Source organism: Ochotona princeps, chromosome 9, assembly GCF_030435755.1.
Source record: "Ochotona princeps isolate mOchPri1 chromosome 9, mOchPri1.hap1, whole genome shotgun sequence".
Lineage (NCBI taxonomy): Eukaryota > Metazoa > Chordata > Mammalia > Lagomorpha > Ochotonidae > Ochotona > Ochotona princeps.
Window position 1 is genome coordinate 76,906,320 of NC_080840.1, and position 69,882 is coordinate 76,976,201.

Here is a 69,882-nt window from a genome sequence, read left to right on the forward strand (position 1 = left end):
CAGCTGAGTTCAAACATAACATCAAAGTTCTTTACGGTTACATCTTGTTTAGCATTAACAGTTTTAAATTGATAAAAATTTTTCAGGGAGATTCTTAACCCAATTTAAACTTTGCAGTTTATAGTGATTAAGCACTGTGTCCTCCCCTACACTACCACAGCAACATTAGATGTATGTTGTTTAGCATTTCCCTGTTTTTGTGGAAGTGGAATCCGAAGTCAGGAGCCAGGAGCTTCTTCTGGATTTCCCACGCGGGTGCAGGGTCCCAAGGCCTTGGGCCGTCCTTGGCTGCTTTCCCAGGCCACAAGCAGGGAGCTGGATGGGAAGCAGGACTGCTGGGATTAGAACCGGCGCCCATATGGGATCCCGGGGCGTTCAAGGCGAGGACTTTAGCCGCTAGGCCACACCGCCGGGCCCCTAGCCTTCATCTTATTGTGGTGGCCTCCACCGGCGAGTCTGCCTCACACTGCCTTGTTACCCATTTGTAGTTGCTGGGGGTGCCCTGGGTAGTATGGGTTGCATAGAGCAGCCAGCCTAGACGTCGGAGTTTTGGGAGGTTGTGGGCATCGCGTCACTCAGGGTGGCCCTGCCTTGGGAGGAGCCAGCTGAGCGCGCAGCCCCGGGGGCAGAACGTGGGCTCCGCTGCGCCCCACGAGCCTCCGCGACCCCTCGTGCGTGCCACAGTCCGGTCTGGGTCTGCTGGCCCGCCGCCGGGCAGAAAGGGCTCGCCAAGGCGAGTTCATTAGGCCCAAACCGGGCACCTGACTGCGTGCCGGGCCAGGCCTCACGGCGGCAGGTAAAGGCACCCTGGTCTCCGCCGGCCTCGGGCGTCCCTGCGAGCCCGGGCTGGAACCGCGCGGTCCCGCCCGCCCGAGGAGAACGGCAGGCCGCTCTAGTCTAGACTCGGGGAACGGGGCAGCGGGGCGCTATGGTGGAGCCTGGGACGACCTTGTCGCCCCGGGGGCAGCTGAGCTGCGCCGCCATGCCCCTCCCCCACTTCGGCGGGGAAGGCGAGAGAACCGTTTTAAGGAAGGCGCATGCGCGCGAGACAAAAGTTGTAAACCGCTGAGGTTCGGTCCGGATGCGCGGGAAAGCGCAGGCGCCTGAAAAATAGCTGGAATTAGGGAGGGGCGCCCCAGCTCAGAACGCATGCGTGAGACAATTGGCCAGCCAGAGGTGGGGGGGTCACTCGTGGCTTTACGCATGCGCTGGAAGGCCGTGTGACGCAAAGGGGCGGTGCGGGCTAGCCAGACGCATGCGCAGAGCGTGCTGCCCGGGCTTTATTTAGGTTGCGCAGGCGCTCGCTGGCCATTTCTTCTCCTCCACTCCGAGGTCTTGTGTGTGGGTGAGTTCGGCTCTGTGGCTCGCGAACCCCGAGGATGCGGTGTTATGCGCCCGGTGCTGGTTCCTGGGCCTCTGGCGAGGCCTGGGGAGCATGGTGCAGCCCCGTGCCGCCTCCGGTGCCGCGGCCGGTCGGCCTGCCCGGGCGCGCGTCGCCAGGGCCTGCGGGCCGCAGCCGCTCTATTGTGTGAGATGTCGGAGGAGGCGGAGCGGAAGCGGCCGCCGCCATTTCCTCGGCTGCAGCTGGCGGCCCGCCAGGTCTCCGCGGCTCGGGCCCCCGCGCGGGGCACTGGGCCTTGCGGGGCCCCCCGGGCGGCGGGCTGCGGGCGGTGTGCGGGCCGCCGGAGGCCCCGCCCGGGGCGCTGAGCCGCTGCTCCCGCCTTGCAGGCTGCGTGGACGCCGGCATCCGCGAGGAGACGATGATGTTGGGCACCGAGGGCGGCGAGGGCTTCGTGGTGAAGGTGCGCGGCCTGCCCTGGTCGTGCTCGGCCGACGAGGTGCAGCGGTTCTTCTCCGGTGAGTGCGCGGGCCGTCCGGGCGGGCGGGGCCGGGCGCCCCCAGCGAGGCGCGCACAGCCGCAGCCTCGGGGGCGCCCGGCCCCGCGCCCTGCAGCAGTAAGCCCACCCTCTGCTCGGGAGGTGGTCTCTGCGGGAATCGGTCATTTGCAGTGTGCTAGCCATGGTGTCTGGTCATGGTCTTCCTGTGGAAAGGCGTTCGAGATGAGACTTGCTAATTTCAGTCATCCTAATGCAGACTTGGTCATCGAAGTCCTCCTGGTGGAGTTGACCCTGAAGCCCAGGAAGGTTTTCTTGTCGCTGTAGCTTTTTTATTTTATGCATGTGTCGGTTTCTGGGATACTTAATGCTAGATTGTCCTTATTCCCATTATTAGTGTGAGATTAGACTGATGAAGTTGTGTTTGGAAGAAATTTAACAGATTTTTGGAAAAACTTGTAGTATTGGCAATCTGAGCTGAGTGTTGGTTGCGGAAATCGACCCGTAAAACAAGACCCGAGTTCGCTGGAAGCCACCTTGCAGGGGGGAAGACTGGGTTTGGGTTCAGCTGCTCTACCTGGATCATTTTAAGTTGATAACATTGAGCCCTTTTCGGGTGAGTATTGGATTTGAATGAGAAATTGTCGTGGTAGCTACTGATGAGGTAAAAGCAACAAATGTCCCAGGTCGAAACTCCAGTGTGTGTCCAAAGCGCCATGAACTCGAAGTTCAGGTTTGTTCAATGTTCTGAGACCTTAGAGATGATTTAAAAATCATGACAAGTGAGCACTTACATGCTAAACTAGTAAAGTGCTTTGCGTTGCTGTGCTCGATTGGAATGTCGTTCAAGCAATGAGAGACCCAGGAGTTGGCGGTGTCTTGATTATTGTATTTGCGTCTGTTGGAGGTTACTGGTAATAAGACTAGAAATTTCATGTATATCGCCCAGAGGTAGTTTTAGGTTTTAAATTCTGTATTAACGGTTGTTTTCTTTTCAGACTGCAAAATTCAAAATGGGGCTCAAGGTATTCGATTCATCTACACCAGAGAAGGCAGACCCAGTGGCGAGGCTTTTGTTGAACTTGAATCAGAAGATGAAGTCAAATTGGCCCTGAAAAAAGACAGAGAAACTATGGGACACAGATATGTTGAAGGTTTGATTCATGTTGCCCTAGTAAAAGTAAATAAGATGTTAAACTTGGAGGTCTTACCTTGTTCTGAATTTTAGGTGTTTGACCGCATGGAAATGGTCTTCTAAGGGAGTGTATGGCGGCTCTTCCTAGCTTATCTAAACACCCAGGAAGTCTGGAATTTGTTTTCTGGCTTTCCAAAAGTGACTAATTCTAAGCACCTCTTTCAGTATTCAAGTCAAACAACGTTGAAATGGATTGGGTGTTGAAGCATACTGGTCCAAATAGTCCCGACACGGCCAATGATGGCTTTGTACGGCTTAGAGGACTCCCCTTTGGATGTAGCAAGGAGGAAATTGTTCAGTTCTTCTCAGGTATGTAGTCCTGTTTGTTGCTGGGCAGTGAGTTTTGGTTAGCTTCTCGTAACATGATTTAACCTAGACCAAAGTTGAGTAGTTTAGATACACTGATGAAATAAGTTGAAGTATAAGCTGATGAGTAACTTTTCTTCCTGGAGACCTTCAAATAGTTTAAGCCCATCTTAAAGGTGGAAATTAAGTACTTCCCAATGCTAACTCTGCTTGGGTGAATTGTCTTGTAGCTGTAGTTCATGGTAGATGTTCGAGGGTTGTCCTCAACAGCTGAACCTGTTTTCCTCACATTTTGCTGTTCAGCAAAGTACTTACAGGGAAAGGTAAGATCTCTTAACAGTAGATGAGTGTGAGTTAGAGGATAATTGCAGATCTCTGCTTTAAGAGACAATTTGGATGCTAGGACCACAGATGTTTCTAAAGGTCTGATTTTCTATGCAGAAGATGGTTAGAAAGCAATTTGGTCTGACCATCCTGTTAAACTGTAGGTGAGAGTAGATCAAACGCCTGCAATCTCAACAGCTGGAATACAGTGTTTTTGAATTGGTTTGGGCCTAAAGTATTTGAATGTTTTTATGCTGAAGACCTGGTTAGGATTGCATGTTTAGTAGAATGCTAGATTGTTTTAAATGCTGTTATTAATATTGATAAGGTAAACTGGAATTTTTAAAAAGAAATCCTTTCATGGTTTAGTGGAGTATGTGTTGAAATTTTGATTATTAGAATGTGTCAAGTCCTAATATTGAGAACTTTTGAAATCAAGTCTGTTTTGTTTTATCTAAATTGGTGAGAATTGAATGCTATCTGTCAACGTTAAATATGAACGTGATTTCATATCTTCTAGGAAAGTGCTTTAAGTCCTTTTTGTAAGCTTGCGAATGTATCCACGGAAAGGATTTTTCATAGACGGATTTTCCAGAAGTGATCATACTGCTTAGATCCTAAGAGTGCATGACTGTGCTGCGTAGATCAGTTGTTTTGTTGAAAGTTTAGATTGTGTGTTTGTCAATTATAACTTAAGTAATGCTTCAAGTTTTATATGAAATGTTTAAATGTGTACAATTTTTAAACTTTGAAGTTCCAATAACTTAAAACAATAAACGGAGGTAAAAGATGTATTTTGAATTTACTAAAAACTGTTGTTGTTTAATGCTTGAAATTTTATTAAGTTCTTATATAATTCTCAACATTGAATTGCATAGTTAATTGTTGGAGTTCTTAATGCATCCTATGGTCAGCAAGTTTTTTTTTTGTTTTTGTAACATTGTGCCATGGGTTGTGTTAAGAATTTATACTTTGTAATGATGGAACTTCATATTATTGCAATGCATATTTTAAAAAGTACTTGTTGAAAACATGCCGTTCGCCTAAAGTTAAATTCTGCTTTATTTAAAGCTATAAGAACAAATCATTTCTGGGCTTGTGATGTTAATATTGCCCCCCTACTGGGGTTATTTGTCCTTGGGTTGAAGGGTTGGAAATCGTGCCAAATGGGATAACATTGCCGGTGGACTTCCAGGGGAGGAGTACGGGGGAGGCCTTCGTGCAGTTTGCTTCACAGGAAATAGCTGAAAAGGCTCTAAAGAAACACAAGGAAAGAATAGGGCACAGGTGGGGATGGATGGTTGGTTGGATATGTCACTTTTCTTATGGTAAACACTTAAATCCATATTCTCTCTGCTTAAAAGGAAATTAATCTATTTTATAGTCTCCATGAATTGATATTTACTAAAATTTTCAAACTTTCTACATCAGATTCCTGTATTGCGTTAAATCTAAACGTTAGGCTTTAAAATTCTCCCCTGTGAATTTGGTCTAATTTAAAATTTTGTGACTTGGCCCTGCTCAGTGGAGTTGAGAGACTATGGCTTTAAACAATGTGATGCAAACCTGACTTAAGCTGTAATAACACCCATCTAGTAAATTAATATTACCATAAGAAAATGTGATAATTTCTGATCTTGTTTTTAAAGTTGAAATGCAACAAACTTTTCTTGCTGTATAAATATTCTGCATACATTAATAAGCATAGCTTTCAAGAAATTGTCACAAAAGGTTTTATTCTCTTTGCTTGTGACTATTTTTCATTGAAGCATGCGCTTACCTATGCTGATTCCTACTAAAAGCATAGGCTGGGGTATTGATTGGCAAAAAGAAATGTGTAGTGTGGGCTAGACTGTTGGTGGAGGCTGGCTTTTTAGCCCACTTGCTATACATGCTGCCAATGGATGTGAGATTTGAAATGTTGAAAGTTGAGTGGAATTCTTTCCCTCCGATAAATATTGATTTACAGCACTCCCCTCTGCCCTTAAGGTTGAGCTCTGCCTCAGGGGAGTGAGTTTGTTTTTCTATAAATTTTATGTTAAATAATGAGTGAATTTCTGGTCATTGCCTATGCATATGTAAGAAATCTGGCTTTAATTACTGGTCAGTTTCATGGCTATGACTAGATTAGACTGTTTTGTTTTTTGTATAACTAAATATCTGTATGAAATGAACTAATGTTTTCTTCTCCCCTTCCCCTCTCCCATGGACAATGCTGTAGGTATATTGAAATCTTTAAGAGCAGTCGTGCTGAAGTTAGAACACACTATGATCCCCCTCGGAAGCTTATGGCCATGCAGCGGCCGGGCCCCTATGACAGGCCTGGGGCTGGCAGAGGTTATAACAGCCTTGGCAGAGGGGCTGGTTTTGAGCGGATGAGACGCGGTGCTTACGGTGGAGGTATGTGCTGTGAGGCCCATGGAGCCTGGGTGGTGTTGGACTAGTGTTCTCTTTGACTGATGGCGCTTTGCTTGTCTTTCAGGCTATGGAGGCTATGATGATTACAATGGCTATAACGATGGCTATGGATTTGGGTCAGATAGATTTGGAAGAGGTAAGGTAAGAATTGAATTTCTGAACTGCAGGGTGTTTACACTCTTGTCCATCAAGACCTCAATTACTGTTTTTCAGGAATGTCTGACCACAGATATGGGGATGGTGGCTCCACTTTCCAGAGCACCACAGGGCACTGTGTGCATATGCGGGGATTGCCTTACAGAGCAACTGAGAATGACATTTATAATGTACGTGTAAGATGAACTCCTGAAGGGTTGGGTAGTGTAAAATTATGGGACTAAGGCAACACTGTATTCTAAACTTTAGGTTTTATTGGTTACATTAGCAAATTGATTTTTGGAAATATTTTCCTTTTAGTTTTTCTCACCCCTCAACCCTGTGAGAGTACACATTGAAATTGGTCCTGATGGCAGAGTAACTGGTGAAGCAGATGTTGAGTTTGCAACTCATGAGGATGCTGTGGCAGCTATGTCAAAAGACAAAGCAAATATGCGTAAGTGTGTCTTAAACATGTGGCAGCTGTAACGTGGCTGTGAGATAAGCATTTACTTTGGAGGAGTAATAATGATGAGAAATTTAATGGATAATTCAACAGCTGTGTGAAAGGGTGGTGGGCTTTAAATCCTGTGAAGTTTGTCACACATGAAGCATTTACATTATTGGCAATTAAAGGCGAATTTTTGAAACTTGTTCAGGTATAAATCGCCTAAGATAAAACAATTGCTAGAGGTTTTTACTGAAATGTGGCAATTCAGATGTGCTTGTTTTAAAAAGCTTGTTTTTCTTTTGCCAACAAAATTTTCAAACTTTTGTTCTTTGTCATTTCAGAACACAGATATGTAGAACTCTTCTTGAATTCTACAGCAGGAGCAAGCGGTGGTGCATACGGTAGCCAAATGCTAGGAGGCATGGGTTTGTGTAAATATCACTTTAGTGTCCTTTTTTTAAGCTAACCTTGTATGCCTTTTCTCTCATTTCAGAACACAGATATGTAGAACTCTTCTTGAATTCTACAGCAGGAGCAAGCGGTGGTGCTTATGGTAGCCAAATGATGGGAGGCATGGGCTTGTGTAAATATCGTTAGTTTTTTTAAAAACCAACACATTTATATCTGTATAAGTCAATTGTAAGTTTAGTTAATCTATATTAATTTTGCATAATAATGTTTGTTTAACACTTTAGTCAGCAATGCAGTTTATTGATTGAATGGAATTTGTGTTTGGCTTAATTAGTACTTAACTGCTGATGAATTAACACTGCTTAGGCTGGATAATTCACATTAAGTTTAAGTAATATGGGGGAGGGAACCAAAGAATGAGACTTGTTAAATATTTCAATTCAAATACCAATATTGTATAAATGTTAAATATTTGAATACTTGGTCAGAATATGATTAAATAACTTAATTTGTTGGGCATAATTAGGTGTTCAGTGATAACATGTATTATATACCTTAGGTAATAGTAAACTGAGGGAGAAACCTAGCTAAATCCAGGTCATCAGTTTTCATAAGATCTTCACAAAATGCCTCTACTTGAGAATTGTGGATTTAGTCCTGCTGATGTGTATTAATGTTAGTCATTTGGTTTTATAAATACTTAACTGTCTTAAGTGAAGAATGAAAATGGAGCCTGGTTAGAGGTGATAGATGGAGGCAGAGTGGTGTAAGAGCAAGCCTGTAATCATAGCATAGAAAATCATGCCTGGTGCTACTAGGTACCAAGTTACATAAGGAATGAGGCTCTAACGTTCTCTTAACAGCAAACCAGTCCAGTTATGGTGGCCCAGCCAGCCAGCAGCTGAGTGGAGGTTACGGAGGGGGCTATGGCGGCCAGAGCAGCATGAGTGGCTACGGTAAGCCTGGTTTCTTGTTACATTCTTAGGAAAAGTCTTAGGCAGGCTTCTTTAGTTGGGAATGTGCAGGCTCCTTTTTGGTGAAATTTGGGTGTTATTCATAAAATGCGTTTAATTCTATTGTAACACTTCATGATAGCTTAATTTTCAGAAACGATCATTGGGAGGGGGAAGTATTCTGTGAATTAAACACTAGTCATTGCAACTTTGGATTACTGTTGAGCCAGAAAGCATCTGCCTCCGTTTATTGAAGTTGTTGACTTTTTCTGTCATTTTGTTAGCTTTAAATCAGTTTTTGATGGAGGAAGAATTTTAAATAATAGCATGGTGGTTGGGTTCAAGACCGTATTTAGTTAACCTAGAAGTTGGTTTTATTTATTAATTACTTTTCAATTGGTCTAAAGAATGGTGATTTTGGTATTATAGTCTTACCCTACAAAATCCTTTTGCAGACCAAGTTTTACAGGAAAACTCCAGTGATTTTCAATCAAACATTGCATAGGTAAATATTTTCTCAAAAAATATAATATAAATTCCCAGTAGCAAATCCTAATGTTGTAATGATACCTCCCATAGCAGTCAGTGGCTCTGACTTAACTCCATGGAGGCTGCCATTGTGGGCACAGTGAGTTGCCATTAGTCCAACTTTGTTGTCTCACTTCCTGCCCACCATGAATAGGAAAAGCAAGACTTCCCCCTGTGCTCCCTGTTCATATATACCATTCAGCGGACACCAGGTGAAATGTTTATGTAAATTTTTTTAAAATGCCTTGTTTAGCTTTAAAACATCAAGTAATATTGCAATTTTTGAAAAACACTAGTTTTCCTTTAAACTTAATTCTCCATGTCGATCCTGAAGAATCCCTGTAAATGGTAGCACAAGAATCTGGCAAGTTGGTACTGCAGAGAAAAGGGGTTAAATGAGACTTGTTTGGAGTCTGGATTCCCCCACTGGACAGCAGCCATTTACACTCGTATACCTTTTACAATTTTTCTTGGAATGCAATATTTTATTTGACTGATGACCTCACACTGCTCCTAATTTGCCAAATTGCTCTCTTTGCAGGTAGCCAAGGAACAGTGAACAGCAGCTACTACAGTAGTGGAAGCCGTGCAGCGGTGGGCGTGAACGGAATGGGAGGGCTGTCTGGCGTGTCCAGTGTGAGTGGTGGCTGGGCAATGTAATTGATCCCGACCACTCGCTCTTGGTCAGCTTTTTTAAAAGGAAAAATACAACTTCAGTTTAACAGTTTCTGCAACACTAGCTTGTGGTTTATGCTTATTTTAAAAGTGGAAATCAAGATTGTTTCGAAGACAAGGTTCACTATTTTTGAACATGAGTCATCTGGGATGTAACAGCTAAGCTAGCTATGTAACTGTTAAAGTAACTCTCAGCTTTTCTCAAGTTAGTTATATTGTAGGGTGTACTTCAGCAGTAAATGTATTTAGGTTAAAGCAGTTGAATTATGTTAAATGTTGCTCTTATACCACATTACATCAAACATTGGATGCATGTTGAAGGACATGCTTTTTTTTTTTTGTAAAACTAGGAGCTGTGTCTACAATAAAAAGTGAAACATTTGGCATGTTTGTTAATTCTAGTTTCATTTAATAACCTGTAAGGCACGTAAGTTTTAAGCTTTTCTAAGTTAACCGAAAAGTTGAGACACAATACTAGTACTTTAGGGTTTTGGTCTTGGTGTTTGAAGTTCTGAGGCTTTGATTTAAATCTTTCATTGTATTGTGATTTCCTTTTAGGTGTATTGCGCTGAGTGAAACTTGTCAAATAAATCTTTTAAAAACTGCACATTGTGCTTCAGTGGGCTGTTTGTTGGTGCTCTGCTCTGTGTGGGGCTGTGGCAGAGGCTCTGCAGCAGAGGCTGAGCTATAGGTGCTTCCGACTTCTCCCTCCAGTACAACCCCAGGTAACTGATACGTGGAAGGATGGTCTGTTCCCTGACTGCCTGTAGCTGGCTCAGCACTTGAGCCAAGCCAGGGTTGATGGCCAGTTCCTCTGCTCCATGGCCTGCATGTCCAAGAGGCCTTTAGGTGTGCCAGGCATGCCCACAGGCTGTTAGCTAGGAACTTAGCTGGCTTTAAAAGGATGTTGAGCTTTATGTGGAGCTTTGGAAGCATTACCTGCATAACTCCTTAGGTGATAGTTCTGAACAATTGTGAGATAGGTCATGAGGCTGGAAGTCCAGTGACACTGCTTAGGCAGGATCGTGCTACAATTTCTTAATCGCATTCTGCTGCTTCCCCTTAAACACAAAATTTGACCTGCAGTGAGAAGATTTTTCTTGAGGTAGTTGGATGGGCAGAATTGGTTCTTTATCCAGTGTTTGTACACCTGGAGGGTGAGTGAGGACTGGCTGCAGCTCAACCAAGGTCTGGACCGGATCTGACTCTGGGGAGGGTGCTGGAGCAGTGTTTACAAGCTTCATGCTGCCTCTGAAATCTCTGATCAGCAATTGGGATGTGTTGCTGAAGACTTGGGGCACCTCTGTCCTGTACTGCACCTGGGGGCGTCCTGTTGGAAAACTGGATCAAGTATGAAGACTCCTTTTTTAAGATTTACTTACTTTATTGGAAAGGCAGATGTACAGGAGGAGGAGACACAGAGGAAGATCTGTCCAATGATTCACTCCCCAAGTGGCCGCAGCAGCCGGTGCTGCGCTGATCAGGAGCCAGGAACTTCTTTCCAGGTCTCACACAGGTGCAGGGTCCCAAGGCTTTGGGCCTCCTCGACTGCTTTCCCAGGGAAAGCAGGGAGCTGGATGGGAAGTGGAGCTGCCGGGATTAGAACCAGTGCCAATATGGAATCCTGGCGCGTTCAAGGTGAGGACCTTAACCATTACGCTATTTCGTCGGGCCCTGAAGAGGTACGATGCGGGATCAAGTAGTAAGTGAAGCAGAACTCTGGATTGTTGTCAGGATGTTGGAGCCCAGTAAAAGGCAAGAACCAGCATTTTTGCCTGGAGCTTGTGGTTTAAAATCTGGCCTTAGTTGACAATCTGCATTTTTGGTTTTTATTTTATTTGGGGAGTAGTGCTCGGCCAGGCTGAGGCCAGGAGCCTAGACCACTGTCCAGGTCTCGCATGTACGTGTGCCTTCCCGGGTGCACATCAGCAGAGCTGACAACTCCAGCTGGACTCAGCCATTACCAGATGCTCCAGGATGTGGCTTCTCCCTGCCCTGATTATCTGAGTGTTTGAGAAGCACTACCTTAGGATGACACCTTCTCAGGTTGAGTGGTGTGCCACCAGGATAGTCAAAGCATGTTTTGGATTCTGAGAAGTTACATTGACACTGAGCCAAACACCTAATGTTGATTGGCCTTACTGGGCACTAAATGGGTGCCGGGCACAGCAGTGGGAGGTTGATGAGAGGCGTTAGCTGAAAAGTGTACAGTGGAGTGGCTTGCCTGGGGAGTTAGACCTGCAAAGTGGATAGTGCAGCTGGATTGTCCTGTTGCTGACAGCTGTTTGGTGGAAGGAAAGAGGGCCATTTTGCTGCAATGTGTTCAACTGCTAGGGCTTAAAAACCCAGTTTATGGGATTTGGGAGCTAGGCAGACATAGTGTAGAAGCCTGGTGGCTGTTTTGGCTGATCCACTGCTACTAATGCTACAGGAAAGCAGCTCTAGCTTACAGTTTAGGCTTGGGTCAGCTCCCAGCTATTGTAGCTGCTTAGGAAGTGAACTAGTGAATGGCCCCAAGTTCTAGGCCCTAACCTTGCTACTACCCAACCATAGAACAGATGTGGGAATACATTTGGACTCCGCTGAGAGCACAGCACAGGTGTCAACCGCAGTGACCCCTGGCTGGGCGAGAAGCACTGAGGGCAGGGCCCTGGACAGGCAGCAGGCACCAGCCAAGAATGGAAGATGCAGGGGTCACTGCAAGGTGTCATTCCATCAGGACGCTGTTGGTTACCTGTCCCTGGAGTGGAAGCAAGTGTGAGCATACGCCTGGGTCCTCCTCCAGCCAGATAGCATTCCATAATGCCTTTGAAATTAAAAATGGGTTTTCTACAGGAGGCTCCCCATTTACCGTGGTGCAGGAATACATAGCCATTGTATTATCTGATGGTCATTGATGAAATAGGCTTGTGTCAGATGAAGTTGGCTAACAATGTTTTGAACATGTTTAGGGTTAACTGTAAAGGATGTCCCCTTTCATTTTTTTTTTTCTTTTAAGATTTATTTCACTGGAAAGGCAGGTCAGATTTATAGACACTCCTGCTATCCACTGTTCACTCTCCAAATGGCCAGAATAGCTGGAACTGCACTGAACCAAAGCTAGGAGCCTCCACGCCAGGTGCAGGACATTTCCCGGGTCACCAGCAAGGGAGCCGGATGGCAAGTGCTGGGGTGGTTTTTTCTTTGCAGATTCATTCCCTGGAAGCCAGGGGCCTTCCATGTAGGTGGCAGGGGACCAAGTACTGGAGCCATCACTGCTGCCTGTGTGCCTACAGCAGTAGGAAGCAGGATTGGAGCTGAGTAGCCAGGGTTTGAACCAGGCACACTGAGGCAGCTGAGCCTGATGGTCCATAGTGCCTGCCCTTCTGTCCAGGGCCTTTACCCCTTGATGGACTATTAGGGATTGCCCTGAGATCTCAGACCTCCAAGACCCTGCTGGGGGGGAGGGTTTGGTGGCACTTGTGAAGATGACCCAAGTTCATTTTCTATGCATCAGAGTGAAAAATAAAGGATTTTATTACACCCTTGTCACTTAGACCCTCAGCCCGCACCCCTGCAATGTGGTCTAAAGCACTGTGCACAAACTCAAAGGTGGGCCAGGAGAAGAGAAATTGGCACAACTGCTGCAACAATTGTGATTAATTCTTGGAGAAGTGAAAAATGACAGCAAAATCATTCCATTTGAACCAAAACCAGCGATATATCCAGGATGATGAAAGAGCTGAGAACCAGAGGAGTTACTTCCACAGGCGGCAAACACACAGCTTCCAGTCCTGGCACGATGGCCCCTGGCCTGGAGGTCCACGCCTGGGCAGTGCTGCTGAGGCTGCCTATTATCCAGGAGGGTGTCAGGAAGTGGTGGAAGAGCAGCCCTGCAGGAGCAGGGTGTGGCAGCTGTCGCACACGCGCACTGGCTTGGGGTAGGATGGCAGGGCCAGCTCATTGCTAGAGCAGCTGCTGCAGAAGATGTGGCCACAGTTGCGGCAGTGGTGCTAGAGTGGGAGAGAGGAGGTCATGGCAAGCCTAACCTGCTGGGTGCCCCCTCACTCAACCCGTGTGCTACATTACTGGTCCATTGCCAGGGTTGCCTTGCCAGCAGGGTATGGGCCTACTGGGTTTCCTCTCTGTACAGCCTGTGCTGGCACAGGAAGAGCCTGGTTCCCTCTAACTGGGTGGGGCTGGGGTTCCCTGCTGGCCCAACTATCTCAGGCTGTATAAATAGGGCCGCCAGATGTCAGCCATCAAACATTACAAATGCAGACACTACTGCTCTGCACTGTGGAGCTGGACTGTTCATGGGAACAGCTGCCCAACCTCTGGGAGGTGCTGGGGACAAACACAATGGCAAAGGCAGCCACAGGGCTTCTGGTAGGGCTCAACCTATCACAAGCACTGGCAAGCAGGTGGGAGAATCCTGGCATCCTCTTCTACAGAGGGTGGATGGGCATTCTGCTTCCTCTTAGTGATCCCGCGGCTCTGTGCTGAGCCCTGCCCATCTGGCTTTATCACACCTAGTCTGCCCTGGAACAAAAGGCAGGTGGGCCCAGGATTTCCTGGTCTCAGAGCCTGAAGGCAGGCCACAGATGAAGGGGCAGATGAGCCCAGTGGCAAGTACCCTGCCAAAGTTAGCAGTAGGCTACCTGACTGGCTGAGCCCTAGGTGGTTTTTACTCCCACTTGACAGATTTCGCAGTTCGCATGCAGAGTATTCTCACATGACAGGAAGTCTACACACAAATAGGTCTATCTTCCAAGGAACCTGCAGGTCCCTGGAAGGGTTCAGACTGCTGGGACCATTGTATGCGGGCCCCACCCCTGCATACCTTTCTTCGAGAAATGGAGAACTCCTTTTCACACTGCTTACAGTGTGTCGCTTCGTCATCCTTCAGCCACGTGTGGCCCTGTGGAGGAGACGGGCCTCAGCAATTCCCCTTTGTGGCCCATCCCGAGGACAGTGGTCAGCAAAAATTGAGGGGACCTGCGCCTCCTGTGCAGCCCACCCCTATTCTGCTGGCTCAGAGGCATGTGGGTGTTGTACACAAGTTTCTACATAACAGTTTTCCTCACCACCGAGTGCAGGCAGCATACCCAGGGTGCCTCTCCTAACATCTGTGCCGTGGGGTTTCTCCTCACTCGCTAGTGCCTGGACATTTCCCTGCAGCTCTGCAGTCTACCCATGGGGATGGTTCCTGTGGGCTCTACAGTTGGCTGCCTCTGACCTGCTGCGTACTTGAGCATGGTCAAACCTCGGGGTGGGAGCCCTACCATGGGAGGGGAGGGCAGGAGTCTTCCTGCTCTAAGGGGCCTGCATTGGGCACTGACCTACACAGTAGCCTGCCCTGGGCTGGGGCTGGGCAGCCCAGAGTGTCTTCTAGCACTCTCCCCTCGTCAAGGGGCTAACCTGTAACCTACCCAGGATACATATATGTCTGTTCCAAGTGGAATGTATACTGCCCTTTCTGAACAGTCCAGAAGCCTGGTACCAACTCAGGGCTCCAATTGAGTGTTTTCCAGAAAGGGTTCATGGTACAGCACGGGGTGGTCTTTCTTCAACTCCTTGCTTGGATAAAGAATCTCCCTGCTACCCTGTGCTGAGTTCTTCAGGGGACCCATCAACTCCTGGCCTATTTACAGACTACAGCTGATGGCAGAGGAATTGGAAATGAAAACAAGCCTGGGCACTGCCTTGCTACTTGCTGGGTCAGCCAGGAACCTCTACTGCTGGGATACCTGCACCTGCCAGTAGCACTGATGCCAACTCCAGTACCTTCAGGGCTTTGTTTACTTCCTTGATGTCTTCCATCTTCAGCTTGGATCTAAAATAAATAAATAAATAATAATAACAAAAAAGCCATTTCATAGCAGTGGAAAAAAGCTAAAGGACTCTGCCCGACTAACCCAGTGATTCTGAGCTGGGTGAGGGTTGCGGAGGGCTGGTAAGGGAGGAGAGTACCCTGGGGTGAGGTGTCACACACCGCACATGGTTACAGGGTCACCTTGTTGCATTAACTCACACGGCCAATGAATCTGGGGCTGAGTCTGGGGAAGGAATCTGGCCAGGGAAAACCACATTTGCTTGCAAGGATTTAAGAAAACAGAATGGGCAGGTGTTTGACCCAGCAGTTAAGACACCTGAGTGCTTGGGCTATGGCTTCCTGTGAATGCAGACCCAGGAGGCAGAGGTGATGGTTCAGTTGGGTTCCTGCCCCGCACTGGAGAGGCCTGGATTGAGTTCCCAGCTCCCAACTTCGACCTGGCCCAACCATTGCAGGCATTGGGGGAGTGAACGAATGGATGAAAGTGCTCTTTGTCTGTCTCTGCCTCTTTAGTAATAAACACAAACACAACAGAGTGACTTCGTGGAAGCACAAGTTTCTGGCTTTTCCAGGCAATCTTCCCGGGCTGGGACCTGGACTGACCCCGGAGCACAGGAGCATCTGTAGGCTCACAGGGGAGGGCGGGCTGGTCTTGCTCCATTCTCGTTACAGCAAGTACAGGTTTTCACTGTGTGCCTGAAACAGGCTTGAGCTCAAGTGGGGAGTGGCTGTCAGCACCTTTCCTAGAAGCTGAGCTTAGTCTAACCATTAGACTAGGTGTCAATATGGCAAGCCCCTAGCTGACACACATCACCAAGGGAAGGGCGGGAAAACAGCCTCACAGCATCCAGAAATATGCTGTGGCCTTGGTAAATTCCAGGCAGGCAGTGCCTTCCCTCTCCTCCCAGCCACCCAGATGGGCATACTTGGGAAACCAGGTCAAGATGGTGACTGAAGACATAGCAACTCTGTGGGAAACATGAAGAACTCAAATGTCCCCAAGATAGATGCTGGGACACAGCAGAGGGGCTGGGGAGCCATGCTTTCCCTTCTTTGTCACTTGGCATGTGATTGTAGCAAGAGGGAAATGGGTACAGAGCATTTGGGAACCACAGTGGGCCCGCATGTGCTCTGCCTTGCTGCCAGGCCAACGCTGAGGATAGGGGTGAGGGACATGCACTCCGCATCGCTGGCAGCACCTTTGTGGTCAGCTGCGGACCAGCCTCTGGCTCCTGGCTGCCTTGCTTTCTTCATCTATTTGAAAGGGGGAGTGACAAGAGGATGGTCCTCTCCCTAAAGGCCAGGAGCCTGGGATTCCATTCAGGTCTCCCAGGGGTGTGGATGACAGGAGCTCAAGCTCTTCCATCACTTGCTGCACAGGAAGCTGGGTTAGAAGTGAAGTAGCTGGAACTTGGATCAAGCACTTGGCTCTGGGCCCGGCAGCATTGCCTAGCGGCTAAAGTCCTCGCCTTGAAGGCCCCAGGATCCCATATGGACACCGGTTCTAATCCCGGCAGCTCCACTTCCCATCCAGCTCCCTGCTTGTGGTCTGGGAAAGCAGTCGAGGATGGCCCAAAGCTTTGGGACCCTGCACCCGCGTGGGAGACCCGGAAGAGGTTCCAGGTTCTCGGCTTCGGATCGGCGCGCGTCGGCCCATTGTGGTCACTTGGGGAGTGAATCATCGGACGGAAGACCTTCCTCTCTGTCTCTCCTCCTCTGTGTATATCTGGCTGTAATAAAAAATGAATAAATCTTAAAAAAAAAAAAAAAACAGCGCTTGGCTATGGGGGAAGGGACATGTCCCAAGTATGGATAGGAACTGTAGCTGCACCCCAAGGCCTGCCCCTCGGTGTGGTTCTGCTTCCGGCTGATGGGGCTACTGTCAGGGGAGCAGGCCCAGAGTAGCGGGGCGGGCACCTGGCTGAGGGTAGCAGGTGGGGCTCAGGAAAGCCGGAGCAGCCACGGTCCTTACATTCTCCTTCCTAACAGCAGACCTGGCAATCTCCCACATCGGAAACATCTGTGGATGCTAAGTTGGGGTGGCTTTAGCGTCTTCTCTCGCTGGTCCCCCCTCTGTGGCCTCTTTTGGCCATGCCCTACATGCTGAGCCTAGGTGGCACAGGTCACAGGGCCTCCTTAGGTTGTTGTGCTTGTATAGGATTCAGGGAGCAAGGAGTCGGACAGGTGGGGCCTTTGATGGATGTTCCTGGGCACCCAAAGGGTTCTGAGCTGTCTGAGAGGCAGGCAAGCGTGGGGGTGGAGGTGGAGACAGATTCCTCGTGGCTTCCCATGGCTGCAGCCAGCTGAGATGATTGCCAAGCAGAAAAAGCTCTGCACCCATTTGAGTTGTGAGATGATCCAGTCCAAGCCACAGTGGGCCAGGGCTTGGAGTGTAAGGGTGAGGGCAGCTGCCAAGGCCAAAGGCAGTAGAATGATCAAGGTGCACCCTTCCCACTACCCAATGGAAACAAAGCCTGGTAGGCAGGTGGGCTAGGCTTAGCAGAGTGAAGCTCTTCCACTGTGGCCCCACTGTGGGCTGGCCAAGTGACCCTGACATCACTCATTTGTTCCCTTCAGACCCAGATAAGTAAAGAAATGTGAAAGTTCCACCCCAAGAAAAAACTGTGCTTAATGATTAACTAACAGGCAGCGACTAACAACCTTATTGGCTGGATAAGTTCTGGGCCCGCCCTGAGGCCTGCCTTGCTGGGAGCTCACTGCGGACAGCTGGTTAGTCCCCCTTCTGGAAACATCTGGCCCCTTAATGATGAGGCAGCACATGTGTGCAACGTGCCCCTGGGCAAGAGTGGGGGAAAAGGTGAATACACAGGGGACAGAAGAGGGAGTTTAGGCTCTTACTGGCTGAGGTGCAGTCCCATTTCCTGGAGGGCTTGCTCTTGCTCTTCACAGATCTTCTGCAACTCGGCCTTCTCATCCTGGAGCCCCCGCAGCTCCTACAGGGAACAAACCAGGCACTTGGCATCAAGTCACCAACCCTGCTCTGCCCCTTGGTGAGCACCAGCAAACAGAGCAACAAGCAGATCAGGATGCTTTGAGGGCCAAAAGCAGAGTTGAGTGAAGGTCAGCTTCGGCCCAAATTGCTTCCCACTGCCTCTGATTCAGGCCATCTGCCGGGGATGGGAGAGGGATGGCATTTTGTGACATGCTTCTGGCGCAGTAAGCGGTCCTCCTCACAGCAAGCAGGTCTTCACCTGTCTGAGCTTTTATTGAAATAAAGCATTTTAACAATGACAACTTTAAAAAACACACAAAATAAGAAGATGAACCTTCCACAAAATTTCAAGAAGCTGCAGCAGTGAAAGCTAGCTTGAGAGGTGACGTTCTGATCAGCATGGAAAAAGCTGTTTTCGCAAAGGGCTAGACAGAAGTTCTTGAGAGCGCACAGGCAAGCATGATGAAGGCCACACCCTGGGACTGTGCTCAGAGCCTGAGTGGCTGCACTGTCAGGTTCATGAGACCTAGGGACGGGCCCAGGGAAGGGACTCATGGGGGGCTGGCAGTGCTGATAACCATGTGTCATTGGGGCTGGTGCACCCTGTGATAGGCTGGCATGGTTCCCTGGAGGTCCAGAAAGGAACTTGGGGTCTCCAAGTCCTTGGGGGAACATCAGACAGGCTTAGCCCTAAAGACCCCGTTCACACACAGGCTCCCACAACCCCTGGGGATACCTGGTGAAGGCACATTAGACACACAGTTTTTCTTCTGCTTTGTTTGGTTGATAGAGTGGGATCATTTGGGACTCCAAGGAGCTGAAACTTCCCAGTGGAACAGAGGTGCACTCCACGTGGGCTGGGTTCTCTGAGCCCTCTCCTGCTTGCCTGAGAGCTCTGAGGGCACCTCACAAAGCCCATCCCCTCATGGCGGTTCCAGTTTCTAGGAGACACTGGTGTGGGCGTGACTCAGGGGAACAGCAGTGTATTGTGTGTACCTCTGTGAAAAAACTAACTAAAAGTTGGGTTTTAGATATTTTAACTGTAAAGAACTGTTAGATATCTGGAGATTTACCCTGATACTATATAATGTACTCATAGACCAAAGAATTGTATCATTCTTCATAAATATCCACAGCTGTTTATGTCTGTGAAAACTAAGAGAACACATTGTGCAGTGGTGTCCATTACTGTGTTCAATGCTGCTGCCTGACGTGTGCCCAGGAAACAGGGATGTGGGCTCTCTTCCTTGGCGACATCTGGGTGCAGAGGGTGCTGCACTCCTGGGGACAGCTGAAGCAGCCACCGTGAGCAGCTCACAGGCAGCGGTGGCCTGGCCAGGCCTAAGTGCCCTGGGAGGTCTGGCATCATGACCACATGGGTGCCCCACCAGCACACTCCAGGTCTTACTCGCTGAGACCTGGAACCCGGTCAGGCCTTTAAATGAGATGGGGCCTCCAGAGCATGCGGCAGCACTGGTAGGAGTTGGAGGCTACCCAACTTTTGGGGTAAGGGTGGGCACCAGCACTTTCCTCCCTTGTAAATACCTGAGACACTTGGCACACAGGAGCTGCTGCTTGTCTGCTAGGTGATGTCCCTGGCCAGCAGCTTCCTGTCATGCTCACAACTACCCAGAAGCTTCCTGAGTGTTCCATGCCCCCTCTGTGCCCCTCCTGCTTCAGGCTCACAGAGGCCTTCTTCCTGCCGTATGCCCAGGTTCCCAGCAGCTGCTCGGCATCTCCCAGGCTTACGTGGAGTGGCAGTGAGCTGTCTTCCTTCGCTTGTGACAGAGGCTGCGGGTTGGCCTGGAGACTCACTCCAGGAGCTCCTCGCTAAGGGCTGTGCCTCTCACCTTCTTCAGTCCTTCCACTTGCTGCAGCTCTGTGCGGAGCAGTGAGCAGGTGTCTTTCTCTTGCTGCAGTTCTCGCTGCAGGGCTTGCCTTTGTTCTTTCTCTGACTTCAGCTCTTTCTCCAGACTGGAGCTGTTTCACCAAAAGGAACAGCGTTAGTGTCAGTGGGAGACTGCCATGCAAGAGCCACAACCCACAACAGTGTATGGGAAACGGGGAACCCTCCCGCCCTGGTCACTGACATGATACTGCCAGCAGGCCCTTGGCACCGTCCTGAGGTATCACTACTGCGAAGGGGCCCCTGACTGGGCCTCTCTGCCTGGCACCTGTGCTCCCTTTTCCAGCACGGGCCTTACAGCGTGAGTCCCAAGGGCCAAGGCCCTGAGCTGCTGCCTTTTGCACTGGCCACGCTGCCTACCATTGCTCGTGCAGCTGGGAGAGTTGCAGTTGCAGGGCGCCCACCCGGCTGCCTAGGTCCTGCTGCAACTTGCGGCTCCGCTCTTCAGCACCCCGTCTTGCCTGGTCCGAGAGATATAACCTAGACGGTGGGGAGGAGAAAAACTCCGCTCAATGTGCCTTCTACTTGCACACCAGGAAGCATCTGGAACCAAACCTGTTCCCAGGGATGTTGGGGAGAAACTCCGGAGTCCAATTTCAGTCTTTTTTTTTTTTTAAAGATTTATTTTTATTGGAAATGCGGATATACAGAGAGGAGGAGAGACGGAGAGGAAGATCTTCTGTCCAATGCTTCACTCCCCAAGTGGCCGCAACAGCTGGAGTTGAGCCAGTCTGAAGCCAGGAGCCTGGAGCTCTTCCTCCAGGTCTCTGTGCAAGTGCAGGGTCCCAAGGCTTTGGGCCGTCCTCAGCTGCTTTTCCAGGACAGCCCAGAGCACTGAAACCCTGCATTCATGTAGAAGACTCGGAAAGAAGTTCCTGGCTCCTAGCTTCAGATCGGCTCAGCTCCAGCCGTTGCAGTCACTTGGGGAGTAAATCATCAGACGGAAGATCTTCCTCTCTCTCTCTCCTCCCTTCTGTACATCTGCCTTTCCAATAAAAATAAATAAATCTTTAAAAAAAATGATTTGAGAATAAGCAGAGTGAAGCTGACTGCTGTGGGAGAATGGCTCCCTGGTTTTACACACAGATGCAGTACCATCACACTCAGGCTAAGCACAGCCCCCAAGCCCACCAGTGCTTGCCAGTGCTGCCCAGCCACTGCAGTCAGCTAACACTGATGTGTTCTGGATCTGTCTTCTTGGGAAGCTCACACCAGTGGAAGCTGCTAGAGGCTGGCTTCCTCCTTGGAGAACGTCCTGGGTTTGGCAGCTGGTTCCTGTTGGGGAGGAGCTGTGCACCAGCAGCAGGCCCTTTCAGATCTGGGCTACTGTGCAGGTAGCTGTGGCAGAGTTCTGGGTGTTGCTTGGTTGAGAGTGTTTTCTTCCACCTGGTGGAAAGCAGGAGCACCACTGCAGGGCTATGCTAGGCTATGTCCATCGGCTGCTGCTGCCCTGGAGCCCAGGCCGCCAGGCACTGCCACTGGCACCACCGAGGCTCCTAGCCACTGCGTACTCATAGCGTACTCACAGCAGTACTCATGTTGTCTCTAAGGCAATCACAAACCAACTGGGGCAGCCAATGTGGTCCCATGGTACCCGAGTTAGATGCCTGCAGTCCCCCAGGAGGAACGGAGCGCCTCAGCCTCTCCACACAGAACCAAACAAGGCCACTTGAGTAGATGTGCAGGGGCAGCTGCTAATATCTTATTTATTTCACAGAGAGATGAGGCAGAAGCTGGGAAATTTCTCATATGGGCAGCAGGGATTCAAACACTTGCCTCAGCAGCTGCTCACAGGGTGTTGTTAGCGGAGAGCTGGAACGTGGAGCAGAGGCATGGTTTCAATCCAGAAACAGCCTGGCAGGCACACGGCCCATGTGGTACCATAGCCAGCCCTACTTGTCATGACGGCTGCGGGAGTGCCTCTCCTGGCTAGTGACGCTGACCGTTCTTCCACGGGCTTAGTTACTAGCTGTGGGTCCCCTCGGAGAAAAGTGAGCTCAAGTTGCAAACGATCTTTTAAAAAAGATTTATTTATCTATTTTTTAAATTGGAAAGTCAGATATACAAAGAGTAGGAGACACAGAGAGGAAGATCTTCCATCTGATGATTACTCCCCATGTGGCTGCAAAGGCCAGAAACGAGCAGATCTGAAGCCAGGAGCCTCTTCCAGGTCTCTCACGTGAGTGCAGGGTCCCGAGGCTTCGGGCCGTTCTCGACTGCTTTTCCAGGGCACAAGCAGGGAGCTGGATGGGAAGTGGGGCCGCCGGGACACGAACCTGCGCCCATATGGGATTCTGGTACATGTAAGGCGAGGACTTTAGCCACTCGGCTACCGCACAGGGCCCGAGTCACAAGCCCATTTATAGTGGACTGTTTGTCTATACTGCTGACCTTGAAGATTCTTTATGTATTATCGATTCACATTTTTATCAGATATAGATCTGCAAATATTCAAATTTATAACATGCTTTAAAATTTTCACAACTGTATCTTCCTTCTTTTTTTAAAAAATTGTGTATAACATTTTTAAGGATTAGGACTCACAGATGAGGTCAATAGGGATTGAAAGTCAGTCTCGGGTTTACTTATCCTAAGCTGTTTGGGATTATTAAACAGTGTTAGGAGAGGGCCTCATCTGGACCGAGCAGACCAGATTGGAGTTCAAATAAGCAGAAGGCAGTGTTAACTGAGTCAGAACAAGAGCCCGTATGACGCCTGTCAGAAAATCAACTTCTGAAATGGTTCCAAGAGAAAGTTAATTCAGTGTTCAGTCATTCTGGCTCCTTTTTTAAAAAGCCTTCAAGGGAGCATTAAGTACAGAAAGACAATGAGGCTGCTAGAACTCAATCCTTAGGATAAAGTGCCTGTCTGAGGTGACATGACAATGACCCCTACCTACAAATGGCTAAGCATGTGACCAACATCACACAAGTTAATGGAAACTGCAAATCCGCCTATTGAAAACGCTCCATGTCAGTGTCAAGGTGGTTTTTCACAGAGCTGCTTCCTTCACAAGGCTCTTTTTCTTTTTCTTTTTTTTTTTTAAATCTTCCGTCTCCATTTTTATTTTAAAAAATTTATTTTTATTTTATTTGGAATGTGGTGAGACAGAGACAGACACACATACATCTCTCTTCTGCTGGTTTACTCCCCAAATGCCTGCAAAGGCCAGGGCTGGGGCAGGCTGACACCAGAAGCTGAGAACTCCTTCTGGGAGCACCTGGCACAGTAGCCTTACGGCTAAAGTCCTTGCCTTTCATGCCTAGAATCCCATATGGGCACCGGTTCACATCTAAGCAGCCCTGCTTCCCATCCAGCTCCCTGCTTGTGGCCTGGGAAAGCAGGTGAGGACGGCCTGGTTGGATCCAGCTTCCTGGCTACTGTACATAAGAGGTAGCAGATGACAGGGGAGTGCCTGGGCTCCTACACTGACAAGGGACGGCAGAGTGCCTGGGTTCCCGACCATGAGGGATGGCTGAGTGCCCCTGCTCCTGACCCGTGAGGGACAGCTGAGAGCCTGGACTCCTGCACTGATGTGGGAGACCAGGATGGAGGTCTGGCCTCCTGGCTTCAGCCTGGCTCCACCCTGGCCAGTGAAGGCATTTGAGGAGTGAACTGGTGGATGGAAGAGTTCTCTTCCTCTCTCTGATATTACCTTCCAAATAAACAAAATAAATTCTTTTTTTTTTTTTTTTAAAGATTTTATTATTGTTATTGGAAAGCCAGATATACAGAGAGGAGGAGAGACAGAGAGGAAGATCTTCCATCCGATGTTTCACTCCCCAAGTGAGCCGCAATGGGCCGGTGCGCGCCAATCCGAAGCCGGGACCTGGAACCTCTTCCGGGTGTCCCACGTGGGTGCAGTGTCCCAAAGCCTTGGGTCGTCCTCGACTGCTTTCCCAGGCCACAAGCAGGGAGCTGGATGGGAAGTGGAGCTGCCGGGATTAGAACCGGTGTCCATATGGGATCCCGGGGCTTTCAAGGCGAGGACTTTGGCCGCTAGGCCACGCCGCCAGACCCAAATAAATTCTTTTAAAAAAGAAAAGTGATGAAAAAAAAAAAAAGTGACAGGCCAAGCAGTTTCTCCCCATGTGAGACTGATTAACTGAATTCATGACTGGGTGAGGCCCTAGTCTTTGGTAAGACATCTTTAATTACTCTTTTTTTCCCCTTTAAAAGAATTACTGGGGGGCCCGGCGGCGTGGCCTAGTGGCTAAAGTCCTCGCTTTGAACGCGCCGGGATCCCATATGGGCGCCGGTTCTAATCCCGGCAGCTCCACTTCCCATCCAGCTCCCTGCTTGTGGCCTGGGAAAGCAGTCGAGGACAGCCCAAAGCCTTGGGACCCTGCACCTGTGTGAGAAACCTGGAGCAGGTTCCTGGCTCCTGATCGGCACAGCACGGGCCGTTGTGGTCACTTGGGGAGTGAATCAACAGACGGAAGATCTTCCTCTCTGTCTCTCCTCCTCTCTGTATATCTGACTTTGTAATAAAAATAAATAAATCTTTAAAAAAAAAAGATTTATTGGGAAGAGAAAGCAACAGAGAGTGTGACAGGCAGAAGGAGATCTTCCACCTTCTGGTTCACTCCCTTTAGGATGTGCGTGTAACAGCCAGGTCTGGGACAGGCTGCAGCTAGCAGCCAGAGCCTCTTTCTGGTCTCCTATGTGGCCTCAGGGGCCCAAACATTTTGGCTGTCATCTGTTTTTTCCCAGGAGCAATATCAGGGAGCTAGGCTCGAAGTGGAGTAACTGGGGCTCCAGTTGGCACCCTAATACAGAAGGCTGGCATCACAAGCAGGGGCTGCACCTACTGTCCCTGGCGGTGGTCTCCAGGTCAGTGTCTAGGCCCAGAGAATGCCTCGCATCTTGTAGGGAGAGGGGATTACCTTTCTTCCAGCTGCTTCATGCTAGACATAACTTGGTTGGTTTTTCCCTCAAAAGATGTGATGGCATCATTCTTCTGCTGTAAGTTGCTCTCGGCATCCTGCAAGAGCAAGCATGGGGGCTCAGAGAGCCGCCTGGCCCCAGCTCTGCCTGGGATTACCAGCAGGCTCTGAGCACTCACCTGGCCCCTTTCTTATTGCTGCTCCTCCCCACAGTGCCAGAGAACAAACTAGTCCAAGGTTCCCATTTGCCAATGGAAAGAAAGGCAAAGAAGAATGAAACAACCTTTGCACCTTCTTAAGGAGCCCCCTGCTACGGAGTCAGGCCAACTAGTTCCCTGAAGGAGACTCAAGGGGGGCACAGTTGGCTCCTTCTCCCATGGAAGATGGAAGCCCAGGAATGAAAAGCAGCAGGCGGGGGTGGGTGGGAGAAGACATGAGAGTGTGCTAACCATGCCAGATACCGAGTGCCCCAGAGGGGACTCTGTATTCCTGGGCATTTATAGGAGACTCTTACAGAAAGGATACAAAATTTGACCTCAAGGGAATGAAATGTAACAAAATACATTAATAAAGAGTGGCTTAAATCACCTTGTATCTGCTAACCCAACAACTTAGTTCTAAAAACCAATGAGCTGAAAAAAAATCAACCAGGGAGGCAGGCACCTGATAGGATACCCACATCCTGTAGCCGGGTGCTTCTGACTCCATGTCCTGCTAATATACAACCAGGAGGTGCAGGCAATGGCTCGAGTAGATGGTTCTCTGCCAGCTACATGGGAGACAGGGACTGTCACTGGCTCTGGCTTCAGCCTGGCTCAGTCAGCTGTTAGGACCATCTGGGGAGTAAACCAGTAGACGGGAAATCTCTTTCTCCCTTTCCAAAAAGTAACAAACAAAAAACCTGACTGGAGAACTGTGCAGCAGCTATGACTGAGGAAATAGGAATTTGAACCAAAAAGTGCATGTGACTGCCAGGCTGGCAAAGTGGGGGCAGCCAGAAGCTGGCCAAGAGAGTTGTCAGCCTCCCAGAGGGCTCATGCCCTGTCGCCCCTTCAGACATGGCCATGGACGGTGCCATGTAGAGCAGCTGAGGCCGCCCTCCCATCAGAGGTCGACTCTGGGCTTAGGGGCTAAGTCACTGTGTGGGGCACCAGCATCCCACCTCGGATTGCCAGTCTGATGCAGGCTATTCTGTGTGTGGACCAGCATTAGGGAGGCAGCAGCTGATGGCCCAAGCACTTAGGTCCCTGCGGGACCTTGCGGGAGAACCAGACAGAGCTCCTAGCTCATGGTCTAACCCTGACTACTGTGTTTTCTCCTTCGTTTGTTCTAAGATTTATTTTGTCTTTATTTGAAAGGTAGAGTTACAGAGAGGAGAGACAAAGAGATAGGTCTTGTTGACTCCCCAGATGGCTGTAACAGCCAAAGCTGTGTGTGACTCTACTCCTACTGCACCACAGAGTCTCTGGCCCTGGACTCCTGCCTTCCTCCCTCTGCCAGCAGGAGGAAGGACGGGCTAGAGCTGCCTGGGAAGCTGAATGCTGTGAGGAGCAGGCCTGAAACACTCACTTGTAACTACTAAGTCACAGAAACACAAACCTTATTGTTTCCAGCCATTCTAGAATCTGCCAAGTTATGACAGCACTGTTGTTTGGTCATTTACATGTATCAACACTGATCTATATACTGGCCTTAGACAGAAAAAAACATGAGAAATGAAAACACACTCTTGGCAACAAGGGCCAACATTTCATTTTTCTTTGTGGCTAGAGTAATACTGATTCTCATTACTCAAACCAAATCTGCATTACTATACTGACCGCCATCATATCTTTTCCTTGGTGCATTTGTTACTGGATGTGACAGCGAGGCGACACATATGGAAAGTGAAGTGGGAAGCAGAACTCGGAGGATAAGCTTCTCGAGAAGGACATGGAGTGGAGCCTGGGGCAGCCTCAGGCTGGGGAAGCTTCCCCAGTTTGGGTGCTGTGCCTTTCAGACTTGGCCATCCCCGTGGAATGCCACAGGAAGCCAGCAGCGCAGACAGAAGATTCAGCAAGACTGACCTTGGGATAAAGTGACAATAGGACATGATCTCTGAATTCCCCGCTGGGAGCAGGGAAGGTGTGATGAAAGAGAGTGACAGCTCAGTTCTCAGTTCTATTCAACTGTCGTTTCACCAAGGGCTCCTGATTTTGCCACTGGGTTCTCTCTAGTCACTCACACATCCCCCCATTCCTCAGGGACCGCCACAAGGATCGAAGAAAACAACTGTCAGGACATGTAAGAGGGCAGAGGGCCAGGTCTGCCACGTGGGCTGCGCTCACCTGCACTTTGTGAAACATCTGTAAGTTAATTGCTTTGACTTCTTCCAGCTGCTGGCGGAGGGCGACAAGGGTGTCCTGCTTCTCATGGGTATCCTTTTCCAGTAATTTCATTGCAATTTCCATCTCTGTCTTCATTCCAATTTGTAACTCCAGTTCTTTTTCCAGTTCCTTAAGAGGACATTTACAAGGAAGATGTTAAATTAGGCCACAGATATATACTTCACTGAAGCCACATGGTGGGCAATGTTTGAAGGACAAACTGCAAGCCACAGCAGTCTGGGGAGAAGCGTGTCTGGAGTGTAACTGGATGATAAAGTTCTTTTGCTCACTGTCAAGCTGACGAGAAGCTGCTCAGTGGCAGGGTGTGCCTCGGGTTCTAGCACTCAAGCGACATGAGCACACACAGTTTAAAAGGATGTCTGTCCTGTGCCTCGGGGCTGGCGTTGGCTGCTTTGTGGTGTCAGAGCTTCTGGGACTGTGTGCTAGGTCATGGCCCTAAAGTGCACCCATTTGTCTGTCCTGCAAAGTTTAGGGCACCCATTTCCCACGCTGTGCAAAGCAGCCAAGTGAAGCAGGTGTGAGAGAACTGATCACGGACACACAGACTGAGTGGGAATAAACAGGCCAAGGCCTGTAACTGTGACAAAAGTTTGGTCAAAGAAACCATAAATCTAGTCTCAAGGCAACCCCTGGAAGAGGTCTGTAGAATGGGGGAGAAGGTATCTGAGTGCCAGTGCACAACAGAGCTGTACATAAAAGGGCTTGTGAAAAACGGGCAGGGACAGGCATGGGCGCGTGGCTGGGAAGGCCCCTGGGAGGCCCCCGGACCGCCGGCTTGCACACTCACCAGTCGGACCCTCTTCTCCTCCTTGAGTTGCTTCCACACGTCACTGTACATTTCATCCAGGCCTTGCCGGGTCTGCTTGTAGGTCTCCAGCTCAACTTTGGTATCCTGCTTTGTTATCTACCTCAAACAATACCAGGAGCAACGGTTTACTTCAGAATGCTAACTAGAAAGTATCTTACAAGATGCCACATTTTTGTAAAAGGAACATAATTTTCATTTTTAAGTGCAATAGAAATATAAAATCCTAGTGATAGTTAAACTTGAAGACAAAAAGATGAAAACAGACAAAAGAGTTTTGAAAAGTCACATTCACAAAGCCACTTACACTTGATTTTGTTTAAGATGAAAATAATAGGGGCTCATGTGATAGCTCAATTGGCTAATCCTCTACCTGCAAGTCCCAGCATCCCATGTGGGTGCTGGTTTGTGTTCTGGCTGCTCCATTTCACCATCCAGCTTCCTGTTTATGGCCTGGGAAGGTAGTAGAGGATGGCCCAAAGTCTTGGGATCCTGCATCCCTGAGGAAGCTCCTGGCCTCAGACCAGCTCAGTTCTGGCTGTTGCGGCCATTTGGGGAATGAACCAGCAGATGGACGATTTTTTCTGTCTCTCCTTTTCTTTGTAAATCTGACTTTCAAATAAAATAGTCTAAAAAAAAAAAAAACAAAAACAGAATAATAGTCCTTTCATGGTGGGAAAGACCTTCAGCTAATGGGAACAAGGAGGGACATGGGCAAGGTGCCATCACACACAGTAAGGACTAAGTCAGCACTAAACTACAGCTGGCCTGCTGCGTCACCTGATGTCACATTTGTGGATTCAATCAACTGTGGACTGAAAATATTTGGGGAAAAAACCTGTGTACTGAGAATGCACATTTTTTGGGTCATTCTCAGAATAATACAATTTAACAGCCATTTATATAAGTAATCTACCGGCTATTTAAAAACATTTTTTATTTGCTTGTTTGATAGTAGGTACACAGAGCTAGCTCCTACCAATGGTTCATTCCTCAAATGTCTGAAACAGCCTCAGATGGGGCCAAACATGGGCGCTGGGAACTCAATACCGGTGTCTCATGTGGGTGGCAGAAGCCCAATCAACTGAGCCATCACTGTTAGGCACCAAAAATTAAAGCCCGGTAGTCCAGTGTGAGATGTGGACATCTTCATAGCCAGGCCAAAAGTCCATCCCCAGAGACGACTCAAAGTACAGAGGCAGATGACCACAGGTTCCATGTAAACCCCATGCCGTTCCAGACACAGGACATGCATGTTGAGAGGTTTTGATGTTCATGGGGGTCCTGGAACCAGTCACCCCAAGGACGGCTGAGCCTGGGAGAGGCAACAAGCATATCTGAGAATCAGGATGCCTGACTGCAAGGGCAACTTCTCACCTCCACACTCTTCTCACTTCTTTCACGGATTAATTCATTTTGTTCTCTTAATTGCTGCTGCTCTTCTTCAAGTGAACAAATTCGGTCAGTTGCAGCTGAAAGCTGATTAAGGAAGATATTTACATTTCTCAACATCAGAATTCATCTTACTGAGCTAATTAAATGATGCATTTTCACATGTCTGATATTTCCTTGTTTTGAATGGGTAAGATACAGTTCAAAATTCCAAAGACCTAGGAACCCTCTCCATCTGGCAAAAGTGACTGTGAGCCATTTAATATTGGCAATGATTTATGCATACCCAGAATCACAAATGGTTCAATGTCCACTAGCGGAAGAAGGGTTAATTACAATGGAAGCACAAAACAGAAATACACAGTTTTGACATATTTAACAAAAACTTTTAATGCCTTGAGCACACACTGAGGAGGCAAGGTCAACAGGGAGCGGAAGGTGGTTACAGGGAATGAGAAGCATCGACCAGGCCTAAGAGGTCTAAGAAACATAGGGCTGTGTAACACATGAAAAAACAATGACAGGTGTCAGGCAGCAGAGCTCAGCTCGGAACTATGAGCCTTTTTCTGACATTTTATTACTGAGAGAGTTGAAACTGGGGAGTGGGAGACAAAAAAACCATTGAAGACTCGCTCTGAGGAACTTCCTAGAATGAATTACTGTGGTTCAGGGACATGGCAAGCTTTCCCCACCTAGCCTGAGGTGAGGGAGGCTACTCCAGCCACCCTCTATTCCAGTTCAGGACACAGCCTGCGGAGAAGAGGAGCTAGAGACAGAGCTGTAAGCAAGACCAGGAATCCTGGCAGCAGGCTGAGCTCTCAGCATCTGCCACCAGCGCAAGGACCCAGAGGCACTTAGCTCCCCACCTCCTCTTGACCAACAGCGTCTACATTCCCAGGATTACTCTCTACTCAGACCTAGCACACAGGCCTGGTGTTGCTAACTCACAAAGACAGTGTACAGCCAGAGTCGGGCTGGTTCCCTGGCTGGTCTCCGCAGATGCAGAGGGCAAGCCCTGAAGGGATTACAGCTTCTCCAAGGCACGTCTTGTTATGCTTACCAGCCTTCAAAAAGAACAGCTCTGTTGCTTAATTTCAGAAACAAAAGGACACCCCTGGTCATAGGCGCTACTTTGAGAGAACACAGTAAGCCTGTTTATCCTAAGCCATCCCACCCATGAGTGTCCCACCTGCTAAGGGTGCTAAGAGGCATGTTAATGCAGTAAGCTGACTCTATCTTGACCACAATACTGTAAAGTGTGCACTATTACCCAATGTGCAGATGTGAAGTGTGGCTAGCTCCGCAATGCTCACCTCAGGAATTCCTGGCTACACATGTTGGCTGCCTTCACTCACACAGCTCCCGCTTCTAGGGGTCTCAAGTGGGCACTTGCCCATGCTGGCCTGCCCTGAGCCTCCCTCCAGCTGCCATCTGCCTGCACTCTGGCTGGGAGAGGATGTTCACTCTGAAGACACTGCAGGCCCCTTCTTCCCAAGGAGATTAGGTGACCAGGTGGGTAGACCCAAAAGCCAGGGACCTCTACCTGTGGGAAGCCTCAGCGAAACCGAGCAACCCCCGACTCCTGCTAACAGGAGACAAAGATGTGTCCACTGGGGAGAATGCTGGGCAGTGGACAGCAAGCTTTCTTCCTTGGCATCAGCCCTCCTCCTTCCTGTCCTTTCATTCTCTCTTTCCTAGCGAGAAAGCAGAGAAAGACCACACCATGGGGAGACTGGCTCAATGCTGCTGAGGACACAAGACAAGGGCAAGCAAGGGAGCCGGTACCTACGGCACAGCCTTTGGCCCCTGGGCAGCGGGGGTGCACATGGGCACAGAGAGGTGGCAAAGAGGAAGAGATAGCACTTGCTCAACAGAAGGTGGGCTTTTCCAAAAAGTTGGATTACTTTCTGGCGATAAAATGTAAGCCTCGGAGAACTGGCTTGCGAGCAGCTGTCTCCCAGGAAGCTGTCTTCCAGGGGTGGCATGGATGTTCCTAGAGTGCTGGTCCTACAGGCAGCTCAATGCGCCACTGGTAGCTCCAAGGATGTGCTGGTCACACAGATCATCTGTGCCATTAACTTTAACCTTGGGCCATTTTGTGCTGTTAAAGAATTTCAGAAAGCTACATACCTCTTCTTGAAGCTTTGAGTTTGTCTTTTCTAAGCCATCTATTTTTGCTTGAAGATCCCCAACTGTGCAGCTGTGGAACACAAATTCTGGGTTAAGGCAGCTGGCAAAGGCTGATGGCTTTCCCAGCCTGTCAATGGTGAAACAGACTCCTGGTCTGCTCTTTTTTTTTTTTTGAAAGGCAAATTTTAGAGAAAGTTGTATTATGCATATAACTAAAAAAATTAAAGTTTTCTTAGACAATATAAACTAAATGTTGAAAAAAAAAAGACACATATCAAGGGGAGAAAACCTAGACAAACAACTGAACAACCAAAAAGTTGGCATCACACTGCCTCATTAAGGCTTATAGCTTCACTGGAAAATAAAAACAAAAATTAATTAATTTTTAATTAATTTATTTGGAAGTCAGAGTTAGAGACGGGGAAAGAACACAGAAATCTTCAATCTGCTAGCTCACTCCCAAGGTGGTCCAAATGGTCAGGTCTGGGCCAAGGCAAAACTAGCAATCAGGGGGCTGGGCAAGTGGGCTCAATTGGCTAATCCTCCACCTCTAAGCTCTGGCATCCCATATGAATGTCAGTTTGTGTTCCAGCTGTTCCACTTCCCTTCAAGTTCCCCACCTGCGGCCAAGGAAAGAAGAAGAGATTGACCCAGAAGAAGCTCCTGGATCCTGACTTCAGATTGGCTCAGCTTCAGCTGTTATGGCCATTTGGGGAGTGAATGAGCAGATGCAGAATCTTCATCTCATACCTGTAAATCTGCATTCTCAATAAAAATAAATCAATCTTTACGGCCCAGCATGGTAGCCTAGCGGCTGAAGTCCTCACCTTACATGCACTGTCAGCCCATATGGGCGCTGATTCTAATGCTGGCGGCTTTGCTTCCCATCCAGCTTTCTGCTTGTGGCCTGGGAAGTCAAGCATGGCCCAAAGCCTTGGGATCCTGCACCCATGTGGGAGGCCCGGAGGAGGGTCCTGGTTCCTGCTTTGAGATTGGCGCAGTTCCAGCCGTTGCAGCCAATTGGGGAGTGAATCCACAGAGGATCTTCCTCTCTGTCTCCTCTCTGTATATCTGGCTTTGTAATAAAAATAAATAAGTATTTATAAAAAAAGATCTATTTATTTGTTTTTTATTGGAAAGTCAGATATACAGAGAGGAGGAGAGACAGAGAGGAAGATCTTCCGTCTGATGATTCACTCCCCAAGTGACCGCAATGGCCAGTACTGCGCCAATCCAAAGCCAGGAACCAGGAACCTCTTCCAGGTCTCCCACACGGGTGCAGGGTTTCAATGCTCTGGGCCGTCCTCGACTGCTTTCCCAGGCCACAAGCAGGGAGCTGGATGGGAAGTGGAGCTGCCGGGATTAGAACCGGCGCCTACGCGTTTAAGGCGAGGACTTTAGCCGCTAGGCCACACCGCCGGGCCCAAAATAAATAAATCTTAAAAAAAAAAAAAAAAGCTCAGGGACCAGGAGCTTCTTCCAGGTCTCCCATGTGGGTGACAGGGATCCAAACACTTAGGTCATCTTCTGCTTTTCCCAAGCCATTTGCTGGGTGCTGGCCTGGAGACAGAGCAGCCAGGACTTGGACTAGCATTTGTAAGGAATGCCTGCACTGGAGGCAGCAGGCCTACCTGCTAATGACACCATGGCAGTGCCAAGTCACACATTTGAAGAAGATAATGCCTGCAACTTGAAGCTTTTCACAAGTACAAAAACAAGGCCAAGTGAGACAAATTCATTATGTGAAACTGCACAATCCTGACAGCACGGCAGAGAAAGAAAACATTTGAAGCACAGTGAAATCAATAAAACTGTGATCCTCACCAAGAAGACACATCCCAAAGGGGCGGGCATTTGGCATAGCCAAGTGGGCCACCTGCAGCATAGTTAAGAGGGTCTGGATAAAGTCGCAGTGCCTCTGCTTCTGACCTCATTTCCTGCTAATCCTTCTTCCGGGAAGCAGCCCATGGCTGAAGCACTGTGTCCCTGTCACCTGTGTGGAAGACCTGTGTAGAATTCGGGCCTCTGGGTTTTAACTTGGCCCAATCTGGTTGTTGCAGGCATTTAGGTAGTGAGTAAGCAGATGGAAGATCTTTTTCTTTCTTTCAGAACACACACAAAGGCCATTACCAACAAAAAAAAATACCGTGTTGATAGATAAAGGGATCGAAATAATGATTATCTTAATGATATTAAAGACATTTGTTAAAATTCAACATCTGTTCCTTATAAAATTCACAAACTAGAAACCAATTGAGAAACCCCCACCACAGCGGCCAACTCAGTTAGCCAGCAGCAACCCTCTAAGCACATTGGCAAGAACTAGCCAACTTTCTCCCTGGTTTGCTTGGCTTTGGGGGCCCAGGAGGCTGCTCCTGTGCAGCACTGGGCTGTGAGTCCCTCCCTTCCCATGAACAACTCAGACTAATGCTTCAGGAAGCACAACAGCAGCCTTCAACTAAAATTTAAGAATCAGGACGAAGGTGCCTGTGTCGGCCATCCCCACAGCTCTGGGAGGCTTCATCTGGAAGCAAAGGTAAGTAGGAGTGGAGATGGATGGTTTGTGGCTTTACCTTTCTATACTGTCCAACTGCATAAAACAAAGGTGGTGGTGGTGGGGAGCAGTGCTGTGGTATAGTGTGTAAACCCACTACCCGCAATGCCGGTATGCCATGTGGGTGCTGGTCTGAGTCCCGGCTGCTCCCTTCCAATCCAGCTTCTTGCTAATGCATTTGGAAAGCAGCAGATGACCTTGGTGACCGGGCCCACAACACCCACAGAAGATGCTCCGGGCTTCAGCCTGGCCCAGTCTTGGCCATCACCACCACGTGGGGAATGAGCCAGTACGTGGATGCTCTTTCTCTTTCCTTCTCTCTGTAACTCTACCCTTTCAAATAAGAAGAATATAAAAATCTTCAGAGAAAAAAGAAAGAGCCAAAGATTTCCAAAAGCTGTTTTATCAAGAAATTATACTCATCCTGTCTGTACATATGTAGCTTGAGTAACTTTGCTTGGTTTGAATAAAAAAAGTATTACACATATACGGCAGCTCAGAAAGTTCCATGGAGCAATCACGGGATATAGAGCATGTTGCTGGAGCAACCCCAGACCAGAGGAGCGTGTCTCACCTTAAGTGCCGGTTGAGTTCTTCCACGTAATTTTTTTGATCAAGGACATCAGTAATCCTTTCATGCCTTTAAAAAGAACGTAAAAACGGGGACTTTCTCAATTCCTAATCAATTCTCTGTAACTGTTTCCCAAGCTTCTTAGCACCACTAGCAGCATCTTCAGGAGACCGGCAGACAGTCACAGCCCCAGAGTACACAGACAGCAAGACTCGCTGGGGTTGCAGTGGCAGGGCCTCGGGAAACACCCCCACCCCATGCTGCAGACTGGCAGGCCTGGAAGAGGACAACTGCCTCTCCTAAGCAAAGGGATCTGGGTGTGGCAGATGGCACCACCTTTACTGTGCAGGAGGAAGAGAGTCAAACTCAGGGACGTGAACACGAGACTTTCCAGAGCCCAGAGCCACAGACCATCAGTGCCCAGAGCTGCTGACCATGCCCAGAGCCCTTACTCTTTGCTGCCATCAAGATCCTGCACGTCCTTGAGGTAGATGGAAAAATCGATCACTCCAACCTACCGGAAATAAAACAGACAAAATCACATTACAAATTTGAAGTCAGGGATGGGTGATGTGGCATAGTAGGTTAAGTGCCTGCCTGTGATGCCTGGGCACTGGCTGGAGTCCCAATTACCCACTTCAATCCAGTTCCCTGCTAATATTCCTGAGAGAGCAGTGGGGATAGAAGAATTCTCTCTTTCTAACTCCGCCTTTCAAACAAATCAACCTTAAATTATTTTATTAATTTATTTATTGACTTATTTTAATTTTATTGGAAACTTGGATATACAGAGAAAAGGAGATACAGAGAGAAAGATCTTCCGTTGCTGGTTCACCCCCCAAGTGGCTGCAACGGCTAGAGCTGAGCTGATCTGAAGCCAGGGGCCACGAGTTTCTTCTGGGTCTCCCACATGGGTGCAGGGTCCCAAGGCTTTGGGCCTTGCTCCACTGCTTTCCCAAACACAAGCCGGGAGCAGTCTTGGGGCAGATGTCCTGCCAGCAGGCCCCAAGATCATCGAGGGTGAGGCAACGGTAAGAATCACCAGACAAAAGCTGATGAGGGAGAATAGGAGGGTGTTTTCAGGTAGTCCCCTCGCCCAATAGTGACATGTGATTGGTTAAAAGGCACGCCTAGGGCCCGGCAGTGTGGCCTAGCAGCTAAGGTCCTCGCCTTGAACGCCCCAGGATCCCATATGGGTGCCGGTTCTAATCCCGGCAGCTCCACTTCCCATCCAGCTCCCTGCTTGAGGCCTGGGAAAGCAGTCGAGGACGGCCCAAAGCTTTGGGACCCTGCGCCCGCGTGGGAGACCCGGAAGAGGTTCCTGGTTCCCGGCATCGGATCAGTGCATCCCGGCATCAGCACCAGCCGTTGCGGCTCACTTGGGGAGTGAATCATCAGATGGAAGATCTTCCTCTCTGTCTCTCCTCCTCTCTGTATATCTGGCTTTCCAATAATAATAAATAAATCTTTAAAAAAAAATAAAAAAAAAAATAAAAGGCACGCCTAATTCTGTTGACCTTCCAATCATGTCAGAAGTCACGTTCCCTATATAGGGCTGGAAGTTACGCCTTACGGCAGATAAGCTCTAAGTCATGTGCACCAGGTAGCAGGCAGAGACCCGGGGGTGATTTTCCACAGAGCAGGATGAGAAGTGGAGCAGCCAGGACATAAATCGGTGCCCATATGGGTTGTCAGGCATGCAAGGCAAGTATTTAGCAACTGAGTTATCATGCCAGGCCCCAGTCTTAATTTTTTTTTTTTAAGAATACTATGTATAGCATTAACTTCATTATAGTAATTCAAAACGATAGGGCTGGTGTCATGGTGTAGGAACCTAAGCTTCTACCTGCAGCACCATCATTCCATTTAGGTTCCAGTTTGGGTCCCAGATGCTCCACTCTGATGCAGCAGCTTCCTGCTTATGGTCTGGGAAAGCAGCGGAGGGTCCCTGTACCAACATGGGAAACCTAGAAAAATTCCTGGCTCCTTTTTTTTTTTTTTAAAGATTTATTCATTTTATTACAGCCAGATATAGACAGAGGAGGAGAGACAGAGAGGAAGATCTTCCGTCTGATGATTCACTCCCCAAGTGAGCCGCAATGGCTGGTGATGCACCGATCCGAAGCCGGGAACCGGGAAACTCCTCCGGGTCTCCCATGCGGGTGCAGGGTCCCAAAGCTTTGGGCCATCCTCAGCTGCTTTCCCAGGCCACAAGCAGGGAGCTGGATGGGAAGTGGAGCTGCCGGGATTAGAACCGGTGCTCATATGGGATCCCGGGGCTTTCAAGGCGAGGACTTTTAGCCGCTAGGCCACGCCACCGGGCCCAAATTCCTGGCTCCTATCTTTGGGTCAGCTCTGCTCTGGCCATTGTGACTATTTAGGGAGTAAACCAGCGGATAAAGGATTTCTTCCTTCTTTCTCTCTATAACTCTTGTCTCTCAAATAAATAAATAAAACAATAAAAATATCCCACAAAGTTATGTGTGACAGTTTTCGAAAGAGATTTTTATGGGGCCGGTGTTGTGGTATGAGTTAAGCTGCTGCCTGCTATGATGGCATCCCATATGGGTGCCAGTTCAAGCCCTGGCTACTACATTTCCTAACTAGCTCTATGCTGATGTGCCTGGGAAAGCAGAAGAAAAAGGGCCAAGTCCTTGCATCCCTGTTCCCAGGTGCAGTCCCAGAAAAAGCTCCTGGCTGTGGCCTGGCCAGTCTGAGTTGCTGAGCCCATTTGGAGAGTGAACCAGTGGATAAAATCAGTGGATAAAACATATCTCTGTGTGTCTTGCCTTCTTTCGAACTCTGCATTTCAAATAAATAAATAAATAAAAAGAAATAATAAATGAAAACTTTAAACAGAGGTTTTTTTTTTTTTTTTTTTTTTTTTTTTTTTTTTTTTTTAATTTATTTGAAAGAGAGATTACTGTTCCATTCTCTGATTTACTCCCCCCAGTGGCTGCAACAGCCAGGGCTGGGCCAGGCCAGAAGCCAGGGCCAGGAGCTCTATCTGGTTCAACAAGCATGTGAATCAGGGTCTGCTGTTGTCCCAGAATGTCAGCAAGCAGCTGGATCAGAACCAGAGCAACGAAGCCCTGGATCAGTGCTCCAACGGGAGCTGGGCCACAGTCCAGAATCCATGATGAGAGATTTAAGACCCACCTGCGGCTTGTTTGACACACGATGACGAATATTTAACACATACAATATTATGAGAACAACAGAATTTTAAGAAACCACAAGAAAATATTCTAACATAAAATGAATCAGAAGATGGAAGATGGACCTAGCTCCTAGCTTTGGATCAGAAGATGGGTCTCTCCTTCTTGCTCTGTAGCTCTCTGCCTTTCCAATAAAACTAAATCTTTAAAAACACTTAAAAAGCTTTAAAACAAGGGGAGAAAGACATACAAGGATGTCTACAACCTAAATGAATGAAGCATTGGTTAAACTGGTACATTAAAAATGGACATTTTGGGCTTGGCGTGGTAGCCTAGCAGCTAAAATCCTCACCTTGAATGCCCTGGGATCCTATATGGGCATCCCCACTTTCCATCCAGCTCCCTGTTTGTGGCCTGGGAAAGCAGTCGAGGACGTCCCAAAGCCTTGGGTCTTGGACCCACATGGGAGACCAGGCTCCTAGCTTTGGATCGGCTCAGTTCCAGCTGTTGCAGCTACTTGGGGAGTGAATCAATGGACAGAAGATCTTCCTCTCTCTCTCCTCCTCTCTATATACCCGACTTTCAAATAAAAATAAATAAATCTTAAAAATAAAATAAAATAAAAGGACTTTCTGATGCTATTTAAGTGAGGTACATCTCTGTTGTGGAGTCTATTGTTTCAAAAAAAAATTGCAGGACCCGGCACATTAGCATAGTGGCTAAAGTCCTCACCTTGAACGCACCGGGATTCCTTATGGGCGCCAGTTCTAATCCCAGCAGCCCAGCTTTCCATCCAGCTCCCTGATTGTGGCCTGGGAAAACAGTCAATAACACCCCAAAGCCTCGGGACCAGGCACCCGCATGGGGGACCTGGAAGAAGCTCCTGGCTCCAGCCATTGCGAGTGTTTTGGGAGTTAACCATCGGAAGGAAGACCTTCCTCTCTGTCTCTCCTTCCTTCTGTATATCTGCCTTTCTAACAAAAATAAATAAGTCTTTAGAAAAATTTTAAAAACATTGCAAAAGGCTGCACTTGGAGTATTATAACACAGAAACCGCAGTTATCTCACTCTGAAACATATAAACACAGATGTCTGTGTTTCTCACTCTGAAATACAAAAGCAGGTGCACCCACACAGACACCCTTATTCCTGAAAAGGAAGAACCTGTGAACGAGCTGTCCTGCAATAAAGGGGTAATGGGTGGTATGGAGTTTCTTCTCAAAAATGCTATTTTCTAGGCCCGGCACAGTAGCCTAGCAGCTAAAGTCCTCGCCTTGCATGTGTCGGGATCTCATATGGGCGCCAGTTCTAATTCCGGCAGCTCCACTTCCCATCCAGCTCCCTGCTTGTGGCCTGGAAAAGCAGTCGAGGACGGCCCAAAGCCTTGGGATCCTGCACCTGTGTGGGAGACCTGGAGGAGTCTCCTGGCTTTGGATTGGCACAGCACCAGCCGTTGTGGCCACTTGGGGAGTGAACCAGGGGATGGAAGATTTTCTTCTCTGTCTCTCCTCCTCTCTGTATATCTGACTTGCCAATAAAAAAAAATAATACAATTTTTAAAAATTTAATTTTTTTTTATTGAAAAGGTGGATACACAGAGAGGAGAAACAAAGAGGAAGATCTTCTCTCCGATGGTTCGCTCCCCAAGAGGCAGCAACGGCTGGAGCTGAGCCAATCCAAAGTCAGGAGCCAGGAACCTCCTCCTGGGTCTCCCATGCAGGTGCAGGGTCCCAACGTCTTGGGCCATCCTCGACTGCATTCCCAGGCCACAGGCAGGGAGCTGGATGGGAAGTGGAGCTGCCGGGATTAGAACCGGCGCCCATACGGGATCCTAACGTGTTCAAGGCGAGGACCTTAACCTCTACGCTATCACGCTACGCCCAATAAATTTTTAAAAAATGCTGCTGTGTTCAAAAATTTCCAACATGGAAAAATAACAAAGCTATTTATGAAAAGAGCATTTAACAAAAGAAAAAGAAAAGGGAAGTTAGTGAAGAATAGTTGACTAGGGCCCAGAGATTAGGGAGACCTGGACTCCTCAGTCCACGTGGCAGCGGCCCAGCCATAGTATCATTGCCAACAAAACCTTAAAAACCTCCATCATCATTTCCCAGGGTCAAGGGCTGCCTGCCAACAGTGCCCAGTCTCAACCTTCAGCTCACTCACCTTGCGTTCTGTTTGGCACAGGCAACTGTTGCCCCCTGTGAGTGTCCTGTCCACATGCTTTCTTCACCCTGGCCGGGTGCTTCCCAGCCCCTACACAATACCCTTGTCCAGCCCTCTGGTCAAGCGCTGTCTGCCCTTGTCTCTTCCTCAGACTTGGTACCTGCCTGCAATTAACATAAAACTGCGACTAGCAGCAGAATACAGTTTTACCTGAGAGTCCAGGTCTTCGCCTTTCAAGCAGAGATTGGCATCAAGAACGTTGAGTCCGACCAGCAGGCCAACAATCACGGTGCCTTCTTCCTCCATCATCAGTGCCTCAGGCTCATAGAACTCACTAAAGCAGAGGAAGGCCGGGAGCTGCTCAGAGTTCCCTTCACCACCGCCTCACACAAGCTGCCCCCATGCACCAGCTCTCACATGGAGAGCCAGGAAACCCCTCTTCCTTTCATCTCCTCTGCCACTTGCAGCAACCTCCTCTCATCATGTCCTCTACCACTCCCAGCAGCCCCCTCTGCACTTCCTCTGCCACTCCCAGCAGCCCCCTCTGCCACTCCCCCACCACTCCCAGCAGCCCCCTCTGCATCTCCCCCACCACTCCCAGCAGCCCCCTCTGCACTTCCTCTACCACTCCCAGCAGCCTGCTCTCTCCTGTGGCTCTCAGTAGCCCTCTGCTCTTCCTGTCTAGGCTGGGATCTGGACTTCGGCACTATCTCTTGGCCACTGAGCTGATCATCACCTGCTTGTCCAGTCTCCCCCTCCACGTTGATATGAACTACATTTACACCTACATAAACAGCAAACAGTATTCCCTAGGTTTTCAGACCCTAGAACAGACTCCCCCTTCCTCCCTGTATCCCACTGGGTGACGTCTGCTTTTACATCCTCACTTCCTAGTCCTCACAGCCATCTGCAGCACGGCTCCTCCATCCCCCCAGCTTCTGGTCTCCAGTGATTAGCTAGTTTATCAAATCCAGTAGCCCCCAGGCCCGGGGGTGAGAGGTGTCGTGGAGGGTGATTTTAATCAGTTCATGAGAACAAGGTCTGCCTGGCAAAGTTACTTAGGGTGGCTGTACTCAGAGTACAAAGCATATGAAATATTAGAAATCACTACTTATCACCTAAAGATATGCTCTGTGACCAGCCATGACCTGAAAACCCTAGAAGGCCAGCCTTTAGGGCTGAGCTGTAATGCTATCTGAAATAGACAAGAGAACTAACTCCAGTGAGATCACTCTCTTGTAAATGATCACTGTCTAGGAAAATTCCTTCTATAATGATTATTTGGTTTTGGAGTTTAAAGTATCAAAAAACAAACCAGTCATGAAATTTCAGTTACATCCAGTGTGTATCTTCTAAAAGACAATAACATTTTTTAAACTATATATGGAATCTTAAAACAGATAACATACCCAGGTTGTATTATAAAAGGAGGGTGTTTATATTTTAGATTATTCACGGGGTTCACATTGTCCACAGCAGGTTACAGCACTGTCTGCACCCCAGATCGGCACAGGTTTGAGTGCCAGACGCTGCGTTTCCCATCGGTTTCCTGCTAATGCTAATGTGAACACAAGTGCTTGGGCCCACATCTCCTGGTCGGGAGACCTAGGCTCAGCCCGGCCCTGACCTGACCATTTTGTGGCTACCTGGAGTGTGAGCCAGTAGAGAGAAGATCTTTGTCTCTCACTTTCTCCCTGAAACTTTGCCTTTCGAATAAATAAGATAAATCCTAACTTTAAAAAGAAACTGCTCACTTCTCCTAGTTCTAAAGTAATTTTTCTCATTACCATCCAATCTAATAGATGCCATTTCATCAAAACCTAATGGAAAGTAGACTGTCATTTATCTAGTTCTAGGTACTGATATTTTTTAACAGTTTTCAAAATGAAAAGTTTCATGAATCTTCAAAATGATTTTCAGATTTCAGTTGTCAAAAAATAAAATATTGCTATTTTTAAACTAAGCCATTGAGGGCCCGGCGTGGTAGCCTAGCAGCTAAAATCCTCACCTTGCATGCGCCGGAATCCCATATGGACATCGATTCTAGTCCCAGTGGCCCACTTCCCATCCAGCTCCCTGCCTGTGGCCTGGGAAAGCAGTTGAGGATGACCCAAAGCCTTGGGCCCCTGCACCCGTGTGGCAGATACAGAAGAGGCTCCTGGCTCCTGGCTGTGGATCAGCTCAGCACCAGCCATTGTGGCCACTTGGGGAGTGAACCAGTGAACGGAAGATCTTCCTCTCTGACTCTCCTCTTCTCTGTATATCTGACTTTCCAATAAAAATAAAATACATAGTAAACAAAAATTAAGCCAATAAATATTTAATAGTAACTTGAGCACATGCATTTGGCCTGGTTAAGATGCTATTGGGGCTGTCCAACTCCCACACTCTGCAGCCTGGCTCTCAGTCCTGCTGAGGTGCACGCTGGCAGACAGCAGTGATGGCTCAGGGACCTGGGTACCTGGGATCCACATGGAAGAGCCCGACAGAGTTCCAGGCTGCAGGCTTTGACCTGGCCTGGCCCTGGCTGTGGCCAGCATGTCAGGAGTGAACCAGCAGACATAAGATCTCACTCTCTGCCTTTCTAGTAAATAAAAATACCCAAACAATAACTGTGAGTGTTAAACACTTTGAATTCAAAATGATGTATAGAACTATATTCTAATTCTTCACAAAACAGAAAATAAAGAGAAACAGGATATGAAGTACCTCAGGAGGTGTTTATTGTCTATGAGAACTCTCAGATAATCTGCCAGTTTCTTTTGCATGAGTGCAAGATAAAGCCAAGCTCTGCCTCTCCCCACAGCCGTCCTAGAATTCAAACAGACAATTAGGCTGCTGTGGCATAACAGGAACAACAGACGCAGACAAACCCGTTGATCAGTGAGTTACACATGTTCCCCCACATTGTGAGCACAGAGGGCAGGATGAAATAGCAGCTCCGGGGGCACTGAGAGGAGTGCGCAGCCGCATTGGTGGGCACTCCTCTGGTGCCTCAACAGCTTGTGGAAAACAGAATTACAGGCATTATTTTGGTGCAAAAATGATTTGAAACATGTGCACATAAGGGCTCTTGAAAAAAAAAAAGGTCATGAAAAATATGTGTCAGGGTAGATTTTTACAGTAGGTAAACATTTGTTCAAAAGACGAACAGAATGTAGTACCTGTTCAAGCGCTGATACCTCTGAAGATTTCAATGCATTAATTCAAAGGTGTGATTTCTTTTTTGGTATAATGTTAATTGCGGTAAACATACATGGAGTAACATTCACTATCTCGAGGGTACAGGTCATAAATGTGAAGCACATTTGCCCTGCTGCAGGAGCCAGAGGCTTGCATGAATTATTAAAGGGAAGGGGAACAAGTCTCCCAATTGTCAAGCTAAAGCTGTTGAAGGAAGAAAAGGTTCCGCTCTAAGCAGAGGGACTGCATTTCTAACAGCCAAGAAGGCATGTTAATGCTAAAAGCCATTGTCCACCCCAAATTTAGACCCCTCAGGGTCAGAAGACACCCAGGGCAACTTCAGCAGGCAGGCTCCAAGGCTTCATCTAACATCAATAATAACAAAGATGATGGGATACACTTTCCCCTCAAAGTAAGCGATGTTAAGGCAGAATTAAAAAGAGAGGGAAGCAAGGAGGAAAGGAAAGGAGATTTTAATGTTAGCAGGGGTGTGAAACATGAGACTGGCCTGGGCTGCTGAGGTGGCACAGGGCAGCTTGACAACCTCAGGTGATGACAATTCCACATGACCTAAGCCAGCAGCCAAGTCTGGATACAGGGACACACCTGTACCCTCGAGGGCAAACAAATGCTCTACCACCAAGGGCTGCTTCCATCTATCAAAACGATATTATGAAAAAGAGAAACTAAAATCCAGCCCAATATTTTGGATCAATAGTTGACAAGTAAAGAGACTTGAAATCTTAAATTAAGTGGAAAAAGGTTATAAAATGGAATAAACAGCTAAATACATCCTGTACAAAGAGGCAATGCCTTCACTCGGTTTAAGAATCACAAAGTGTAAGAAGGCACACACTCAGAACTCTCCATACTCCCTCCTCTTTGCTCCCCAATTATTAACAGCATTCGTAGTTTAGGGTCATTTCTGAAACATTTTTATATGTACGAAAGCAAGTATTAACACAAAGTCTTATTTTTGTTCTTCTTTTCACAACAAAATTAACATTGTACAATGGACTTCTACAACTTGCTCCTTTCATTGAGTATCTGTCACTATAAAAATTTTTCCAGTGGGTCTGGTACAATAGCCTCACAGCTAAAGTTCTTGTCTTGAATGCGCCGGGATCCATATAGGTACCAGTTCTAGTCCCAGCGGTCCTACTTTCCATCCAGCTCCCTGCTTGTGACCTGGGAAAGCAGTCAAGGAAGGCCCAAAACCTTGGGACCCTGTACCTGCGTGGGAGACCTGGAAGAGGCTCTGGGCTCCTGGCTTCTGATTGGCTCAGTTCCAGCCATTGCGGCCACTTGGGGAGTGAATCATCAGACGAAAGATCTTCCTCTCTGTCTCTCCTCCTCTCTGTGTATCTGACTTTCCAAAACAAAAACAAAAACAAAAAAACTGTGTGACAAATTACCTAGAAGTGACATTGTTGGTTTAAGGAGTAGACATGCCTGTGATTTTGTTGAATGGTCCCAAGCTGCCCTGAGGAAAACAGCTGCAATCTAATGGGCGTTGTGGGACAAAATGAAAATGTGATCACCTTGATCAGTCTGATTACAACTAGGCAATTAGAAAGGTTACTTCTCATTTAAAAAAAAAAAAAAGGGCCCGGTGGCGTGGCCTAGTGGCTAAAGTCCTCGCCTTGAACGCACCGGGATCCCATATGGGTGCCGGTTCTAATCCCGGCAGCTCCACTTCCCATCCAGCTCCCTGCTTGTGGCCTGGGAAAGCAGTCGAGGACAGCCCAGGGCACTGGGACCCTGCACCCGTGTGGGAGACCTGGAGGAGGTTCCTGGTTCTTGGCTTCGGATCGACGCAGCACCGGCAATTGCGGCTCACTTGGGGAGTGAACCATCAGACGGAGCATCTTCCTCTCTGTATATCTGACTTTGTAATAAAAATAAATAAATCTTAAAAAAAAAAAAGCCTTGTCTGGGTCTATGCCAATATTTTTGAAGTAGGCATTTACTACGTAGTTATATCCAATAATTAAATTAAGGTATGAAATTGGAAAAATTTGGGGTGACAGGCTGTGCTATCAAAGTTTTTTTTCTGCATTAGGAGAATTAAATCTCCATAGTACTCTCAGAATACAAAATTCATTTTGCACATTTCACAACACCTTGGACTAGACCATCCTCCCCTCCTCACCCACAAAAAAACCCAGTCTCAACTTCATAGTACACAGACACTTCAGAACTTTAATTAGGATTTAATGAAACTGTGCAAACATGGCAGCTCTTGATGAAGCAAAGTGGTTCTTTCCCACATGGCTCCCAAGAGCTACTTCTGACGGGCATCAAGGGAGGGGGGGAACTACCTTGCATTTCCCTTTTGGTGACAGGGTGAGGATTTCTGATACTTAGGCCTGTCACTTCTTTAGTGCCCTTGGGATGAACGGGAAAACAGAAGTGGTACACAGAGGTCACAGGGAGTCTGGAGTTAGCACAGCAAAAACTTTAAGACCGTTCATGTGCACACATGCTAAGAAGGCTGCATCTATTCAAACCTGGAAAGCCAGGTGCGCCACCTGGATGCTGTGCTTTTGGGGGAGTGGGCTGGTCAGGGTGGGCAGGGGAGACCACCACACAGAAAACAGCTGAAGAAGTCAGGCAAAAGATGCAGAAGCCGCATGAAAAGAGTCCAGCTAATAAATGAGTTAGGCACACATAGAGGGCCTTATACAGATGCGGTACAGGCCTGGAAATGGGCAGGGACAGCAGGCTTGAATTCAATCTCAAGAATGCACAGGGCTCAGCAGCAGTGGAGTTTGGGAGATGTAGAGGGCATCAGAGCTCAATAGATCTGGGTTCTCCTCCCAACACCATTCTCACATGCTAAGGGACTAGGGGCATTCCAGCAGACATCTGGCGGTGGAAGACTAATGAGAGAAGACAGGGCTTGTCCTCCAGCTGAGCCCAGGGTTGTGCCTGTGGTTCTCATCTGCAAATGGATGAAGCAGGCTCCAACCAAAGTGCTGAGTAAGAGTCACCTCCTGGCCAGAGGACTCTGCACAGCATTGTGTCAATCAGCTCACCCTGCGGCCCTTCTGAGTGTCACACTCTATGATGCCACCTTATTGGTATGCTGTCCAGTTTGTTACCTGAAGTTCTACAGGCAAATCCACATGGGGGAAATGCAGCGCCTGCAGGAGTGTTCCAAGGACTCCCTCTCTGTGGCTAACACCTGCTCAGTGTGTCTGACCTGCACGCCAAGCAGGGAGCCTGCCCCTGCTTCACACAGGAGACAGCCGGGGCTCCCAAGGGCAAAGCTGGCTCAAGGCCATGAGAAGAGGAAGCCAGAGAGCGGGCACTCAAACCTGAGGGTAGTTCGGGCTACGGGCTGCTCCAAATGAGAAAGAGATGTATTAGTAAGAAGTTGAGAAATCAATGTAACTGCTTCCCACTCACTTTAATTCTGGCAGATTTCTGACACTAGTAGCTATCTCTGATGCTTCTGGACAGAGCTTCTCCACCAGCTCCAAAGGACCAAAGAAAGATTTATTTTGGCCAATAAAACTCTTCTTAACTAAAAGGGAAAACAAAAGTGTTATTCATGAGAACAGACTGCAAAAGGTCTCTCTCCCAGAAGCCAGTGAAAGCTTGAGTCCCACGATGGCGGACCAGGCAGGGCCCGCCCAGCAGGTAGCCAGCTCGCTCTCTCCTCCCTCCCACAATGCTCCACCTCCAAGGAGCTACCGCGGAAGGAATCAACAGGAACCTCGCCAGGCACCTGTGAAATCCTTCCTAACCCATGCCCATTCTGATGCCAAAACCAACACTGATTTCTTCAAGTCATTATCTCACATGCTCTGCTGCACTAACTCGTTGGTCTCTTCCACACGCTCACAATCTGTTTTTAACACAGCTGGAAATTTTTCTAAAAATCAAAGCTGGGTCACATTTCTCTCTCAGTGAAAGTCCTTCAAATACGCTGAGTGTGACCTTACAGGGCTCCCTCCAGGAGCTTATCTCCCCTCTCCCCTCACCCCACTCCTGCTGTTACCTGCAGGGGCCCCCTGGGGACCTCTGCACCTGTCTGCCCTTGCTCCACCCCTTTGAGTGGTTCCAGTGGGCAGTGCTTTGGGATTCAGTGTTTGTGTTCATCACCTGTCTTGAACTAGGACTGTGCTATCCGTGCCAGACCAGCAGCCCACGTGCCGCTGAGGGTTTGCAACGTACACACCACAATTCAGGAGCTGTGTTCCAAGAGAGCATCTTTAAGGCTTAGATAAGGAATCTCAGCTATTCCATCAGTGAGGCTTGTAACTACTGATTACCAGGCCGGAAAAAAAAAAAGACTAAACATTAATGTCACCCGTGTCCTTTTGACCTTTCTTTCAAACCGGGGCTACTAGGGTGAGGTCTTAGCGTTTCTACTGACAGCAGGGCCCTAGGGCCATGTCTGGAGGCCGGGGCAATGTCTGACTTCCGCGGGGCGCCGCTTCGCCGCCCCCCACCCGTCCCCGCGCGCACCTTTCAGCCCGTGTTTGAGGCAGTGCTCCATCACCACGAAGAACTGTTGCAGCGGGGCATGGTCGGCGTCCAGGCTCCGGCCCAAGCTCAGCGCGGACTGCAGCAAGACCTTCACGCTAAGTTTCATCATGTGCATCAGGTTGGCTCGCTCCTCCATCATCTGGCCCTTGGAAGCTGCGAAGCAGAAGCAAGGACAGCTTCGTCAGCAACCCGGAGTGTGCGGCGAACAGGGTGAATCAGGGAAGACAGGCCAAGCAGCTTGCTCACGGCGCGGAAGCGCTGGCGGGAGGGCCACCGGCGTTCGCGGCGTTCACAGCCAGCCGGCGCCCGACCCACGGAGGCCAGGACACACCTGCGACGCTCCGGATCTGGGTCAGCGGAGACGTACAAGCCTCGGATCCCAGGCCTCCCCCAGCCAGCTAAAAGCGTTGCTAAGCGACGGCTCTACCAAGCGTCACAGAGACTGGTCCCTCACACAGCCAGTATTCCAGTTCCAGCCAATGGAAGCGCGGAGATTCCAGGAAGTCCTGCCCCCGACCCTAGAAACGCGTTCCACCCCGAGCCCTCCTATTGGACGGGAACTGCCCAAGGCCACGCCCAGGGGCCCGCGGGCGCCATTTTACGTTCTCACCCTCCAGAGGCGATCCGAGCCTATTTTTTATTTTTTCTTTTTCCCCTCCGACTGTGCCAGCCCCTGGCCCTTCAGAAAAGCATCCTGCACTCCGTTTCAGAGGCTAATTCCCACGACTGACTTTTTCGTCCACGGCTGGTGACCCAGTCGAGCTTTGCATTCTTGTAAAGCTGTTAGAGTCAGACGACCCCGTCTACGCTTCCTGGTCGCTTTATTTGCATACTAAAGTTTGTGTGCAGTCAGGATGCGGAATCTGATCATCGCTTGCCAGGAAATGGGATAATGGAATTTACAAATTCAGACCCCAGAGGTCAGCCTCCAGAGCCAGTGAGTGTTAAGACTCATGCGAATGGTTTTTGTTGGCAGCTAATTACTACAGAAATTAAGCATCCCTTGTTTAAAAAAAAAAAATTTAAGTCTTTTTGAGATCGGTCTGGTTCACTCGCCAGGGCTGAGACAGGCCAAAGCCAGGAGTGGGGAACCTCTAGTCTGCATCTGCCGTGAGAGTGACAGGGCCGTTTTTCAGGAGGAAGCTAGAAGGGCAAGTGGGACTCCAACCCTGCTGGGCTAAACGTCCACATCCCAGCTTTTCTGTGTTTCATTGTCTCCTAGAGCTAGGTAAAGTGTGGCGCATGTCTGTGGCACTAAATGAAAATAAGGAGGATGAGGTTTGGGAGTGAAGGAAAGAACCTGTTGACAGAAGTGTAGCACATCTGTGTTGAATGAGATCTCGGTGGGGCAGGAGAGGGGCAGGAGAGGGGCAGCTGCGGGTTGGCCTCTGGCCGGGCGTACATCCCTCCTTCTCTGGTGCTCTGGTCGCCTGTCAAAGTGGAGAGAAGGCTCAGGCCAGGTGTGCCTCATGTTATTTAGTGGAAAGCCAGCAGTCCAGCCTTGAGACTGATGGCTGCCCAAGGCACTGGAGACAGGGGCTGGTCTGCTCCGGACCCGGCATGTCTCCCAGGCTTCAGCCTGGAACAGGAGGGGCCACAGGAGCCAGTTACGTCACCGACCTGGCGGGATTCCAGTTGCCTAATGGCACACCTGAATGGTCATTCCTTACATAGTTGGGGCACAGACAGCTCCCTTGTCGGCCCACGTGTCTAGAGGGGTATAAAACTCCTCCACACGTATCTCAGAGGCCCTTATCGCCTCCCTCTTCCTTCCCCTCTGCGGGAAGGAGGCCCAAGAGCGGATTTTCCAATAAAGCTTCCATTACAACTCTGAACAACTTGCCGATATAATTCCACCAGTGGGCGGGCGGTCGGTGGTCGTCATCTAACAGAGACATCAACAAAGAATACTGTTGTCCTCATGGCGAGGTGGACTTTGGGTGATGGCTTTCTTCTCCCCCTGACCTAGAATTTCCCTGCCCAGAGCTGCCTGTGAAACTGGCACCCGAAATCAATGCCAGGGTGAGTCCTTGCTGTTCCACTTGAATCTAGCTTCCTGCTGATGTGCCTGGGAAGGCAGCAGAACATGGCCTGAGGCACTTAGGACCCTGCCACTCAATGAGGGAGACCAGGATGAAGTTCCTGACCCAACCCCAACTGTTGCAGCCACTTGGAAAGGGAACCAGCGGAAGGAAGACTAATTTGTCTCTCCTGCCTTCTGTCTGACATGCTGCCTTTCAAATAAAATCTTACAAAACAAATCAAAAACCTTTAATGAAATGGGTGACTGACAAAAGAAATAAAAATTGCAAAACCTCAGGAAGATGAGGAAGGAACCCTGATGAGCAATAACTGTAGGAACAGTAAAGACTATCCTTATAGACACCAAGCCCAGGTCTGTGATGAGTAGTTACACCAAGGGCTGGGCAGACCTGGGTATTAGGAATTGCCTCAGGTGCTTTGATGACTCAGCTAGCTAATTCTCTGCCTGCGGCCTTCCAGCATCCCACATGGGGGCTGCTTTGTGTCCTGGCTGCTCCAATTCCCAAACAGCTCCCTATTTATGACCTGAGAAAACAGTAGAGGATGGCCCAAAACCTTAGAATCCTGTACTCACATGGGAGACGCGGAAGAGGTTCCTGGCTTTGGATTGGCTCAGCTCTAGCCATTGTGGTCCTTTAGGAAGTGAACCAGCAGATGGAAGATCTTTCTGTCTCTCCATTTTTCTGTAAATCTGTCTTTCCAATTAAAATAAATAAATCAAAAAAAATTATTATTATTATTTGAAAGGCAGAATCACAGGGATATCATCCATCTACTGTCTCACTCCCCAGATGGCAACAACAGCCCAAACTGGGTCCGGCCAAAGCCAAGAACCAGGAACTCCATCTAGGCCTCCTAGTATTGGGCCATTTTCTGCTGCTTTCCCTGGTGCACTATCAGGGAGCTGGATTAGAAGGTCTCCAACTGCTGCTCCAATATGGGTTGTCTGTGTGGCAGACATGGCTTGACCTGCATTTATGAGCCTTTCTGCCCCTGGGTCACAGCGTCCAGAGACAATGCACATTAGGAAGTGACTCCCTTGTGGAGCAGTAAAGTGCCAGAGAAACCGTTGCCAGTTACACAATGGCTCGGGCCTAGCGGCTAAAGTCCTCGCCTTGAAAGCCCCGGGATCCCATATGGGCGCCGGTTCTAATCCCAGCAGCTCCACTTCCCATCCAGCTCCCTGTTTGTGGCCTGGGAAAGCAGTTGAGGACGGCCCAATGCATTGGGACCCTGCACCCGCGTGGGAGACCCGGAAGAGGTTCCTGGTTCCCGGCATCGGATCGGCGCGCACCGGCCCGTTGCGGCTCACTTGGGGAGTGAATCATCGGACGGAAGATCTTCCTCTCTGTCTCTCCTCCTCTCTGCATATCTGGCTGTAATAAAATGAATAAAATCTTTAAAAAAAAAAAAAAAATCCTTCACTTTCAAACGTCCGGATCCCATATAGGTGCTGGTTAACCCACCTCCCTCCCATCTTTATGCCTGTGGCCTAGGAAAGCAGTAGAGGGTGGCTCAAAGCCTTGGGACCCTGCAACCTCGTGGGAAACCCAGAAGAAGCTCCTGGTTCCTGGCTTTGGATTGGCTTAGCTCTGGCAGCTGCAGTCACTTGCAGAGTGAACCAGCTAATGGAAGATCTTTCTCTCTGTCAATCTACCTTTCCAATAAAAATAAATAAATCTTTAAAAAGATACTTATTAGGATTGAAAATAATCACATATATCTTTACCGCAGCTCCCCTCCCCCTTCCCACAATGTCCCTTGTTGCAGTTTTAGACACCTGCGGTCAATCCTGACCTGACAATATTAAATGGAAAATGTAATGGAATGTAACTCAGGTCATTGCATTCATCTAGAGTAGACCAGCAGCTGGAAAATCTCTATCTCTTGGTAACTCTGCCTTTCAAATCAGTCATTCAATCCTTAAAAACCCCAACATGGTTCATTTAAGAGATTTTATGGATCATAATAATGATAAAAAATTGTATTAATGTTCCTTTCATCAATGTAATATCACTAATAGCTTCAAAGATAACTCATTCAACAAGAAAAATGCTGGGGCTGACACTGTGGCATAGTGAGTAATGCCTCCACCTGCAGTGCCAGCATCCTATGTAGGCATAGGTCAAGGGCTGGCTGCTTCATTTCTAATCCAGTTCCCTGTTAACTTTCCTGGGAAAACAGAAGATGGGCCAACTACTTGCACTCCTGCATCCATATGTGACCCAGAAGAAGCTCCTGGCTCTCAGTTTTGGATCGGCCTAATTGGAACCATTTGGGGAGTGAACCAGTGGATTGAAGATCAAGCTAACTTTTTCTTTCAAATATGTTATTCTTTTTTTTTTTTTTTTACATACCCAGAGATTTTTCACAGAAGGTTCTCTTACAAAACATTAACTTTTATATATTTTTGCGGAGCTAATAGGACAACACTTTGTTTTTATAAATATAAGATTTTGTGAACAGGCGCTGGTGGCAGATGAAGCCACTGTGTGCAATGCCAGCATCTCATATTGGGGCAGTGGTTGTAGGGTTGGAAGCCCAGCTACTCTGTTTTCCCTCTGGTTTCCTGGGCTTGGACGGCAGGGGAAGTGGCCCAAGTCCCTGACACCTGTGGGAACCAGGATGGTGTTGTGGGTTCCTGACTCTGGCCTGGTCCCACCCTGGTCGTTGTGCTCCTTTGGAGAGTGAACCAGTGAATGGAAGGCACATCTTTCTGTCCCACTCCTTGTCTCTCAAATAAATAAAATAACCTTTTGAGATTCTGTGGCAAAAGTGGAATGGAAATTTATATTCAGGGAATTAAAGGGAAACGTAAAATTGTCAAAAGTTAAATAGGTATTTTCTAAAAGATTGATTTGCAAGGATTTTTTTTATTGATTTATTTTGAAAGAGTTACAGAGAGGGAGAGACATTCCATCCTCAACGACATGGGCTGGTCCAAACCAAAGCCAGGAGCCAGGAGTTGTTTTCAGGCCTCCCACAACAGTGCCAGGGCTCCAGGCCTTGGCCATTTTCTGCTGCTTTCCCAGCTACATCAGTGGAAAGCTGGGTTTGAATTGGGGCAACTGGGACATGAACTGGTGCCCTTATGGGATGCCAGCATCAAAGGCAGCAACTTTACCCACTAGGCCATGACACTGTCCCCTGATATAAAGATGGAAGGTGGTGCTTATGAAATCAATACTATAATGTATATAACACTTGATGCACTGTAAAGAGTCATTGAAGAGTTTTATTCTAAAAAGGTCAGTTTTTACAAATTTATAGGAAACATATTCTGAACAGCTTCAAAGCTTTGACAGGGGATCTTATATCAACTTCAGGAACTGGAGAGGCTTCTGGGGGATCATGTGAAGAGAGCTGCAGCAGTGAGCTGTAGGCGGTCACTGCCAGGTGGCAGTGGCCCCAGTGGCCACTGTCCCCGTGAATGCCAGCACTCCCATCCCGTGCTTAGGTACCCACTTCTGTCTCCCACAATTTAGTCTCAGAGAATTACAGCAGGAACATACTTTCAGCATTTCTATCAACTTTTTGGGCTTGGTGACTGTGGCTAAGCTCTTGACATCTCCAAACCTGATTAACAACCGTTTGGTGAAGTTCCACATGAACTGATTGGCTCATCAGGCTGCTCAGGGGTGTCCGCCTGGACCCTCTGAGGGGTCGGGCCTGCAACAGGAACTGCTAAGGCTGAAGCAGAAAGCATATGCCTGAGCTCGAGACATTCTGGGGTGACTAGGACGAGGAGAAGGGTTCTGAGTTACAGAATGACTGGCTTCTTCTATGTGTGGTTTGTCATGGGCCTTTGCTGGTTTGAATGATGTTATTATACAGGGAGGTGTTATCCTGGACTATATTGATAGAAAAATGGTTTTCTACTTTCCTCATTTTTAGTAGTTATTTGAATATCATCTCATTGACTAAATCAGAGTGTGGCAATATAAGGGGAAAAAGTTGTACTCCATTATGGAAATAGTACCCATGGTCCCATGATGCAGAGAGAAAGAGAGATATCTTCCATCTGGTGGATCACTCCTCAGTTAGCCCAAAGTCAGGAACCTGGAACACTGTCTGGGTCAACCATGTAGGTACAGGGACCCAAGCACCTGCGCCACCTGCCACTGCGTTTCCAGGGAGTTGGATGAAAAGTGGAGGCCTTGGGACCTGAATCTGCGCCCATGTGGTCCACTGCACCACAGTGCTGGACTGCAGGGCTGTTTTGATTTTTGGCAGAGACCGGAAATAGGCATAATCCACTCACCTAATGACAAAAACCTATATGAACAATTTCTTTGTTAAGATTCATTTTTATTTGAAAGGCAGAGATAGAGAAAGGAGGAGAGACAGAAAGAGAGAGACCTTCCATCTACCGGTTCACTTCCCAAATGGTTGTAATGGTTGGAATTGGGCCAATCAGGAGCCAGGAACTTCTTCCAGGTTTCCCACATGGGTGCAGAGGTCCAGGGACTTGGGCCATCATCTGCTTTCCCAGGTCATTAGTAGGGAGCTGGATTGGAAATGCAGCAGCAAATATATGGGATGCTGGCACCACAGATAGATGCTCAACATGCTACACTATAGTGCCAGCCCTAAGTAATTTCAAAAAGGAAAGTGCACTTTCTTTACCGAGCACCTACATGCAACAAAGACCCAATGCTTGGCGTATTCCTTCTTGTGAGCACGTGTGTTTTACTACTCATCCTTTGAGTGGGACTGTTATGAAAAGCAAGAGGTCATGCTTCAGGTGTGTATCACGGTGACATGAAGACAGAGTGTGAGTGAGGAGACCCAGGAGGACTTAGTGTATGCTGAATGCTCTTCTGCATGTTTTTTTTAAATCATGTGGCCTAATTACCTTAAAAAAAAACAACAACAAAAAAAAACTACACACCAGCACTATGGCAGCAGATCCCATGTGGGACATTTTAAAACAAATCTGCCAAGCATATCACAGCATTCCACCATATTTCCCTTTAATTCCCATCACCAAAAACACACGCTGAATTAGTGCAGCTCACATACTATCTTGACACCCCTGTCCTCAGCAGGTCAAGGGGACAGGAGGAGATGCAGCTGGTACCTCTCCCCCTCCAGCCCTGCAGAAGTGTGGCCACTGTCAGCAGACCTGCTCATCAGCTTCCTCCCCACCTCGGCCCCTGCCCTCCCTATGGGTCGGGAATCCTGCTGCCTTTCCGCGAAAAGCTCTATTGATTTGAAAGGCAGAGAGATAACTTGCTTCCACTGCTTCACTCCTTAGCTGGCTGCCAGGGCCTCCATGGCTTCTGAAGCTGGGAGCCCAGAAGCCCATCCTGATCTTCCACATGGGCAGCAGGCAGGGCCCCAAGGATGCCAGCCTTCCTAAGAGCGCTAACAGGAAGCTGGATAGGAAGTGGGGCTGATATGGGATGCCAGGGTCCTGACTGAGTAGCACCCCATCCCCTACGCTCACAGTTTTTCCCAGTTCAAGTGGCAGTTACTACTTAACACTTTCCTTAAATTGGTTCATTTTAAAAAGCCATGTGGTATGTATTTTCTATACACAGTTACCAAGGGGGAAGGCAGTGAGGTGTTGGGACTACCAGTGTGACCTCAGGGGCAGGCTGACTTGATTGAATTATCCCCCTTCATAAAAGGGGATGTTATAGCTTAAGCCGCCACCTGCAGAGCCGGCATCCCATATCCCACCCATTTGGGTGTCCCTGCTCCACTTCTGATCCAGCTTGTGGCATGGGAAAGCAGTGGAGGATGGGCCAAGTGCTAGGGACCCTGCACCCACTAAGGAGTTCCTGGTTCCTGGCTTTGGATCAGCTTACTCATATCCACTTGGGGAGTGAACCAGTGGATGGAAGATCTTTCTGTCTCTCCTCTGCAACTATACTTTTCAAATAAAAAGTAAGTAAAATAAATTATTGCAAAAAAAAACAATAAGTCTGTCACAGGCTTGGCTAATTACCAGGACCCAACACAAAATTCCAAGTACTGTATTTCCGATCTGCAGCTGGCTGAGGCTCCAGCTGGCAGGTCCCAGCTTCACAGATAAGCTACGCAGGCAGTTTCCGTTTTCAAACTAACTCTTCATGCAAACACCACAGGTGGCTGGTGGAAATCTCAGTATCACGATTCTCACTGATAAAAGCCAGCCCTGCAGAGATCCCTGCAGAGATCCCTGCCTCATTGGGCACACCCCCTCAGGACTCCCGCACTCCCGGGTACCCCCTCCGGACTCCCGCACTCCCGGGTCCCCCCTCAGGACTCCCGCACTCCCGGGTACCCCCTCAGGACTCGCCCCTCAGGACTCCCGCACTCCGGAGTCCCGCCTCAGTACTCTCGCCTCAGGACTCGCCCCTCAGCACTCCCGCACTCCCCGCTCTCCCACGCCCCCTACCTGCGCGCGCCGCCCCGTCCGCGCCGCCGTCCGCGCTGCTCAGTCCCGCGGCCGCGCGCAGCGCGTGCCCGCAGCTCGCCGACAGGTTCCCGGTGGCCCTGCGCGCCAGGCTCAGGATGGGCGCCGACCAGCCCTCGGCCGCCGCCGCCCGCGGCTTGGCCGCGCTGCGCAGCTCGCTCGGGCTCGGCAGCTGACCGCGCTCCACGATCGCGAAGTCCTCGCCTGGCTCAGACCCCGGGCCGGACTCCCGCCCAGCCGGGAAGCCGTCGTCCCCGTCGGCCATGTTGGCCGCGTCACATGGCCCCGCGGGCGGGGACGTGGGCGCGGGGCTGGCGGGCGCGACCCGACGGGCGTGGTGCGAGAGGACGGCCCTGCGTCCTCGCATAATTTTTATGTTCCTAAGATCCTCCCCTCAAATCACCGCCTCCGTTAACATTCTCTTAACTGGAGCACTTGTTGAAAGTTCCTCTCGAACTTCTCCTTACGCACCTAGCCTGGAAGGTAACAGGGCACCCCTGCCTTCTCACTTTGTGAGGCTATTTCCATTTTATGATTTTTATTTTCTACTTTGTTATCTTTCCTCAGGAGTCTGCAAAGCTATGAGGGCGACTCCAGAAAATTGTGCCAGAGGTGCCCCTGAGAGCAGGTTTGTTTGTTTGTTTGTTTTTAAGTCAGCTGAGCTGGGTCCTGCTGGTAGGTAGGATAATGAGGACTCTGGGCTATTACCTAGGAGCATTGCAAAGTAACGACTTTCTTTAGCATTCAGCTCTGGGCTTGGACACATGGCCCATAATCCATAACCGGTTTTTCGGCCTCCATTGGGAAAAAATGAAACTCGGTTAAAACAGAAGCGTTTCATTAGTATATTTAACACTTTACAAAGTCCTATCAGGAACCCCAGAATGTTTAGAAAGCTTTAGAAGTTGCTACAAACAGGCAGAAATCAGGTATCTCCCTACCTGCAGGGCCACGCTGACCAGTAGCGGCTGCTGTGGTAGACAGCAGAGTGAGCTCAGATCAGAATAGCAAACAGGCATTGGGGCGGGCAGCCCAGGAGCAGGGTGGGTCAGAGTGTGGGAACTGGACCTTTGACCTAGCAGACCTAACAGGATTTCTGGCGGGTGATCAGACCCCTAGGAGGTGTGGGAGCCAGGAACGGAGTGGGCAGAATGAGGAACCCGAGTGCATGCTGAGTGGGCAGTGAGTGCTTGGCAAATGTGACTTAGCAGGGCTCTGTCATCCAATTGATTTTGTGGAGAAAATGTTGTGGTAGGCCAAAGAGGAGGTCCAAAAGGCTGACTCAAGTTTGGCCAAGAAAAGACTCATCAGATCATCACTGCTTTTATTTTTTTTTTTAAGATTTTTTTAAAGATCTATTTTTATTGGAAAGGCAGATATACAGAGGCGGAGACAAAGAGGAAGATCTTGAGTCCGATGATTCACTCCCCAAGTGGCCCCAACCACTGGAACTGAGCTGATCCAAGGCCAGGAGCCAAACAAACAAACAAAAACAAAACAAAGCCAGGAGTCTCTTCCAGGTCCTCCATGTGTTGTGCCCAGAAATCACCAGGAGTCTGAAGTCGATCCAAGTGCACAACGATGGTTTATTCAAGCTCGGCACATCAGAGCCTGGGTTCTTGGTTGAAAGCAGGCAGCTGGCTGACCAACTGGCCATCCGGCCCCTTGCCAGGAGTGTGGCCCCAACAGCGCATTCATAGGGTTTTTATAGGGGCAGTCCACAATAGCCTGAAAAGGGGAAATTCATAATAGTCTGCAAGGTGAGGGGAAACAGCACACATTCCCTACCTATCTCGGCTGGACAGCCCCATACCTCCAGCAACTAAGGGAAGCACCCACTTGATTACTTGGAGCCACCTGTGAGATAACCAGGCTTAGGTGGGTGTTGATTCATAAGAATTGGGACCCACCAGAGTTAAAGGTCACATAGACCGCTAAAGGTTATATAGGCGGTTTAGCTTTCAAACTCATACAGTTTCTTAGCAATGAGCCATGAACAACTGGCTGGGATTTTGGTACTGAGGTTCTTCACATGCAGGTGCAGGGTCCCAAGGCTTTGGGCTATCCTTGACTGCTTTCCCAGGCCACAAGCAGGGAGCTAGATGGGAAGCAGGGTTGCCGGGATTGGAACCAGTGTCCGTATGGGAACCCTGGGCTTGCAGGGCGAGGACTTAGCCACTAGGCTACCGCACCGGGCCCTCATGACTGTTTTAGAATCGTGTCTTGGTCATGACTCTGAAGGAAAGGTCCTTGTGGGGCTGGTGTTTGACTCAGTGGTTGGCTGCTTCTGATCTTACAGGGGTAGTGTGGCCAGGGATGAGCACTGGCCCACCCTCCTCAGCACTTTTCAGTGCTCCCAGATGCAAACTTTGCTGATAACAGAATCTGGAGCCTAATTCCGTATGATATAGAAACAAGCTCTATTTGGGAGGAATAGTTTAACATTGCATCAGGCTGAAGTTGACACTCACATCTCAATGGTTTTAATATAAAAGCTCATGTCTTGAGGCTAGCATGGTGGCTTAGTAAGTTGCTGCACTGCCTGTGGTGCTGGCATCCCATATGGGTGGCGCTTTGTATCCTGGCTGCTTCACTTCCTTTAAAAAAATTATGTTTATTTTTATTGCAAAGTCAGATATACAGAGAGGAGGAGAGACAGAGAAGAAGTTCTCCCGTCTGATGATTCACTCCCCAAGTGGCCACAATGACTGGAGCTGCGCTAATTTGAATCCAGGAGCCAGGAGCTTCTTCCGGGTCTCCAACGCGGCGCAGGGTCCCAAGTTTTTGGGTTGTCCTCAACTGCTTTCCCAGGCCACAGACAGGGAGCTGGATGGGAAGTGGGGCTGCTGGGATTAGAACGGGTGCACATATGGGATTCTGGTGTGCAAGACTAGGCTACTATGCCAACCCTACAGCATCAGACTTTTAAGGACCCAGGGTCACTTAGGCATCAGGCATGGGGAGGAGGGGTTGAAAAATTTACATTTCAACAGCAAGAGGGAATCTCCTTTCCTTGGTCTGTTAGTTGCCATTTCCCTGCCTAGGGAGGAAGCACCTCTCTGGTTTGTATGTACAATTGTTCTCATTCAAGTGATATCCAGTTAATTGCTATGATACAAATGGTGTCCAATCAAGTATTCTCATGCAAATGGTATTCAATCAATTGTCCTCCTTTATTTCACACACCGTGAAGACCTAGAAGAAGCCCTGGCTCCTGGCTTCAGACTGGCTCAGCTTCAGCTGTTGTGGCCAATTTGGGAGTGCACCAGTGGGACAGAAGTTCTATCTGTCCTCTCTAACTCTTCCTTTCAAACAAAAACAAAGTAAAATCTTTTTTTAAAAAGTTAATTTTTGATGTTGTTTACATAGCTGAAAAGGATGAATGCCAATGAGGACCCTAGTTAGGGTGGGGAGGGCATTTGCATCCATTTTTCCTTTCTTCTCTTTGTCCCTATCTGGGGTGGCATGCGGTGGGGTGGGGGGAGGGGACTGCTGCCATCTGTCGAACTAGTACCCAGAAATAGGGTACTCTGATGTAGAAAAGAATGTGCCAAAGGTATTGCTTGAGTAGTTTTGATGCTTCTGAGATGCTGTAGGTTGTTGCTCCAAGGTTGAGAATCCTTCCAAGGTCCATTGACAGAGTCCACCTCAGAGTATCAACTTACTCAGACACTTGCTGCCAAAGCTCAGCCAGCAAAGTTGTCCAACCTGTTCTGTTTTCTATCTTCTAATGTGGCAGTCAGTTTCCTCTGAAGGCCCAAATGAGATGGCTGTTTGCCCCCCACCCCCATATGTACCTGGGCATGCTGTCCACTGCACAGGCATCAGCAATCGAGCAGGCCCAGTCCTGATGCATGCATTCCAAGGTTAGACACAAATTCTATGATTCTCCCTGTGGCTGGAGTTTTGTGCCCAGTGGTCTAGTTTGGGAATCACCCAAGAAACCTACTGGGGTGACGCCAGACCTGTCTCTTGCATGTGCCAGCCAGTACAAGGTCCAGTTCGGTCTGCCACCCATGTCAGTCTACGCATACTCTGGTGATCATAGTTGCATGGTCAGTTCTGTCTCCAGTCTCATCCTGTGTAAACATGCCCACCCAGGCTGGCCACAGACCTGGCCCTTATGCACACCAGTGGGAACTGTGGCCTAATTGGAGTGATCTCCAATAACCCTCAAAAGGTCAGCCCCCAGCCCCAACTCTTGCATGTGCCAGTATGTGTAGCAGACTAGTCCAATCCATGCTGTATCCTAATACACCTATGGGTGCTGTTGCAGCTTAGCTCAGCCCACCCTACCTCATGATCCAATCCACACATAGGCCGACGGGTGCTGTCACCTTGTCCAACCTAGTCAGCCCCTAGCCCTAGTTCTCATGCCCACCAGTGAGAGCTACAGCCTGGCAGAGGAGTACCTACAGTTTCCCTTCCAGGTCCAGTCCCAGTCCTGGACTTTGCACTTTCTAGGGGTTACTGTGGTCAGTCTGACATGACTTGTACCCTGTCCCAGAACTTGCCAGTGGGTGCTGTGCAAAGCCTGGTCAGTGGCACTTATCCTGTCTCTTACATGTACCAGTGGATGCAGTGGCCTGAACCACCCGAGTCCCAGTTCTCACATTCCCCAGTAGGAGTAGTGGTCCAGCAGGGGCCTCCACAACCTCCCCCCCCCACAACAAGCTCACTCCCCACGTGGGGTCTTGATGTGCCAGTGGGTTCTGTAGCCCAGGCAGGCGTGGCCTGTCTCATCTTGCATTTGCTAGCAGGTGCTACAGACTGGCACCACCTGGCCTGCCCCCAGTCCCAGATCATTCAGAGTCTCGTCCAATCTGGCCAGCCCCCAGTCCGGCCTGAATGTGAACTTGTGTGTATTGCATCCCAAACTAGCCTAGCCTGTTCCATATCCTGACTCTAGCACCTGCCAGTGGGTGTTACAGACACCTAACCCCCCTCCTAGACCTGAGCCACATGGATGCCAATGTGTAGCCCAGTCTGGCCTGGACTGCACCCAGCCTTGGTTGTAGTGCTCACCAGCTGGGGCTCTATCTTAACAGGGAAGTTCCCCAAGTTTTCCTAATAGACAAACTTTCAGTTGCAGATCTTCTGCAAACCAGTGGCTGTTTTGCTTAGCCTGACTTGGCCCACCTCCAGTCCTGAGCCATTGGACACTATTGTCTTGCAAGACTAGCCCAAACCCATTCTGGTTCTCACTGGTGGGTGCTACAGCCCAACCCTGTCTGGCCAACCCCCAGATCTGGCTCTCATGTGGATCAACAAGTACTATGACATAGCTCAGTCTGTCCCACACCCACTTGGGCTCTCATAAGTGCTAATGGGTACTAACCAGATCCAGCCCACAGACAGGTTGAGGGATGTTGCACCCATGTTCAACTCAGTCTGCCCCCATTTCCAGCTCTCATGCTCACCAATGGGAACCACAGCCCAGCAGCGGTGTCCCCTTGACTCCCCCACCTGACCTATTCCCAGCCTGGCATGGTCTAACCTCCATCTTGGCCCTTGCCACTGTATGCTGCAGTCTGACCTGGCCTGGCCCACCCCAGTGCCAACTCTTGCTTGTGGGTGCTTCAGCCGAGCCTGCTACCTTCCCTGGCTTTCATGAAACTGGTATGTATGATAGCCTAGCTCAACATAGCTTGCATCGCATTCTGGCTTCAAATAAGCCAGTATACTATTATTTGCCCTGGCCCTGCCTGGTCTGCCCCCTGAGCCAACCCACACACCTGCTGACAAATGGAGCTTCCTTGCCTGGCCTGACCAACACCCAGCCCTGACTCATGTGCTCACCAGCAGGAGTTACAGCCTAGTAGGGGAGTTCCCCAAGTTCTCCCAATCAGATCCATTCGCAGATCCAGATTTCATTCATGCCAGTGGGTGCTGGGCCCCTATCTGGCATAGTCCGTCCTCCCCCATCCACTGCCTCTTGGCTTTTGTGTGTGCCTACAGGTGTTGCAGCCTGGATTAGCCTGTCCTGATCCCAATCTCAGTACCCATGAATGTCGGTGAGTTCCATGTTCATGCGTAGCTTGGCCTGCCACCACCCCTAGCTCTTGAGCAAACCATTAGGTATTACAGTCCCACAGGGGTAGGCCCACACATCCCTCATAGAACCTGCCCCAGGTCTGGTTCTCCCACCTGCCCGTTAGTGTCATGGCCCAGCCTAATGTGACCCATCCCTTATTCCAACACTCACTGGTGGATACTGTTGTCTAGCCCTGTGAGACATGCCCTCCAGTTCTAGCTTTCATGTACATCTGTGGGTGGTGGTAGGCAGTGGTTGATGCTAACTAGCCCATTCAGGTCTCCCACATAGGTGGATGCATAGGTCTGACTTAGAAAGGTCCTCCAGGTTCCCTCTTCCAGACTGTGTGGTCTCACGTACCTTACTGAGCTAACAAGGAGCCTGGGTTACTCTGGGCAGAGTTTTGCATCAACACTTAACTAACCCACAGTTTATTGACAAAAGCAAGTCTCTTGGCCATGTCCAATTTCTGTGGAGTTAGAAGTGGTTGGGAAAGAGAAGGGAAATACTGATGAGCAGTATAATGACTACCACAAATGCATCATTTTCCTCAGGATGGAGTACATGTGATTTGTTTTAACTCTTTTGGCCTTTGAGCCATCAAAGCCAGGCCTGGGTTAGTCAGTATTTGCGAAGTCACAGCCACAGAGAATTTACATAAAGGTGCCAACATCTGACTGCGTTGTTTTGGGAGCGAGTTGTGTCTCATTCACAAAGTAAAATGCTTTCTGTGTATTTGTTTTCTTTGACAGTGTTTTGAATTTATTGCCTGTGAGCATCACTTCAGGGTAGTAAATGGGGCTCTCTGAAATATGTATTATCAAAGTGGTCTGGGCCCAGCATGGCATACTTGTGTCTGAGGTCCTCGCTTTGCATGCACTGGGATCCCATGTGGGTGCTGGTTCATGTCCCGGCGGCCCCGCTTCCCTTCCAGCTCCCTGCCTGTGGCCTGGGAAAGCAGTCGAGGATGACTCAAGGTCTTGGGACCCTGCACCCATGTGGGAGACCCAGAAGAAACTCGTGGCCCCTGGCTTCAGATTGGCTCAGCTCTGGCCATTGCAGCCAATTGGGGAGTGAACCAGCAGATGGAGTATCTTACTCTGTCTCTCCTCCTCTCTGTAGATCTGACCTTTCAATAAAAATAAATAGGGCCGGGCCCGGCGGCATGGCCTAGAGGCTAAAGTCCTCACCTTGAACGCCCCGGGATCCCATATGGGCGACGGTTCTAATCCCGGCAGCTCCACTTCCCATCCAGCTCCCTGTTTGTGGCCTGGGAAAGCAGTCGAGGACGGCCCAATGCATTGGGAACCTGCGCCCGCGTGGGAGACCCGGAAGAGGTTCCAGGTTCCTGGCATCGGATCAGCGCACACCGGCCCTTTGTGGCTCACTTGGGGAGTGAATCATTGCACGGAAGATCTTCCTCTCTGTCTCTCCTCCTCTCTGTATATCTGACTTTGTGATAAAAAATAAATCTTAAAAATAAATAAATAAATAAATAAATAAAGCCTGGCATGGTGGCTTAGCAGATAAAGTCCTCACCTTGAATGCGTCGGGATCCCATGTGGGTGCCAATTTTAATCCCTGCAGCCCCACTTCCCATCCAGCTTTCTGCTTGTAGCCTGGGAAAACAGTCAAGAATGGCCCAAAGCCTTGGGATCCTGCACCTGTGTGGGAGACCTGGAGGAAGTTCCTGGCTCCTGGCTTCAGATCCGCACAGCACTGGCCGTTGTGGCCACTTGGGGAGTGACTTATCAGACGGAAGATATTTCTCTCTGGCTCTCCTCCTCCTGTATATCTGACTTTGCAATAAAAATAAATGAATCTTAAAAAATAAATATATATTGTTTAAAGGGGGTCCGATTGGGCAGGTAGAGGAGGCTAGCTGTAACGAGCTTCATTCTGCTAGCAGCAAGCATTGCCCTGCGGGGTTGTTGATCGACTCTTCCTGTAAGAGAAGCTGCGGAGAATGTTCGGTGCCTCGGTGTGCCTTGCTGCCTCAGCGAATGCTACTGACTGGGTGATTTACAAAGAGCAAGGACTCACTGATGTCATGCTTCCGCAGGCTATCCCGAGAGCCTGCTAGATTTCTCGTTGACAGGATTCCCTGCAGGGCACTGCATAGTGAAGGGTCCCCCAAGAGATAACAAAACTGACTTTCGTAGATTCATTTTGTATTGGAAAGGCAGGTCAAATTTACGGAAAGTAGGAGAGACAAAAATCTTCCAACCACTGGTTCATTCCCCAATTGGCTGCAATGGCTGGAGTTCAGTCAATCTGAAGCCAGGAGCCAGATTCTTCCAGGTCTGCCATGCGGGTTCAAGGACCCAAGGCCATTGTTTATTGCTTGTCCAACCACAAGCAGGGAGTTGGATGGGAAGTGGAGCAGCTGGGACATGAACCAATATCCATATGGGATCCTGGTGCTTACAATGGAAGGACTTAGCGCACTGAACTATTGTGCCAGGCCCCAAACCTGCTTTTGGTACAGACATCTCATGATACCTAACCCGTTCCCTCTTTAGCCCATTTAGCCAACAATGGGTTAATCTATTTCTGACTGTGCTTGTCTCAGGACCCCAACACCTCGTCTCACTGCATTGGGGCCAGTGCACAGGAGCTTTTAGGGGATATATTCAAACTCCAGAGTGTGGTAAGTGAGGTTTTGATAAGCAGAAGTGCAAACACCTGCACGGGTTAGAATTAGTCTGTGTGTGGTCCCCTCTCCCTGTAGTGCCATGTAATGATTAAGCAGTCCCTTTCCCCAAGGCAGATGAGCAATTTCTCTCCTGCGCCCTCCACTGGAGCCCTCTGTGCATCTCCCACATGGGTGGCAGGAGCCCAAATAGTTGGGCCATCTTCTGCTGTTTTCCCAAAGCAGCTGAGTCAGAAGTGGAGCAGGTGGAACTCAAACCACACTCTGCTATGGGGTGTTGCTAACCTTGTGTACCCCACGCCTGTCCCAGGGTGCACATCTTCTACAGTATGGGCTAGCAGCACCCCAGAGTGGTTTGGGGGACTTGCTAGAGTGCGAGGTCCTCCTACCAGCCTCAGTGATGTGATTTGGCCTTATCAGCTGGATGTGTCCTGGGGATTTCCATCTCGTGTGTATAGATGTTCCATTTTGGTAGTTTCTAGGCCAGGGGGTTCCCAGCACTATGTGGATGTGGTAGGTCCTTTTTTGAGTGATGTGATATGAGGTGCACATCACTGAGTTTGGGTCTTCTTGCCCAAGAACATTTACAATGAAGCCTTCAACACTGTCTAGTGGAACCCTCTGACACAATAGATCTCTGGTCCATCTGCATAGCCCAGTGGCATAAGCAGCCCAAGCCACAGGAGCCACAGAACACTTGTGTGTGGCTCATGTAACTGAAAAGCTGGCTTTTTACTTCACTGAAATTGGTTCCCAATCACAACTTGGGGTTCAATTTGGCAGTGGACCTTTGAGACAGCAGCTGCGGTAATGAGATACAGCCAGAGGGGGCAGCATCCTCTGGGCTTTGGACAGCTATGAAATGACAACACCAGGCCAGGAAGGCTTATTGATTTTTGTTTAATTGAAAAAACTTGAATATGGATGGGAATATTGGTGCTGCTATGGAGCTAGAATTTTTTTTTAAAGATTTATTTATTTTCATTACAAAGTCAGATATACAGAGAGGAGGAGAGACAGAGAGGAAGATCTTCTGTCCGATGATTCACTCCCCAAGTGAGCCGCAACGGCTGGTGCTGTGCCAATCCGAAGCCGGGAACCAGGAACCTTCTCCAGGTCTCCCACGCGGATGCAGGGTCCCAGTGCATTGGGCCGTCCTCGACTGCTTTCCCAGGCCACAAGCAGGGAGCTGGATGGGAAGTGGAGCTGCCGGGATTAGAACCGGCACCCATATGGGATCCTGGGGCGTTCAAGGCGAGGACGTTAGCTGCTAGGCCACGCCGCCGGGCCCGGAGCTAGAATTTGGTTAAGGGTTATGATGCATTGCTGTTACGTAGGAAAAAATATATTTTTAAAAGATTTATTTTATTTTTATTGGAAAGTCAGATATATAGAGAGGAGAAGAGACAGAGAGGAAGATCTTCCATCTGATGATTCACTCCCCAAGTGAGCCGCAACGACGGGGGCTGCGTCAATCTGAAGCCGGGAACCAGGAACTTCTTTCCAGGTCTCCCACACGGGTGCAGGGTCCCAAGGCTTTGGGCCATTCTCGACTGCTTTCCGAGGCAGCAAGCAGGGAGCTGGATGGGAAGTGAAGCAGCTGGGATTAGAACCGGCGCCCATATAGGATCCTGGTGTGTTCAAGGCGAGGACTTTAGCCGCTAGGCCACGATGACGCCCCCTTCCCCCTTTTTTTTTAAGAGCTGGCCTGGAGTATTAAGGGATCAGGTGTTGCAAACTAAGCCAGGCAGTGTGGTATAACAAGAGGCTGACCAGGGCCTGGCGGCGTGGCCTAGCGGATAAAGTCCTCGCCTTGAACGCCCCAGGATCCCATATGGGTGCCGGTTCTAATCCCGGCAGCTCCACTTCCCATCCAGCTCCCTGCTTGTGGCCTGGGAAAGCAGTCGAGGACGGCCCAATGCATTGGGACCCTGCACCCGTGTGGGAGACCCGGAAGAGGTTCCAGGTTCCCGGCATCGGATTGGCGCACCAGCCCGTTGCGGCTCACTTGGGGAGTGAAACATCGGAAGGAAGATCTTCCTCTCTGTCTCTCCTCCTCTCTGTATATCCGGCTTTCCAATAATAATAAAATCTTTAAAAAAAAAAAACCAAGAGGCTGACCATTTTGATGATATGCCCATTAATCTTAAAGGCCATGTATGGTGAGTCATGTGTGACTTTGTGTCCTCAACCCTGATCCTCATTTTTTCCTGATTGCCTGCTCCATGGTCCTCCCAGCCTTCCCAGCTCTATGGAATTGGGTGGGGCTTGAGCATTACTTTTGTTTATTTCTGGGATTTCTTATTCATTGAATAAGAAACCAACGATTACTTTCTTATTTATTGGAAAGGTAGTGTTACAGGGAAAGAGAGAAAGAGAGAGAGAGAGAGAGCGCTTCCATCTACTAACTCACTCTCTGAGTGGCTGCCTGGCCAGGACTGTGCTGATCTGAAGCAGGGAGTCAGGAGCTTTATCCGGGTCTCATATGAATGCAGGGGCCCAAGCAGTTGGGCAGTCTTCCTTGCACTGCTTTCTCAGGCACATTTGCGGGGTGGTGGATCAGAAGTGGAGCAGCCAGGTCTTGAACACCAGATGCTAGCTCTGCAGGCAATGGCTTTACCCATTTTGCCACAGCACCAGCCTCTATTCCCGGGATGTTAAATCATGCGCGAGAGTCCCCATGTCACTGCTCCCATGGTTTGCAATGTTGATGTTTGTCACTAGCTGGAAGAGTGGCTCTTGTAGGTACAACTGGCAGGGAACTTCCCCAGGAGCTTTAGCGGAAGTCACCTTACAGCAGAGCCAATTTTAGCAGGAATTCACTCAGTAGAGAGTATTTGGCCCTCATGAAGGCTTTCAGTTCTCTTAACTGGCTTTGTAGCAGCAGGGACTTGGGTAGAATGTTCACAGTCAACAGGAGCCTTCTTACTTGCCTGCTCCCGCCTCCAAGGATGGCTGCTATTTCATGAAAACCTCGTCACATTTACTCCAAAGTGGAATTTGCCAAGCAGTTAGCCTGAACGTTTATGGTGAATCCCAAATAGAAGAAAATGTGTCTTCTTCCAGCTTGGACCCTCCGGGCTACCAATTAGAAGGGACTCGCCAGGCTTTGGGAGACACCCTGGGGTGGCAGGCCCAGGCAGGTGGGCTGACGGTCCCTGCCAGCGCTTCTGAAAATATGGGCTTGAGGATGGGCCACCTTTTTGCAGGACTGACCTAGCAACTGCATCTGGTGCTCCCTGCTGCCCCACAGCAGGTTCCAGCAGAGCCAATGCTGACCACATCTTGAGCCATCCATGGACTCGTCTTAGTGTCTGAGTGTTTCAAAGGGGATTCCAGGCTGTAATGCAATGCTATTTAAAATCTGTGTAGTCTAGGAATTATTCACCTTCCGGAACAGCGCAAAGGTAAAGACAAGAATAACAATGTTACAAAGTACAATTGTGGATCATTGGTGTGTACTCATGTATATCTCCATTTATACACATACATTTTCTCCTGGAATTTTTTTTTTCTCTTGAGATTTTTTTTGAATTCATTTGAAACAGAGACAGAGAGAGACAGTTCTTGCATCCACTGGTTCACTTGCCAGATGCTCTCCAAAGCCAGAACTGGACTAGGCCACAGCCGGGAGCCAGGAACTCCGTCTGGCTTTCCCCTGTGGCTGGCAGGACACAAGTCTTTGAGCCGTCATCCTCTGCCCCCCAGCACGCGTGTTGGCAGAACCCTGGATCAGAAGCACAGATTACTGGCTTCTCAGATCAAACTTTCTGGCCTGAATTGTGGGCATCCCAGGTGGCAGCGTCACCTTCCCCATCACAACACTGGCCTTCCTGGACTGACTGTGCAAGAGACTTCTCTCATGACCCTTTGCTTGCAGTACTTCACGAGAGAGATTTACCTTTTAAAAAAAGTTATTCAGGGTTTTTTTTTTCTTTTTGTTGATTTGAAAGGCATATTTAGAGACAGCGAAAGACACAGATCTTCCATCCTCTGGTTCACTCCCCAATGGCTGCAACAGCTGGAGCTAAGCTAGTCTGAAGCTGGGGGCCAGGCACTTCTTCTGGGTCTCCCACATGGGTGCAGGGTTCCAAGGCCTTGGGCCGTCCTTGGCTGCCTTCCCAGGCCACAAGCAGGGAGCTGGATGGGAAGTGGAGCTGCTGGGACTCAAACAGGTACCCATGTGGGATGCCAGCATTTCTGGCTTTACCTTCTGTGATGCAACACTGGTCCCTGTTCAAGTTTTGTTTGTTTATTTATTTTTATTTTATTTTATTTTTATTGGAAAGGCAGAGTTACAGGAAGAAAAGGAGAAAAGGAGAGACAGAGAATGAGTGAGCCTTCTATCTGCTGGTTCGCTATGTAAACGGCCACCATGACCAGAGCTAGGTCACTCCAAAGTAAGGAGCCAGGAGCCTCTTCTGAGAATGCTACATGGCTGCAGGGGCCAAGGACTTGGGCCATACTCTGCTGCTTTCCCAGGCCATAAGAATGGAGCTGGAGGGGCCCGGCGGCGTGGCCTAGCAGCTAAAGTCCTCACCTTGAACGCCCCGGAATCCCATATGGGCGCTGGTTCTAATCCCGGCAGCTCCACTTCCCATCCAGCTTCCTGCTTGTGGCCTGGGAAAGCAGTGGAGAACGGCCCAATGCTTTGGGACCCTGCATCCGCGTGGGAGACCCGGAAGAGGTTCTTGGTTCCCGGCATCGGATCGGCACAGCACCGGCCCGTTGCGGCTCACTTGGGGAATGAAACATCGGATGGAAGATCTTCCTCTCTGTCTCTCCTCCTCTCTGTATATCCGGCTTTCCAGTAATAATAAATCTTAAAAAAAAAAAAAAAGAATGGAGCTGGATGGGAAGTGGAGCAGCTGGGACATGAGCCAGCGACCATCTGACTTGACCTTACTACAACACCACTCTAGCTCCTCAAGTTTTAGTAGGCTAAAATAATCCATCACATATCTGATCCATTAGTTAAAAGCTTGGAAAACTTTAAAGAAATCATTTTTTGGTTATGTTTTAGCTTAAAGTTTACTAAACAAAAAATTTAGATATATAAGGGTACTTCAAAAATTTAATGGAAAAAATGTGTATTTTGGTGGAAATTTTTTGAAA

The 69,882-nt window shown here is 48.9% G+C and overlaps 2 protein-coding genes across 8 annotated transcripts; one reads left to right on the forward strand and one right to left on the reverse strand.

The window, feature by feature from the left end:
• Positions 1-775: 775 nt before the first annotated feature.
• On the forward strand, positions 776-9,838 carry HNRNPH1 (heterogeneous nuclear ribonucleoprotein H1). 7 transcript variants are annotated; one of them, XM_012931077.2, is made up of 13 exons: positions 776-796; positions 1,729-1,857; positions 2,834-2,989; positions 3,196-3,339; positions 4,809-4,947; positions 5,882-6,060; positions 6,143-6,214; positions 6,271-6,404; positions 6,535-6,670; positions 7,006-7,065; positions 7,158-7,247; positions 7,939-8,031; positions 9,098-9,838. In XM_012931077.2, exons 2-13 carry the CDS (start codon positions 1,761-1,763, stop codon positions 9,214-9,216), a joined length of 1,419 nt encoding a protein of 472 aa, XP_012786531.1. In that variant the 5' UTR covers positions 776-796; positions 1,729-1,760; the 3' UTR covers positions 9,217-9,838. The 7 variants fall into 7 exon arrangements, with proteins under 7 accessions (XP_012786531.1, XP_036354307.1, XP_036354311.1 ...); XM_036498414.2 differs by lacking the exon at positions 776-796 and adding an exon at positions 8,484-8,533 and having other exon boundaries at positions 9,098-9,231; XM_036498418.2 differs by lacking the exon at positions 776-796 and adding an exon at positions 8,484-8,533 and having other exon boundaries at positions 7,158-7,217; positions 9,098-9,231.
• Positions 9,839-12,723: 2,885 nt separating this feature from the next.
• Positions 12,724-56,369, reverse strand: RUFY1 (RUN and FYVE domain containing 1). The gene is made up of 18 exons (XM_058668834.1): positions 56,063-56,369; positions 47,614-47,787; positions 46,549-46,666; positions 42,664-42,765; positions 40,165-40,288; positions 35,083-35,144; positions 34,634-34,699; positions 31,506-31,575; positions 29,361-29,462; positions 27,966-28,082; positions 27,119-27,286; positions 24,792-24,889; positions 20,266-20,385; positions 19,850-19,979; positions 17,906-18,000; positions 14,998-15,046; positions 14,054-14,131; positions 12,724-13,223 (listed from the first exon to the last, which is right to left on the reverse strand). Exons 1-18 carry the CDS (start codon positions 56,343-56,345, stop codon positions 13,080-13,082), a joined length of 2,100 nt encoding a protein of 699 aa, XP_058524817.1. The 5' UTR covers positions 56,346-56,369; the 3' UTR covers positions 12,724-13,079.
• Between the last annotated feature and the right edge of the window lie 13,513 nt (positions 56,370-69,882).

Coding starts and splice junctions, on each gene's coding strand:
- HNRNPH1 (XM_012931077.2), top strand. CDS start 1,761: ATGATGTTGGGCACCGAGGGCGGCGAGGGCTTCGTGGTGAAGGTGCGC. Junction 3,340..4,808: donor AATTGTTCAGTTCTTCTCAG/GTATGTAGTCCT, acceptor CTTGGGTTGAAG/GGTTGGAAATCGTGCCAAAT. Junction 6,061..6,142: donor ACGCGGTGCTTACGGTGGAG/GTATGTGCTGTG, acceptor CTTGTCTTTCAG/GCTATGGAGGCTATGATGAT.
- RUFY1 (XM_058668834.1), bottom strand. CDS start 56,345: ATGGCCGACGGGGACGACGGCTTCCCGGCTGGGCGGGAGTCCGGCCCG. Junction 40,289..42,663: donor GACAATAAACACCTCCTGAG/GTACTTCATATC, acceptor CCTCTGCTTTAG/TGAGTTCTATGAGCCTGAGG. Junction 28,083..29,360: donor GAAGTGAGAAGAGTGTGGAG/GTGAGAAGTTGC, acceptor TGTTTGAGGTAG/ATAACAAAGCAGGATACCAA.